Raw genomic sequence first — 72,089 nt, 5'->3', positions numbered from 1 at the left:
TAGCTTTTAATCGTCTTTTATATCGTGTTCGTAATAATGATAATAATAGTAATCAAAATAATTAGGTGTTACAAATATTTGTTTTAATTACACTAATATTAATAATGATAGTTACTATAACATTATTAACGATAATACTAATAATTATCTTAATGATAATATAGTAATAATAATAATAACAATAACAATAACCATTTTTAAATAATGATATATATATTAATAATGATAATAATAATAATAATACCAATAATAATAATAATAATAATAATAATAATAATAATAATAATAATAATAATAATAATAATAATAATAATAATAATAATAATAATAATAATAATAATAATAATAATAATAATAATAATAATTGGATAATAATAATAATACTAATTATAACTTTAACGATAATAACGATAGTAATAATAAAAAAAATAACAATTTTTAATGATAAATCCTTTTATTGATAAAGATAATAATAATAATAATAATAAGATAAAACTAGAACGACGATAATAACGACGATAATAATAATCATTTTTAATAATAATACAAAAATTCGATGGACAATAACTTCAAATCCGTTCATCGAAATCATTCGATATCTAAATGAAAAGTTCTTAATTTTTCGCTAGCTTTCCAACGACATGCATATCTTATACCTTATCTCAGTCGCATATATAACTAATTCAGGATTCAACACAACCTAACTAAAGGCAATATCAAAAGTACAAACATGTATAATCCTATATACTCGAGCACTAGTCAGGGATACACTATTAGTATGTAAAAGTTAAATTATGAGTACTCACGTATCAATATTGAGATTCAATATTGCAAGAAAGGTACGTAGACGCAACGGAGATGATAAACACTATATTGACCTCACGAGCATACCCATGAACCATACCAATCACCTCCATAGCTATAACCAATAATTTCCTTAATCCAATCCCACTCGAAAAACAATTTCAAAATCACTCGGATAGCACTCTGACGTAATATTTTATGTATACTAATAATATCTTGAAATAATACGGAGTAAATATATATATATGTAAATCGATTGAGAGAGTTTAGAGAAAAATATTTTCAAGTTTCTATGAAATAATGAAACCTATTGAATTCTATTTATAATAGATTTTTGAATTATTAAAGTGAATTATTAAAGTATGAATTATTAAAGTGAATTATTAAAGTATGAATTATTAAAGTGAATTATTAAAGTATGAATTATTAAAGTGAATTATTAAAGTATGAATTATTAAAGTGAATTATTAAAGTTAAAGTAAAGTAAAAATAAAGTAAAGGTAAAGTTTAAGTATAGTAAAAGTATAAAACTATGTACGTATAATACGCGTATAAATATATATAATATTAATTTAAATCGTTATATATATTTAATAAAATAAAATATAAATATCGTTATCTTTATCATACTGGTTAAGTAATGAGTTGTCAAAAGTGGTTCTAGATATTTATAAAAGTTATATACGTTTTAATAATAAAGTTCTTTTTAAACTGAAAACGTTTTTGTACGTTTGAAACTAAATCAAATAAATATAATAATTTTGTTTTCCAAAACCAAATATATTTTTAAGAATCATTTTGTTTAAAGGTTAAAATAATGGAAATCGTTATATCATAAAATGTTTTAAAAAAGTAGAATCATATATATTCATAATAGGTTTCAAGTTTTTAAATTACAGTTTGTTGGTGAAGCATGGGATAAAGTTCAAAGGTTAAATAAATGTATGAAATCATCTTAATGAAAAATGTCGAGTTACTTAACTTGTCGATATCCAACATCTAAGTTATTTACACTTCACGTTCTTACTTATAAATCACTTTACCATTTTCCGAATGTTGTCAAAAAGAATAGATTTCTTAAATCACAGTGGACCTCATAACATAGACCCGTAATCATATCATAATGTATCTGATAAATCAACAATTTGATATTATCTTCTAATTCCATCGATAAACATATTGAAACAAATACGATCATGTAAAGTATTATTCGTTTAATACTTTATTAATATTCTCAAGTTAAAATATATATATATATATACATATTTATTTATATATAACGGTTCGTGAATCGTCTGAATTTGGTCGAGGTTATAATGAATGTATGAACACAATTTAAAATTCTTGAGATTTAACTTAACAAACTTTGCTTATCGTGTCGGAATAATATAAAGATAAAGTTTAAATTTGATTGGAAATTTCCGGGTTGTCACAGTACCTACCCGTTAAAGAAATTTCGTCCCGAAATTTGAGTGGAAAGGTCGTGAATGATAATAAGTATGTTTTCATGATGCATACAGTTTGAAAATTAGAGTTTTATCATCAGCGAATAATTTGGATAAACAATCCATTTATATGAAGAGTACGAATGAAGCTAACATAGAAGAGTGAAATGAGTAAGTGTAGATTCATCTTATCATTTGACGTAGATATGATTGATTTCCAGATTTCAAGGGATTTGAAGAAAATCTTTGTAATAAGATTTGATTCTCCGGTAACAAAAGGAATTAGGATCCGCTTTAAATGCGATCATCCATTTTAATTGTTCTGTCGGAGATTTTCTTATAAATTCACCTCCTTCCTTTTCTTACAACTCACACCTTCTGTTGATGCATTTTATGCAAGTCCCTAGACATCTACCCACGTCCATTGCAGGTACAACAGTTTACGGGCCACCATGATCGTTCGTTATTATCCTATCCGTGTTTGTATGTGGTTACAGCAACTGCAGGAATGAGATGTGGATGTTTGACTATGTTAGACTTAGTCAGACGTCCGAGTGAAGCCTCACTCGTACGGCTGATAGGATCATACGCACGGTTGATGCTGAGCTAAGTCACAATTACAACCTAAATGAGAAGACACGAGTGAGTGATCACCCGTACGGCTGATGAAGCCAACTCATATGTGTGATGGATGAATCATACGGGTGAGTCAATAGCAGGGGTATATAAAGTCTTTTGTTCTTCATTTTTAGGTTAAGCCTCTCATTTGTTACACACACTCAGATCTGGTGAGCTCCTCCGATTCTCTCTCAACCCAAATCACCCAGGTGGTGAATAATAGCTCTAGGTGTTTATCTAATCACACTTGATTTAGTTGTGGTATGACTAAATTAATCACAAAAAGCTTAACCTATTCACTAGAGGGTTTGATTCACTTATTCCGTCATTGTGTGAGTTAAATCTGTTGATTTCTAAGTTCCTAGTCATGTTTCATCACCTTCTATTCTTTCCCCCTCAACTCATATTTTAAAGTATTCATCAATATGCTCCATCCAGTTCTGATTCTCGATATACTTATAACTTTCATATCGGTCATTCTTCTTTTTCATCTACCGCCGGAAGAATCTATTTACTTCTACTATACTCTTGGGTTTATAGTGTTTCTAGTTCTCCCGTGTCTTTATATTGCTATATGCATCGATATATATGGTTTATAATTTTTGGTTTGTCGTTGGGCTTTATATCTTCCCTTATATTTCAAAGTCTCTGTTTCTATCTTCTATAATCATTGTCATCCACAGTTAATGCTCTCTTTTATTTGCTGCAATTTATACCCCAATTTCTATTTCGGAGTTTTGTCCTTTCGTTTCTTCTTCTTGCGATTAAGCACCGCTTGTAATGGTCCAGAATTCACAAATATGATTTTCGGAATGAACATTGTTAATGTTCTAGGAAGGAAATTGTGATGGCACGATCTTGACTTGTCAAATTACTATAATACCTTGGAAAAAGCCGAATCATCAAGAAATATTTTCTTGATATTTTAGAGGTTAAATAGAATACAAGAGTCGTATAACATGGCACATGATGATGTTATGATCTGTGAATCATCACGTTCCATTTAGAAACTCAGCATAAATTACTGTAATATAATCACGTTGATCAAGTGTCATTATATTATACTAACTCATGCTTCAATTTCCAACACTACTTCAAAAACATTCATATTTTAAACTCAAAGGTTTACAGAGTATAGGAACTAAACAGTTACCTTTTTGATGTAATACAGATAGCGCAAAGAGATAAATGATTCCAGATGAGAATAGTTATGGAAATATCTTCAGAAATATGGAGGATATTTATAATGAAAGATACGATGATATCTTAGAATTTCTAATATCAGAGGATGATGAAGAATATTGTCTGTAAGGGTTTAGTGTCAGGAGCAAGGTATTCGTTAATGACTTCAGCAGACACTGAATCATTTAGATTCTTTGAAGGCAGGTTCAGTCTTTGTGATTTGTCCACAGCCTCCTTCATACTTTGCTCAATCCATTTTCCAGTTCCAAAACTTCTCTATTTCTGAGCTTTGTTAATACACTAATCTTTATCAACAAACTTTTTACTGCTAAGGTCGTTTACAGTTTTTGTTGCTTCATCAGCATTTCGAGAACTAGTTCGCGGTTCAGAGTGTTTTTCAGAAACTTCACATTCGAAGTATGTAAGCCTTGGAAATAGACGTTATGTATAACTGTTGGCGTCAACATGCTGTGAGATTTCAAAATACTGATTGCTAACTCCCAATGATTTGTATGACAATTCTCGTTACAAGAGGCAGATGAGTAAATGATGAGGTTTCGATAAATATAAAGATTCTTCGGAATGCCCAAGATCAGTGAAGTTGTTGGTAAGTTTATTGCTAATGTGGTGGAATATGAAAGGTTCTCCGGTAACAAAAGGGTAATCACATATATCAAAATTATGATAAGGCTACTCCGAATGAAAAAAATCGAAGTTGTCTTGCTGGAGCTGTGATATAATTTGCTACTTTGTAAAGGAATTGCAAGGTTATTTTTGCTAATAAGCGCCAAAAGATCTGACACAGATATGTGTTGAATTATGACTTTGGTTTCGAGAGCTTTTTAAGTACATAACTGTGGGTAATATGTGGTTGGATCATCATCTCGATTGCTCATTATTTGAAGTGTCTTCAGAGATTTTCGAAGGGTTTGAACATAGATTGTAATCGTTTGTATACATTTGATGTTCTAACACACTTTTGAAGTCAAAGTATAGCTTTGAAAGATGTAGGAATCTAAAAGTAATGGTACCGGTTATATCTCGAATTGAATTCTGAGATTTTAAAATCAAAATACGTAATTGGGTTTGAATGAGTATGGTTGTTTTGATTTCTATGAAAGAATGTATATTATTGTGAAAGTAGGAAGTATAATTGATAATTTGCTTAATATGATTCGAAGAATGTAACATATTAATTGTGAATTTATATATATCTCTCGGGTAATACCTACCCGTTAAAAAATTTTTACAATTAATATTTTGTACATAAGAATTTTATTACAGTCTTTATGAAAATATTTATGTATATATTCTCCTCAGATGTAACATAGATTTTAATGAGTTAATACTAAATTAAACTCATTCGATTTACGGTTGGAACTAGAATTGAATAATTCCTTGAAGGTTTAGAGGTTAAATAAGTATTTCTTCAATAATATTGAAATTATGAATCAATACTTCGTTATTTGTTGAGATGTGATGTTGGTTTTCGTTAAATTCTTGTGAACTTCGCAAAGTACGAATGATGTTATCTGAAAAGTTTCGGTTACATCAATGATGAAGTGTAAAATCAAATATATACTTGATTTATTAGGAATTGGAATTTGTTGAATTGAGACAGAGATTGTAGTTAACGATGGTTAAGTCGCGGGTGAGGGACGTACATTATTGCATATTTGTAATATGAATTAACTGAGTAGTTAAGATTCATACACAATAGCTTAGCACGGAAAGATTTATTTTTTATTTCAAAATATATATATATATATATATATATATATATATATATATATATATATATATATATATATATATATATATATATATATATATATATATATATATATATATATATATATATATATATATATATATATATATAATATATATAATTTCTTCAGAGGGAATGAGTTAATTCTTCATAACTTGTTGATACAATATACACGTTATTGATTCGTAATGATGTCTACAGTGATTCTTGAACTGACGAAGTTTGTGATGTTATAGGTGTTGTTGATTCTGATGTTGACTGTACCGACGATGCTGGTGACGTTGACGGTACTGTTGATGATGTTGGTAAGACAAGTTTAACTTGTTAATCACACACCATTTTTGTCAGGGTTTCTACTCTTCCTTCTATCATTTTGGTTCGCTTAACTGATTTATGGTTAGGGCTAGATTAGATAATCTCTAAGACTTTAGAGATTATATAATCGCCGCGGAATGTTTCTTCAATGAAGTTATGAATTAATACTTTGTCAGTTATTGTTGTTGGTACTCCTTGGTATCTATGGTGCGTATGACGTTGATGCTAGTGGGACAGATTGTGAAGTTGAGGTTTACAACGCGGTTGTGATTGGAGGTGGTAATGGTACTGTTGGCATTGATGATGGTGGTACTGGTTATGCTGCTGGTGCTGCTGCTGGTGTTTGTAATCTCTGCACCATATTCTCCAAAGCCACTACCCGAGCGCGAAGTTCGTTGACTTCTTCTATTATTCCAGGATGATTGTCGGTCGGAACGAGCGGATAAATAAAATCTAGAATTTGATGTAGTATATAATCGTGATGAGATACCCTGGAAATGAGAGAGAAAATGGTGTCTCGAACAGGTTCGCCGGTAAGTGCTTCAGGTTCTTCGCCAAGAGGGTAATGTGGTGGATGGAAAGGATCGCCTTCTTCTTGTTTCCAATGATTGAGGAGGCTACGAACCCATCCCCAATTCATCCAGAATAGGTGATGACTGATTGGTTGATCCATTTCGGTCACACTGCTTTCGGAGCTTGAGTGAGATTCCATTTCGGAATCCGAGTGACTTGAACTGATGACAAATTCCATTTCGTACGATTGGATAAAGGATTTTCGATATAAAAATGATTTTTCGGCTATCGGGTGGTATTCTATTTACATAGGATATCTATATATAGTGATCAAAAGATTTCATAGATTACGGAGGAATTTGCGGGGTATGTCAGGTAAAGTTTAAAGTAACAGATACGATAAGATATGATTTAGCAGATACGCTAAGATATGAAGTTTGTCTATACACTACTCATGCAATTAATGTAGCAAGATGTGTCTAGACTAATAATGATAAGCAGATAATTTCCTATGGATGATAAGCAGATGATTTCCGACTAGAAATGATAAGCAAAACTTTTGACATGCAGACACGGTCAAAGTCCAGACTCACTAATGCATCCTAACGACTTATCAGTTAGACACACTAATGGAGACCTGGTTCGCTAAGACCACCGCTCTGATACCAACTGAAAGGACCCGTTCATATACATTATAAACGATTCACAATAGTTGATTACATTGCGAGGTATTTGACCTCTATATGATACATTTTACAAACATTGCATTCGTTTTTAAAAGACAATCTTTCTTTACATCAAAAATTGACAGGCATGCATACCATTTCATAATATCCACTATCCAACTATAAATTGATTTAATAATAATCTTTGATGAACTCAATGACTCGAATGCAACGTTCTTCGAAATATGCTATGAAAGACTCCAAGTAATATCTTTAAAATGAGCAAATGCACAGCGGAAGATTTATTTAACACCTGAGAATAAACATGCTTTAAAGTGTCAACCAAAAGGTTGGTGAGTTCATTAGTTTATCATAATCATTTATTTCCATCATTTTAATAGACCACAAGAATTTCATTTCCAGTTCTCATAAATATACGTCCCATGCATAGAGACAAAAAATAATCATTCATATGGTGAACACCTGGTAACCGACATTAATTAGATACATATAAGAATATCCCCTATCATTCCGGAATCCTCCTTCGGACATGATATAATTTCGAAGTACTAAAGCATCCGGTACTTTGGATGGGGTTTGTTAGGCCCAATAGATCTATCTTTAGGATTCGCGTCAATTAGGGTGTCTGTTCCCTAATTCTTAGATTACCAGACTTTAATAAAAAGGGCATATTCGATTTCGATAATTCACCATAGAATGTAGTTTCAATTACTTGTGTCTATTTCGTCAAACATTTATAAAAGCGCATGTATTCTCAGTCCCAAAAATATAAAGGGTAAAAAGGCAAATGAAACTCACCATACTGTATTTCGTAGTAAAAATACATATAACGTCATTGAACAAGTTCAAGGTTGGCCTCGGATTCACGAACCTAAATTAATTATATATATTTATGTGTTGGTCAATATTTGTCTAACAAATTAGGTCAAGTCATAGTGTACCACAATCCTAATGCTCGAGACTAATATGCAAAAGTCAACAAAAGTAAATTTGACTCAAAATAATTTCCAAAAATTTATACATGATTAATATATAGTTTAAATATCGTCGTTTTATATTTTTAAATATTTTTAAAAGATTTATTAGAGCAAATAATATAATTTATTTATTAATAAATAAAATTTTATATTATATTTATATAATAAAATATACTTTTATATATATTAAGTAATAAAATTTATAGGGTTCATTTAATATTATAAAGATAATATGATACGTATTATTAAAGTAAGTTATTACACGTAGTAAAATATGTTTGTATCAAATATTTATTTGATAAAATAATATCTATAATGATAGTAAGTAAAAGTTGTATTATTTTGTAATAATAATTATTATTATAAAAATATCAATATTTATAAATACTAAGATGACATTATGATAAAACGATAATTCTAATTATGATAACTTTAATATTTACGATAATTTTTAATATTATCTTTAAAATAATAATTCTATTTAAAATAATAATAATAATGATATTTTATAGTAACAATGACATTTCTAGTAAAATGATAATTTTTGTTAAAATGATAGTTTTAATACTAATGATAATTTTAATAATAATAGTAATGATAAAAATAATAAGAACGATAATTTTATCTAAATCAATATCTTATAATATTTTAATTTCATCATGATACTCTTACCCATTATTTCCTAATCGTTTCGTTTAATAGCTTTTAATCGTCTTTTATATCGTGTTCGTAATAATGATAATAATAGTAATCAAAATAATTAGGTGTTACAAATATTTGTTTTAATTACACTAATATTAATAATGATAGTTACTATAACATTATTAACGATAATACTAATAATTATCTTAATGATAATATAGTAATAATAATAATAACAATAACAATAACCATTTTTAAATAATGATATATATATTAATAATGATAATAATAATAATAATAATAATACCAATAATAATAATAATAATAATAATAATAATAATAATAATAATAATAATAATAATAATAATAATAATAATAATAATTGGATAATAATAATAATACTAATTATAACTTTAACGATAATAACGATAGTAATAATAAAAAAAATAACAATTTTTAATGATAAATCCTTTTATTGATAAAGAAAATAATAATAATAATAATAAGATAAAACTAGAACGACGATAATAACGACGATAATAATAATCATTTTTAATAATAATACAAAAATTCGATGGACAATAACTTCAAATCCGTTCATCGAAATCATTCGATATCTAAATGAAAAGTTCTTAATTTTTCGCTAACTTTTCAACGACATGCATATCTTATACCTTATCTCAGTCGCATATATAACTAATTCAGGATTCAACACAACCTAACTAAAGGCAATATCAAAAGTACAAACATGCATAATCCTATATACTCGAGCACTAGTCAGGGATACACTATTAGTATGTAAAAGTTAAATTATGAGTACTCACGTATCAATATTGAGATTCAATATTGCAAGAAAGGTACGTAGACGCAACGGAGATGATAAACACTATATTGACCTCACGAGCATACCCATGAACCATACCAATCACCTCCATAGCTATAACTCATAATTTCCTTAATCCAATCCCACTCGAAAAACAATTTCAAAATCACTCGGACAGCACTCTGACGTAATATTTTATGTATACTAATAATATCTTGAAATAATACGGAGTAAATATATATATGTAAATCGATTGAGAGAGTTTAGAGAAAAATATTTTCAAGTTTCTATGAAATAATGAAACCTATTGAATTCTATTTATAATAGATTTTTGAATTATTAAAGTAAATTATTAAAGTATGAATTATTAAAGTGAATTATTAAAGTATGAATTATTAAAGTGAATTATTAAAGTATGAATTATTAAAGTGAATTATTAAAGTATGAATTATTAAAGTGAATTATTAAAGTTAAAGTAAAGTAAAAATAAAGTAAAGGTAAAGTTTAAGTATAGTAAAAGTATAAAACTATGTACGTATAATACGCGTATAAATATATATAATATTAATTTAAATCGTTATATATATTTAATAAAATAAAATATAAATATCGTTATCTTTATCATACTGGTTAAGTAATGAGTTGTCAAAAGTGGTTCTAGATATTTATAAAAGTTATATACGTTTTAATAATAAAGTTCTTTTTAAACTGAAAACGTTTTTGTACGTTTGAAACTAAATCAAATAAATATAATAATTTTGTTTTCCAAAACCAAATATATTTTTAAGAATCATTTTGTTTAAAGGTTAAAATAATGGAAATCGTTATATCATAAAATGTTTTAAAAAAGTAGAATCATATATATTCATAATAGGTTTCAAGTTTTTAAATTACAGTTTGTTGGTGAAGCATGGGATAAAGTTCAAAGGTTAAATAAACGTATGAAATCATCTTAATGAAAAATGCCGAGTTACTTAACTTGTCGATATCCAACATCTAAGTTATTTACACTTCACGTTCTTACTTATAAATCACTTTACCATTTTCCGAATGTTGTCAAAAAGAATAGATTTCTTAAATCACAGTGGACCTCATAACATAGACGCGTAATCATATCATAATGTATCTGATAAATCAACAATTTGATATTATCTTCTAATTCCATCGATAAACATATTGAAACAAATACGATCATGTAAAGTATTATACGTTTAATACTTTATTAATATTCTCAAGTTATAATATATATATATATATATATATATATACATATATATACATATTTATTTATATATAACGGTTCGTGAATCGTCTGAATTTGGTCGAGGTTATAATGAATGTATGAACACAATTTAAAATTCTTGAGATTTAACTTAACAAACTTTGCTTATCGTGTCGGAATAATATAAAGATAAAGTTTAAATTTGATTGGAAATTTCCGGGTTGTCACATCAGACGACTCATCATCTGATGACTCCAGCGAGGAGGATTCTGACGAGGATTCCGACGAGGACCTTCAGGAGGTGCTCGTGTAGCCGCCCTCTACCCCGCCGAAGAAGCGGTATCGTTTCGATGGTACTGTTATTCCGGGGTGTTAGGTCTCTAGAAAGAGCTAACTATATCCCTTAGATTGTAAGGGAGGTGTTCTATAGATTAGGGCTATATATAGAACACCAAGCCTCCCTTAGTCACTAACATTAGCCACCGATTTGTAATGTATTCAAGAGAGCCATGGAATATAGTTGACTAGTTTGACTAATGCTCTCTACATTCATGTGGTTAATTGTTCACATTCATGGTATTCATGAGATCTAGGATCCTACAATTGGTATCAGAGCTTAGGCCTCACATGAAGGAGATCTCTATGAATATTCATGAATGTTTTCCCTCCACCTTCATACCTTCAAACACCAAACACATACATCTTCAAACCTTCAAATTAAACATTCAAACCTTCATCATCTTCATCATGAAGATATGAAGATCTTCAAATCTTTTCAAAAAAAAAAAAAAATTTTGGAAAATTTTTTGAAACCGAATATCATTTACCGAGTTTACACCAAACCATATCCAATTCACAATCTAAAACACAAATTACCGAATCTCATTTTCGGTATCCAAATTTCAAATCATTTATTCATTTACACCAACACTTACTGAAATCGAATTTAAATCGAAACATATTCATTTCACAAAACACAAACACAATTTCTATCATTTCACATTATACTTCATCAAATTCAGAAATTAAAATATCTCATAAACACATCGCTACAGTAACAGCTTCATGTTCTTCATTCTTCATCTCAAGCTCAAAAGATGAAATCAAAATATGATGATATACATTTCAATCGGAGATCAGATTCATGTTACAGAACATCAACCGAAGCTTTGTTGATCATCATCTCAGATTATACTCAGCATATTCCAAGTGATTCGATTCGAGTTTATCTTAACCGAACTCGATCTCGATTTAGCCTCCGGATGATTCGAGAAGCATAGAGCTACAAGTAGAAATACAGAAGTGTTCCTTATCCTCTAATGCAACTCTCTTCAGAGTTTCAGATCCAAATTTGAACAATCGAGCTTCAATTTGTCAAGTCAATTTTCGGATCAAAAAGTCAACAGCATGTTCAATCTTCAAATTCGACTTGTAGATGTTGATGTTGTCCTTGAATCTGGTCTACGAACATTTGATAGATGATTTGCTATAAATTTCATGAAGAAATCATTCACAAAAACACAGTCAATCTCAACAATTGATTTTGAGTTCATATGAAGAAGTGTTCATACTCGCTGCTATAATTCGCAGTTGATTCTGCAAATTGATGATGGTTTAGAGTTGAATCCTTCACACTTAGTGATTTTCGCTGCATTATGAACTTTTTTCAAGCATAAATCGTGGCCTGAAAGTGTTTCATTCCGAAGTTCAAATTTGACGTTCATCCTCATCTTCATCAACTCGATGCTACTGTTCTTCCTATGAATCTAATTTTTGTTGCAGTTTTGGCTTCGAATTCTTCAACACAATTGTTAATCGCTGTAATATAAATCTATTTTCATCTATCTGATTCACTAATTCGATGATTTGATGATTTTGGAAAAAGTTCATGATGAACTGATTCGGTTAAACACTTGAAGATGCAACTGTTAAGCTACAAATCACATTCGGTATCTAGTTCTGTAAAAGCTTCGGTATGGTAATTGAATTATTCACTCAATTCTGATTCGGTATTGGTATGGTGATGCTAACTCGGTATTTCATTCGGTATGAACTCGGTATTGAATTCATAGATCTAATTCGGTATTGATACACTAACAAAGATAATTGATACAGAATTCAGCCTACCGAATGTACAATTGGGTATGCATCTCTTATTGGGCTGCTAGCTTTTCAGAAACCCAATACCTAACAGATTCTAATGCAAGTTACACAATCAGTCCCTGGCAGATTCGAACCTTTTGCAAGAATAGTCCTCTTACCGAATCTTAGTCTATTTTTGATAGTTTTGGCTCCTGCAGCTTCTCAGAATTTTCAGACATGGTCCTTTACCGAATCTGGACCTCCAAAACATATTTTTCGATATTTTTGAGGCTCGGATTCACACGGCTTTTCTCATACGCCTTCTTTATGATATTTTGGAGATTTTCCGAGCACGTCAACCATTTTAAACAATGACGCTCTTATTTCATGCGAGCATCATTGTGGGGGAGATATAGATATGGTTGATGTGCGTGTGACTTCAATACACGTACGGTATTGGACTCGTGCTTCAAAGAGACAAAGTTAAAGTGTTACTTCTTTGACGAGTGAGCACGCAAAACCGAAAGAGACTTCCATATCCTTGGGGGAGTAAATGAGACGTTAGGAACTTCTAAGGAGCCAACGATCTATACACTTTATGTGACGATCATGTGTTTGAATGAAATCAAACTTGATCGGCCGTGCCCCATATACTTTGAAGGGGGAGTTTCTCAAAGTTTTTTGAGCTTACTAATCAAGGCAAGTGTTGAGGGGGAGTTGAGTTCTTCATCAACATAAAGTGATGCTTCGATGAATATCAAGATCATGCGCATTCCGCTGTGCAAACTCAAAGACCATTGAAGGTAGAAGAACTCCAAGTTACAAAGATCTACTTCAATGGCCATGCAAGATTCGAGGGGGAGTTAGTTAGAAATAGTTAATTCTTTCTCATTGTAATTTTGTATGCATTTTACCTAGTGAGCAATCTTCAAGACATAGTTATCTCTTAGGGGGAGATTGTTAGGACTCTAGAAAGAGCTAACTATATCCCTTAGATTGTAAGGGAGGTGTTCTATAGATGAGGGCTATATATAGAACACCAAGCCTCCCTTAGTCACTAACATTAGCCACCGATTTGTAATGTATTCAAGAGAGCCGTGGAATATAGTTGACTAGTTTGACTGATGCTCTCTACATTCATGTGGTTAATTGTTCACATTCATGGTATTCATGAGATCTAGGATCCTACACGGGGGTTAACGGAGGTAGACTGTTCGTGGACGCACGCGGACAGTTGGTTAGGGTTTCCGCTTGTAAGCGGGTTGAGCCTTACCCTGCCGATCCATTCATGCGTAAGGCTTCCCGTTATGCACCGTCTACTTCTAGTGCTGGACCGTCTGCACCACCAGCTCCACCAGCATCATCTGTACCACCAGCTCCACCAGCATCATCTGCACCACCAACTCCACCTATATCATCTGCACCGCCTGCCCCACCAGCATCCCCCGTAGTCGAGGAACTGACGAGGAAAGTGCATATCCTCCGTGCTTGGGTAACTGAGCTCGAGGAACAGGTGTCCCACATGATGGATATCCTTTACCCACCATCACCATAGGGCTATTGCATTAGATTTTATTATGTAATCCCGTTTGTAGTTTCATGTTTTACTCATGTATTGTACGAACCGTATGAGGATGTATGCAACTTTCTTATTAATGAATGAAACTTAGTGTTGTTTAATTTTTGCACGATGTTCTATTTACGTTACGGTATAATGATTTTGTGATATCTGTATCTAGTTGCATTACTTAATTAACATGCGATGTGTTGATTCCATGTTGGTTACCATATACTGTATTATTATTTATTGAATGCAGGATTTTGACTTAGGTCAAAACTTTTGTTGAGAAGAACATCGGCAAACGGTTCAAGAATTCCAAGGGAAATGCCCACAGCGGCACAGATTGAGGAAATGATAACTGCTCGAGTAGCTGAAGCAATTACGAATGTTAACCCCTAAGCTCCACCAGTTAACCAGCACAATCATAACGGGTGTACTTATAAGGAATTCCAGAGCTGCAAGCCCCACAATTTCAGTGGTACTGAGGGGCCGGTTGGACTGACGAGGTGGTTTGAGAAATTGGAAGCTGTGTTCCGTGTGAGCAACTGCTCAAAAATGAACAAGACTAAGTATGCCTCTTGTACACTGTCGGACGGCGCTTTAACCTGGTGGAACACACTTGCTCAGGCTAAGGGAATTGACGAGGCCTATGCTACACCGTGGGAGGGATTTAAGGGGGCTATGATCGAGGAGTACTGCCCCAGAACAGAGATTCAGAAAATGGAAGCTGAGTTTTGGGAGTTGAAGGTTGTGGGAAACGATCTTGATGGTTATAACCGAAGGTACCTAGAATTAGCTCTGATGTGCCCCACGATGGTTACCCTGGAATTTAAGCGAATGAAACGGTATTTGTGGGGACTTCCCAAGTCCATCCAGAGAAATGTCACCTCTTTGAAACCAACTGATGTCCCGGAAGCTATGCGCATGGCGCACACCCTGATGAACCAAATTACCAGCAAAGAACCAGAAAAGGGGAAATCCGAATCAGGAGCTAGTAATGAGAAACGTAAGTGGGACAGCAACAAGGGAAGGGTCTTTGATCATAACCCAGCTAAAAGGCATGAGAGTTTCAAGGGAAACAACGACGGGAGGAACCCCAACCCGAACCCTAGCTCAAACCCTAACTACAAGGGTAGTCTCCCGCGGTGCAAGAGATGCTACAAGCATCATACCGGGTACTGCAACGTGGTCTGTGAAAAGTGTAAAAAGACTGAGCATATTAGCAAAGACTGCAAGGTCACCACCCCAACTGTGAAGACAAACCCTACTGGACCAAGGAAGTGCTATGAGTGTGGACAACAGGGCCACTTCAGGAATGAATGTCCCAACAAGAGAAAGGACGAAGGGCCAGCGCTGGAAGAGCTTTCAACGTAAATGCAAGGGATGCCCGTGAGAACCCCGACTTGGTTACAGGTATATTCACTATCAACAATCTATTAGCTTCTGTCCTATTTGATATTGGTGCCGATAGGAGTTATGTATGTAGACACTTTTGCTCTAAGATAGATTGGTCGTTAGTTCCTTTAAAGGAGAGTATGCTTGTTGAGGTAGCAAATGGAAAACTTGAGAAAGTTGACCAAATTAGCCGAGGAGGTATTATCAACATAGCTGGTGTGGATTTCGAGATTGACTTGATACCCATCAAATTGGGAAGTTTTGATGTGATTGTCGGTATGGACTGGTTGACCAAGGTAAGGGCCGACATTATCTGTGGAGATAAAGCTATTCGTATACCACACGGAGATGGTGAGCCACTGATTATTTACGGAGAGAGATGTAACTCGAAGCTGAACCTCATTAGTTGTATGAAGGCACAAAAGATCATGAAGAAAGGACGTCTTGCCATTTTAGCACATGTGAAAACATTAGAAACCGAGGTTAAGAGCGTGGATGATGTACGAATTGTGAACGAATTTCTCGATGTCTTCCCAGAAGAATTGCCTGGATTACCGCCAACGAGGGCAGTGGAGTTTCAGATCGATTTAGTGCTGGGAGCTGCACCTGTAGCTCGCGCACCTTATCGACTCGCACCTTCCGAAATGCAAGCGTTGCAGAATCAACTATAAGAACTGCTAGACCGTGGATTTATCCAACCAAGTTCTTCGCCTTGGGGCGCCCCTGTTTTATTTGTGAAGAAGAGGGACGGATCTTTCCGCATGTGTATCGATTATTGTGAGCTGAACAAATTGTTGATCAAGAATCGGTATCCCCTTCCCCGAATTGACGATCTTTTAGATCAGCTGCAAGGATCAAGCATTTACTATAAGATCGATTTGCGATCCGGTTATCACCAGTTGAGGGTGAAGGAGAGTGATTGATGAAAACTGCGTTCAGAACCCGTTATGGTCATTATGAGTTTCTCGTGATGTCATTCTGTTTAACCAACGCACCTGCTGTGTTTATAGATCTCATGAATCGTGTATGCAAGCCATACCTGGATAAGTTCGTTATCGTCTTCATAGATGATATCCTCATCTACTCTAAAAGCGAAGAAGAACATGAGCAACATCTTCGACTAGTGCTTGAACTCTTAAGACAAGAGCGACTTTAAGCCAAATTCTCCAAGTGCGAGTTTTGGTTGAAGGAAGTCCAATTCCTGGGTTATATTGTGAGCGATCAAGGTATCAAAGTTGATCCCACAAAGATCGAAGCTATCAGCAAGTGGGAAACCCCCACTACTCCGACTCATATCCGCCAATTTTTAGGTCTCGCCGGTTACTACCGAAGATTTATTGAAGGTTTCTCTCTGATTGCGCGTCCTTTGACCGTGCTGACTCACAAAGGGAAGAAGCTCGTTTGGGAAACCGAACACGAATCAGTATTTCAAACCTTGAAGCAGAAGTTAACCACCACGCCTATCTTATCACTTCCTGAAGGCAGTGACGATTTCGTAGTATATTGTGATACCTCGAAAACTGGTTTTGGTTGCGTATTGATGCAAAGAACGAAGGTCATTGCTTATGCTTCTAGTCAACTGAAGATTCACGAGCGAAACTACACTACTCACGATCTCGAACTTAGAGCCATTGTCTTTGCGCTCAAATTATGGAGACACTATCTTTATGGAACTAAAAGTACTATCTTCACCGACCACAAAAGCCTCCAACACATATTCGATCAGAAACAACTGAACATGAGACAGCGACGATGGATCAAGATGCTGAACGACTATGATTGTGAACTTCGTTACCATCTTGGCAAGGCCAATGTTGTAGCCGACGTTTTGAGCCGAAAGGAGAGGATGGCACCTCTCCGTGTTCGGGCCCTGAACCTCACCATTCATTCGAATCTCAATAGCCAGATCCGAGTAGCCCAAGATGAGGCTCTCAAAGAGGAGAATAGATCCCATGAACACTTGAACATTCTCGTCTCTCGATTCAAGGTTAAGGAGACTGGACTCCGATACTTTGCCGGAAGAATTTGGGTGCCTAGTTATGGGGATTTATGAAGCCTCATTCTAGACGAAGCCCACAAGTCAAGATATTCGATTCATCCAGGATCCGGTAAAATTTACCACTATCTCAAGGAACAGTATTGGTGGCCAAATCTTAAGAAAGATGTTGCAACTTATGTTGGGAAGTATTTGACTTGTTCAAAGGTTAAGGCCGAACATCAAAGGCCATCTGGGTTACTCCAGTAACCAGAAATCCCGCAATGGAAGTGGGAAAGGATAACGATGGACTTCATCACAAAACTACCAAAGACGGTGGGCGGATACGATACCATCTGGGTTATCGTTGACCGTCTTACCAAATCTGCACACTTCTTATCCATAAAAGAAACGGATACGATGGAAAGACTCGCTCAACTATACATAAAGGAAATTGTATCTCGTCATGGTGTGCCCTTATCAATCATTTCAGACTGAGATGCCCATTTTGCTTCTAGATTTTGGCGTTCCTTGCAAGAAGCCTTGGGGACTCGTCTCGACATGAGTACTGCGTATCACCCACAGACCGACGGATAAAGCGAACGCACGATTCAGACTTTGGAGGACATGTTGCGTGTTTGTGTTATTGATTTCGGAAAGGCTTGGGAAAGGCATTTGCCGCTAGCCGAATTCTCTTACAACAACAGTTATCATTCGAGTATTAGTTCCGCACCTTTCGAAGCGTTGTATGGCCGCAAATGCCGTTCTCCTATTTGTTGGGCCGAAGTAGGCGAAAAGCAAATCATCGGAACCGAGTTAGTTCATGAAACAACCAAGAAGATTGTCCAAATTCAAGCGAGACTCAAGACAGCCCGTGATCGCCAAAAGAGTTATGCCGACCTTAAACGTAAAGATTTCGAATTCAACGTGGGTGACCATGTAATGTTGAAGGTCGCACCTTGGAAAGGTGTAATCCATTTTGGAAAACGTGGGAAGCTCAACCCCCGATACATTGGTCCTTTCGAAATCTTGGAGCGTGTTGGACCCGTTACTTACAGTCTGGATCTTTCGATTCAATTGAGCTCAGTTCATCCTACCTTCCACGTATCGAATTTGAAGAAGTGTCTTGCTGAACCGGAACTTGTCATACCACTGGAGGAACTTACGATTGATGACAGACTCCACTTCGTGGAAGAACCTGCCGAAATTATGGACCGTGAGGTCAAAACTTTGAAACGCAACAAGATTTCGATCGTCCGAGTCCGATAGAATGCCAAACGAGGACCTAAGTTTACCTGGGAACGAGAGGATCAAATGATGCAGAAGTATCCTCACCTTTTTCCAACTCCTCCATCTACCTCAGCTTAAAATTTCGGGACGAAATTTTCTTTAACATGTGGGTAATGTAACGACCCTGGATTTTCTTACTTATATTATTAATATTTATTATTAATACTTGCATTGTACTAAATGTAATCTTATACATTTTACTTGTTACCGTACTTGACTTTTCGTTGTCCCGACTCGTCTTTTTGACAAGTGCTTTTTACGAATAATATTTCAAATATTATTTACGTTCATAATTAATTATTATTAATTATTACTAATTAACTAATGTAAGTAGTTAACTACTTGGGCTTGTTACTAATTTGTTACATACTTATACATGGGCTTTTGTTATTGGACTTGGACTATCAAGCCCACCCTACTTTTATTAATGGACTAGTTAGTGAGCCCATCATATTACTAGTGATTTATTAAGAATAAGAAAGATTAATTAAGTTAAGTGAGGAGACAAAGATGTTTCAAGCATGCATGACCACCTTTCCCATGTATTTGGCTTTATACTCTTCCTAGCATACACCACTCTCCCACACTTGAAAGTTGGAAGTTGACTACCACTTTGGGAGCCCAAAAACCGTCGGCCATGGGTGGGGAGGGAGATCAAAAATCTTTTTTTTTTTTTTGTTACATATATGCTAGTGAACTCCATTCCACACACACATCATACTTACACCAATTCTTTCTCTCAACTTTTTCTCTCTAAATTGTAAGTAACAACTTTATTTTTCTTTCTTCTTTTTATTTAAAAATCACCAAGTATCATCATCAATTTACTTGTTTGTTGTTAAAGATAAAACTTTCTAGTTTGTATCTTCATGAATCTTGCTTCTTCCATCCTTTGTTTGATGAGGAATCAAGAACAAGGATCTAAGCTTGTTAGCTTATGGTTCTACACTTGAAATATTATAAAGATCTAAAGTTCATAAGCTTTAAGATCTTACTTGTGTTCATGTTTAGTAAACTTAAGGTTTATTTTCTTAAGATCCAAGCTTTGGCTTGAATCTTCTTAAACAAACATGAACTTGTTACTTGTAACTTTAGTTTATTTCTTTATTTTTTTATTTTAAATTCGTGATTGTATAATATTCGTCAAGTATTACTAGTTAAACTTGATCTCATTTGAAATGTCCCGTTCTTATTGATTAAAAACGTTCCATATTAATTGATTTCGTTGCGAGGTTTTGACCTCTATATGAGACGTTTTTCAAAGACTGCATTCATTTTTAAAACAAACCATAACCTTTATTTCATAAATAAAGGTTTAAAAAGCTTTACGTAGATTATCAAATAATGATAATCTAAAATATCCTATTTACACACGACCATTACATAATGGTTTACAATACAAATATGTTACATCGAAATCAGTTTCTTGAATGCAGTTTTTACACAATATCATACAAACATGGACTCCAAATCTTGTCCTTATTTTAGTATGCAACAGCGGAAGCTCTTAGTATTCACCTGAGAATAAACATGCTTTAAACGTCAACAAAAATGTTGGTGAGTTATAGGTTTAACCTATATATATCAAATCGTAACAATAGACCACAAGATTTCATATTTCAATACACATCCCATACATAGAGATAAAAATCATTCATATGGTGAACACCTGGTAACCGACATTAACAAGATGCATATATAAGAATATCCCCATCATTCCGGGACACCCTTCGGATATGATATAAATTTCGAAGTACTAAAGCATCCGGTACTTTGGATGGGGTTTGTTAGGCCCAATAGATCTATCTTTAGGATTCGCATCAATTAGGGTGTCTGTTCCCTAATTCTTAGATTACCAGACTTAATAAAAAGGGGCATATTCGATTTTGATAATTCAACCATAGAATGTAGTTTCACGTACTTGTGTCTATTTTGTAAATCATTTATAAAACCTGCATGTATTCTCATTCCAAAAATATTAGATTTTAAAAGTGGGACTATAACTCACATTCACAGATTTTTACTTCGTCGGGAAGTAAGACTTGGCCACTGGTTGATTCACGAACCTATAACAATATATACATATATATATCAAAGTATGTTCAAAATATATTTACAACACTTTTAATATATTTTGATGTTTTAAGTTTATTAAGTCAGCTGTCCTCGTTAGTAACCTACAACTAGTTGTCCACAGTTAGATGTACAGAAATAAATCGATAAATATTATCTTGAATCAATCCACGACCCAGTGTATACGTATCTCAGTATTGATCACAACTCAAACTATATATATTTTGGAATCAACCTCAACCCTGTATAGCTAACTCCAACATTCACATATAGAGTGTCTATGGTTGTTCCGAAATATATATAGATGTGTCGACATGATAGGTCGAAACATTGTATACGTGTCTATGGTATCTCAAGATTACATAATATACAATACAAGTTGATTAAGTTATGGTTGGAATAGATTTGTTACCAATTTTCACGTAGCTAAAATGAGAAAAATTATCCAATCTTGTTTTACCCATAACTTCTTCATTTTAAATCCGTTTTGAGTGAATAAAATTGCTATGGTTTCATATTGAACTCTATTTTATGAATCTAAACTGAAAAATTATAGGTTTATAGTCGGAAAAATAAGTTACAAGTCGTTTTTGTAAAGGTAGTCATTTCAGTCGAAAGAACGACGTCTAGATGACCATTTTAGAAAACATACTTCCACTTTGAGTTTAACCATAATTTTTGGATATAGTTTCATGTTCATAATAAAAATCATTTTCCCAGAATAACAACTTTTAAATCAAAGTTTATCATAGTTTTTAATTAACTAACCCAAAACAGCCCGCGGTGTTACTACGACGGCGTAAATCCGATTTTACGGTGTTTTTCGTGTTTCCAGGTTTTAAATCATTAAGTTAGCATATCATATAGATATAGAACATGTGTTTAGTTGATTTTAAAAGTCAAGTTAGAAGGATTAACTTTTATTTGCGAACAAGTTTAGAATTAACTAAACTATGTTCTAGTGATTACAAGTTTAAACCTTCGAATAAGATAGCTTTATATGTATGAATCGAATGATGTTATGAACATCATTACTACCTCAAGTTCCTTGGATAAACCTACTGGAAATGAGAAAAATAGATCTAGCTTCAAAGGATCCTTGGATGGCTTGAAAGTTCTTGAAGCAGAATCATGACACGAAAACAATTTCAAGTAAGATTTCCACTCGAAATAAGATTGTTATAGTTATAGAAATTGAATTAAAGTTTGAATATGATTATTACCTTGTATTAGAAAGATAACCTATTGTAAGTAACAAAGGTTTCTTGATCTTGGATGATTACTTGGAATGGATTTAGAAAACTTGGAAGTAAACTTGCAATCTTGGAAGTATTCTTGATCTTATGAAACTAGAACTTTTCGAATTTATGAAGAACACTTAGAACTTGAAGATAGAACTTGAGAGAGATCAATTAGATGAATAAAATTGAAGAATAAAAGTGTCTGTAGGTGTTTTTGGTCGTTGGTGTATGGATTAGATATAAAGGATATGTAATTTTGTTTTCATGTAAATAAGTCATGAATGATTACTCATATTTTTGTAATTTTATGAGATATTTCATGCTAGTTGCCAAATGATGGTTCCCACATGTGTTAGGTGACTCACATGGGCTGCTAAGAGCTGATCATTGGAGTGTATATACCAATAGTACATACATCTAAAAGCTGTGCATTGTACGAGTACGAATACGGGTGCATACGAGTAGAATTGTTGATGAAACTGAACGAGGATGTAATTGTAAGCATTTTTGTTAAGTAGAAGTATTTTGATAAGTGTCTTGAAGTCTTTCAAAAGTGTATGAATACATATTAAAACACTACATGTATATACATTTTAACTGAGTCGTTAAGTCATCGTTAGTCGTTACATGTAAATGTTGTTTTGAAACCTTTAGGTTAACGATCTTGTTGAATGTTGTTAACCCATTGTTTATTATAACAAATGAGATGTTAAATTGTTATATTATAATGATATTATGATATATAATATATCTTAGTATGATATATATACTGTTAAATGCCGTTACAACGATAATCGTTACATATATGTCTCGTTTCGAAATCATTAAGTTAGTAGTCTTATTTTTACATATGTATTTCATTGTTAATACACTTAATAATATATTTACTTATCATTTAACATAATTAACCAAGTGTATCAATATCTTAATATGATTCATATGTACCTAGTAAGACGTTGTTATAACGATAATCGTTATATATATCGTTTTCGAGTTTCTTAAATTAATAGTCTCATTTTTATGTATATAACTCATTGTTAAAATACCTAATGAGATACACACTTATAATAAAATCATGTTAACTATATATATAACCATATATATATGTCATCGTATAGTTTTTACAAGTTTTAACGTTCGTGAATCACCGGTCAACTTGGGTGGTCAATTGTCTATATGAAACCTATTTCAATTAATCAAGTCTTAACAAGTTTCATTGCTTAACATGTTGGAAACACTTAATCATGTAAATAACAATTTCATTTAATATATATATAAACATGGAAAAGTTTGGGTCACTACAGTACCTACCCGTTAAATAAATTTCGTCCCGAAATTTTAAGCAGTTGGAGGTGTTGACGTATCTTCTGGAAATAAATGCGAGTATTTCTTCTTCATCTGATCTTCATGCTCCCAGGTGAACTCGGGTCCTCTACGAGTATTCCATCGAACCTTAACAATCGGTATCTTGTTTTGTTTAAGTCTCTTAACCTAACGATCCATTATTTCGACGGGTTCTTCAATGAATTGAAGTTTTTCATTGATTTGGATTTCGTCCAACGAAATAGTGAGATCTTCTTTAGCAAAACATTTCTTCAAATTTGAGACGTGGAAAGTGTTATGTACAGCCGCGAGTTGATGAGGTAACTCAAGTCGGTAAGCTACTGGTCCGACACGATCAATAATCTTGAATGGTCCAATATACCTTGGATTTAATTTCCCTCGTTTACCAAATCTAACAACGCCTTTCCAAGGTGCAACTTTAAGCATGACCATCTATCCAATTTCAAATTCTATATCTTTTCTTTTAATGTCAGCGTAGCTCTTTTGTCGACTTTAGGCGGTTTTCAACCGTTGTTGAATTTGGATGATCTTCTCGGTAGTTTCTTGTATTATCTCCGGACCCATAATCTGTCTATCCCCTACTTCACTCCAACAAATTGGAGACCTGCACTTTCTACCATAAAGTGCTTTAAACGGTGCCATCTCAATGCTTGAATGGTAGCTGTTGTTGTAGGAAAATTCTGCTAACGGTAGATGTCGATCCCAACTGTTTCCGAAATCAATAACACATGCTCGTAGCATGTCTTCAAGCGTTTGTATCGTCCTTTCGCTCTGCCCATCAATTTGTGGATGATAGGCAGTACTCATGTCTAGACGAGTTCCTAATGCTTGCTGTAATGTCTGCCAGAATCTTGAAATAAATCTGCCATCCCTATCAGAGATAATAGAGATTGGTATTCCATGTCTGGAGATGACTTCCTTCAAATACAGTCGTGCTAACTTCTCCATCTTGTCATCTTCTCTTATTGGCAGGAAGTGTGCTGATTTGGTGAGACGATCAACTATTACCCAAATAGTATCAAAACCACTTGCAGTCCTTGGCAATTTAGTGATGAAATCCATGGTAATGTTTTCCCATTTCCATTCCGGGATTTCGGGTTGTTGAAGTAGACCTGATGGTTTCTGATGTTCAGCTTTGACCTTAGAACACATCAAACATTCTCCTATATATTTAGCAATATCGGCTTTCATACCTGGCCACCAAAAATGTTTCTTAAGATCCTTGTACATCTTCCCCGTTCCAGGATGTATTGAGTATCTGGTTTTATGAGCTTCTCTAAGTACCATTTCTCTCATATCTCCAAATTTTGGTACCCAAATTCTTTCAGCCCTATACCGGGTTCCGTCTTCCCGAATATTAAGATGCTTCTTCGATCCTTTTGGGTATTTCATCCTTTAAATTTCCCTCTTTTAAAACTCCTTGTTGCGCCTCCTTTATTTGAGTAGTAAGGTTAGTGTGAATCATTATATTCATAGATTTTACTCGAATGGGTTCTCTGTCCTTTCTGCTCAAGGCGTCGGCTACCACATTTGCCTTCCCCGGGTGGTAACGAATCTCAAAGTCGTAATCATTCAACAATTCAATCCACCTACGCTGCCTCATATTCAGTTGTTTCTGATTAAATATGTGTTGAAGACTTTTGTGGTCGGTATATATAATACTTTTGACCCCATATAAGTAGTGCCTCCAAGTCTTTAATGCAAAAACAACCGCGCCTAATTCCAAATCATGCGTCGTATAATTTTGCTCGTGAATCTTCAATTGTCTAGACGCATAAGCAATCACCTTCGTCCGTTGCATTAATACACAACCGAGACCTTGCTTTGATGCGTCACAATAAATCACAAAATCATCATTCCCTAAAGGCAATGACAATATAGGTGCCGTAGTTAGCATTTTCTTCAATAACTGAAACGCTTTCTCTTGTTCATCCTTCCATTTAAATTTCTTCCCTTTATGCGTTAATGCAGTCAAGGGTTTTGCTATTCTGGAAAAGTCTTGGATGAACCTTCTGTAGTAACCAGCTAGTCCTAAAAACTGGCGTATGTGTTTCGGAGTTTTCGGGGTTTCCCAGTTTTCAACAGTTTCTATCTTTGCCGGATCCACCTTAATACCTTTTTTGTTCACTATGTGACCGAGGAATTGAACTTCTTCCAACCAAAATGCACACTTTGAAAATTTAGCGTACAATTCTTCCTTCCTCAATACTTCTAACACCTTTCTCAAATGTTCACCGTGTTCTTGGTCATTCTTTGAGTAAATAAGTATGTCATCAATGAAAACAATGACAAACTTGTCAAGGTATGGTCCACACACTCGGTTCATAAGGTCCATGAACACAGCTGGTGCATTAGTTAAACCAAACGGCATGACCATAAACTTGTAATGACCGTAACGTGTTCTAAAAGCAGTCTTTGGAATATCATCTTCTTTCACCAGCATTTGATGATACCCGGAACGTAAGTCAATCTTTGAATAAACAGACGAGCCTTGTAGTTGATCAAATAAGTCATCAATTCTCGGTAGTGGGTAACGGTTCTTGATGGTAAGTTTGTTCAACTCTCGGTAGTCGATACACAACCTGAATGTACCATCTTTCTTCTTGACAAACAAAATAGGAGCTCCCCACGGTGATGTACTTGGTCGAATGAAACCACGCTCTAAAAGTTCTTGTAATTGGCTTTGCAGTTCTTTCATCTCGCTGGGTGCGAGTCTGTAAGGAGTACGAGCTATTGGTGCAGCTCCTGGTACAAGATCTATTTGAAATTCAACGGATCGATGTGGGGGTAATCCCGGTAATTCTTTCGAAAATACATCGGGAAATTCTTTTGCGACGGGAACATCATTGATGCTCTTTTCTTCAGTTTGTACTTTCTCGACGTGTGCTAGAACAGTATACAACCTTTTCTTATTAGTTTTTGTGCCTTCAAATTACTAATAAGATGTAGCTTCATGTTGCCCTTTTCTCCGTACACCATTAAGGGTTCTCCTTCTTCTCGTACAATGCGAATTGCATTTTTATAACATACGATCTCTGCTTTCACCTTCTTCAGCCAGTCCATGCCAACTATTACATCAAAACTCCCTAACTCTACTGGTATCAAATCAATCTTAAATATTTCGCTACCCAGTTTAATTTCTCGATTCCGGCATATATTATCTGCTGAAATTAATTTACCGTTTGCTAATTCGAGTAAAAATTTACTATCCAACGGCGTCAATGGACAACTTAATTTAGCACAAAAATCTCTACTCATATAGCTTCTATCCACACCCTAATCAAATAAAACGTAAGCAGATTTATTGTCAATAAGAAACGTACCCGTAACAAGCTCCGGGTCTTCCTGTGCCTCTGCCGCATTAATATTGAAAACTCTTCTGCGGCCTTGTCCATTCGTGTTCTCCTGGTTCGGGCAATTTATAATAATGTGGCCCGGTTTTCCACATTTATAACAAACTACATTGGCATAACTTGCTCCGACACTACTTGCTCCGCCATTACTCGTTCCGACACCATTTGTTCCTTTCGTTCTGTTAACCCCTGGTCCGTAGACCTCACACTTCGCCGCGCTATGACCATTTCTTTTACACTTGTTGCAAAATTTGGTGCAGAACCCCGAGTGATACTTTTCACACCTTTGGCATAGCTGCTTCTGATTGTTGTTGTTGTTGTGATTGTTATTGTTGTTGGGATGATTGTTGTAGTTGTTGTTGTTATTGTTGTTGTTGTTGTTGTTGTTGTTGGGCCGTTTGTTGTAGTTACGATTGATGTTGCGATTGTTGGGATAATTGTTGCGATTATTATTGTAATTGCTGTTGTTGTTGTATTGGTGATTCTTATCACCGTTTTCCTCCCACTTTCTTTTGACTTGCTTCACCTTGGCCTCTTCAGCCGTCTGTTCTTTAATTCTTTCCTCAATCTGGTTCACTAGTTTATGAGCCATTCTACATGCCTGTTGTATGGAGGCGGGCTCGTGTGAACTTATATCTTCTTGGATTCTTTCCGGTAATCCTTTCACAAATGCATCGATCTTCTCTTCCTCATCTTCGAACGCTCCCGGACACAATAGGCACAATTCTGTGAATCGTCTTTCGTACGTGGTAATATCAAATCCTTGGGTTCGTAACCCTCTAAGTTCTGTCTTGAGCTTATTGACCTCGGTTCTGGGACGGTACTTCTCGTTCATCAAGTGCTTGAATGCTGACCACAGTAATGCGTACGCATCATCTTGTCCCACTTGCTTTAGATAGGTATTCCACCATGTTAACGCAGAACCTGTGAAGGTATGCGTAGCGTACTTCACTTTGTCCTCTTCAGTACACTTACTTATGGAAAACACCGATTCGACCTTCTCGGTCCACCATTTCAATCCGATCGGTCCTTCGGTTCCATCAAATTCCAAAGGTTTACAGGCAGTGAATTCTTTGTAGGTGCATCCTACATGATTTCCTGTACTGCTAGATCTAAGGTTATTGTTGGTATGTAGCGCAGCCTGTACTGCGGCTATGTTTAAAGCTAGAAAAGTACGGAATTCCTCTTCATTCATATTCACGGTGTGTCGAGTAGTCGGTGCCATTTCCTTCAAAATAGTCAAATGGAACAAGTTAATCATACAGAATATTAAGAGTAGTTAATAGTATTTCGTAGCATAATATGAACTCATTTATAAAAGCTTTTTCTTCATATTAGCGTTTTATAAGTTTAAATTCGGGTAGTACCTACCCGTTAAGTTCATACTTAGTAGCTAATATACAATTCAACTACTACAATTCTATATGAAAAACTGATTATAATAATATTTCGCGTTCAAACTTTTATACAATATTTTACAAACTTACAACACCGCTTATTTTACATAAAGCATGAAATATAGTACACAATAACTTTGATACAAGATAGTTGTGAAGATAATTCTAGCTAGTACACAAGTCGTTCAGCAAAGGTAATAAAGACACGTAATTCATACGTCCAGAAACAAGTCATGCATTCTGGTTTTACTAGGACTACTTCCCATCCTTGGTCTTGTGGAACATAATCGTTATGGCCATTGATAAGACAGCGTGTTGTAACATCGTCAAAGGGACGAGGGTTACGCAATGACCAACAGTCTCGTAATAACCTAAAAACCTCATTTCTTACCCCAATTACCGACTCCGTCACTTGTAGGAACGTTTTGTTTAATAGTTGTAGCCTAATGTTCTTTTTCTCACTTTGGTGAGAAGCGAACATTACTAACCCGTAAGCATAGCATGCTTCTTTATGTTGCATGTTAGCCGCTTTTTCTAAATCATGAAGTCCTATATTCGGATACATTGAGTCAAAATAATTTCTTAACCCGTTGAGTAAAATAGCATTTGGGTTCCCCGCAATATATGCATCAAAGTAAACACATCGTAACTTATGGGTTTCCCAATGTGATATCCCCCATCTTTCAAACGAAAGTCTCTTATAAACCAAGACATTTTTGGAACGTTCTTCGAATGTCTTACAAACTGATTTCGCCGTAAATAGTTGTGCCGAAGAATTCTGACCGACTCTAGACAAGATTTCATCAATCATGTCTCCAGGTAGGTCTCTTAAAATATTGGGTTGTCTATCCATTTTGTGTTTTTATACTGTAAAATAGACAAGAGTTAGATTCATAAAAAAAAATACTTATTAATACAAGCAATTTTTACATATATCATAAAGCATAAGCACACTATATTACATATATTACACCACATGAATACAACTATCTTATTCCGACTTGCTCGTTTCTTCTTCTTCGGTTTTGGTTCGTTTTGCCAAGTTTCTAGGGATATATGATGTTTCCCTAATACGAGCTGTCGTTTTCCACAACGGTTTAGAAAAACCTGGTGGTTTAGAGGTTCACGGGTCATTGTTACAACTTAAGGGCTTCGGGGGTTGACGATACATATAAAGTTCATCGGGGTTGGAATTAGATTTCTCTATTTTTATGCCCTTTCCTTTATTATTTTCTTTTGCCTTTTTAAATTCAGTTGGGGTAATTTCTATAACATCATCGGAATTCTCGTCGGAATCCGATTCATCGGAGAATTGGTAATCCTTCCAATATTTTGCTTCCTTGGCGGAAACACCATTGACCATAATTAACCTTGGTCGGTTGGTTGAGGATTTTCTTTTACTTAACCGTTTTATTATTTCCCCCACCGGTTCTATTTCCTCCTCCGGTTCCTCCTCTTCCGGTTCTGATTCTTCTTCCGGTTCTTCTTCGGGAACTTGTGAATCAGTCCAATATATATTCGACTCTTCGTTATTATTAGGTGAGTCAATGGGATTTGTGCTAGAGGTAGACATCTATCACACAATATCAAACATGTTAAGAGATTAATATATCACATAATATATACATGTTAATAATATATAGTTTCCAACAAAAATGTTAAACAATCATTTTTAAAGAAAACACGGTCGAAGTCCAGACTCACTAATGCATCCTAACAAACTCGATAAGACACACTAATGCAAATTTTCTGGTTCTCTAAGACCAACGCTCGGATACCAACTGAAATGTCCCGTTCTTATTGATTAAAAACGTTCCATATTAATTGATTTCGTTGCGAGGTTTTGACCTCTATATGAGACGTTTTTCAAAGACTGCATTCATTTTTAAAACAAACCATAACCTTTATTTCATAAATAAAGGTTTAAAAAGCTTTACGTAGATTATCAAATAATGATAATCTAAAATATCCTGTTTACACACGACCATTACATAATGGTTTACAATACAAATATGTTACATCGAAATCAGTTTCTTGAATGCAGTTTTTACATAATATCATACAAACATGGACTCCAAATCTTGTCCTTATTTTAGTATGCAACAGCAGAAGCTCTTAGTATTCACCTGAGAATAAACATGCTTTAAACGTCAACAAAAATGTTGGTGAGTTATAGGTTTAACCTATATATATCAAATCGTAACAATAGACCACAAGATTTCATATTTCAATACACATCCCATACATAGAGATAAAAATCATTCATATGGTGAACACCTGATAACCGACATTAACAAGATGCATATATAAGAATATCCCCATCATTCCGGGACACCCTTCGGATATGATATAAATTTCGAAGTACTAAAGCATCCGGTACTTTGGATGGGGTTTGTTAGGCCCAATAGATCTATCTTTAGGATTCGCGTCAATTAGGGTATCTGTTCCCTAATTCTTAGATTACCAGACTTAATAAAAAGGGGCATATTCGATTTCGATAATTCAACCATAGAATGTAGTTTCACGTACTTGTGTCTATTTTGTAAATCATTTATAAAACCTGCATGTATTCTCATCTCAAAAATATTAGATTTTAAAAGTGGGACTATAACTCACATTCACAGATTTTTACTTCGTCGGGAAGTAAGACTTGGCCACTGGTTGATTCACGAACCTATAACAATATATACATATATATCAAAGTATGTTCAAAATATATTTACAACACTTTTAATATATTTTGATGTTTTAAGTTTATTAAGTCAGCTGTCCTCGTTAGTAACCTACAACTAGTTGTCCACAGTTAGATGTACAGAAATAAATCGATAAATATTATCTTGAATCAATCTACGACCCAGTGTATACGTATCTCAGTATTGATCACAACTCAAACTATATATATTTTGGAATCAACCTCAACCCTGTATAGCTAACTCCAACATTCACATATAGAGTGTCTATGGTTGTTCCGAAATATATATAGATGTATCGACATGATAGGTCGAAACATTGTATACGTGTCTACGGTATCTCAAGATTATATAATATACAATACAAGTTGATTAAGTTATGGTTGGAATAGATTTGTTACCAATTTTCACGTAGCTAAAATGAGAAAAATTATCCAATCTTGTTTTACCCATAACTTCTTCATTTTAAATCCGTTTTGAGTGAATCAAATTGCTATGGTTTCATATTGAACTCTATTTTATGAATCTAAACAGAAAATGTATAGGTTTATAGTCGGAAAAATAAGTTACAAGTCGTTTTTGTAAAGGTAGTCATTTCAGTCGAAAGAACGACGTCTAGATGACCATTTTAGAAAACATACTTCCACTTTGAGTTTAACCATAATTTTTGGATATAGTTTCATGTCCATAATAAAAATCATTTTCCCAGAATAACAACTTTTAAATCAAAGTTTATCATAGTTTTTAATTAACTAACCCAAAACAGCCCGCGGTGTTACTACGACGGCGTAAATCCGGTTTTACGGTGTTTTTCGTGTTTCCAGGTTTTAAATCATTAAGTTAGCATATCATATAAATATATAACATGTGTTTAGTTGATTTTAAAAGTCAAGTTATAAGGATTAACTTTTATTTACGAACAAGTTTAGAATTAACTAAACTATGTTCTAGTGATTACAAGTTTAAACCTTCGAATAAGATAGCTTTATATGTATGAATCGAATGATGTTATGAACATCATTACTACCTCAAGTTCCTTGGATAAACCTACTGGAAATGAGAAAAATAGATCTAGCTTCAAAGGATCCTTGGATGGCTTGAAAGTTCTTGAAGCAGAATCATGACACGAAAACAATTTCAAGTAAGATTTCCACTCGAAATAAGATTGTTATAGTTATAGAAATTGAATTAAAGTTTGAATATGATTATTACATTGTATTAGAAAGATAACCTACTGTAAGTAACAAAGGTTTCTTGATCTTGGATGATTACTTGGAATGGATTTAGAAAACTTGGAAGTAAACTTGCAATCTTGGAAGTATTCTTGATCTTATGAAACTAGAACTTTTGGAATTTATGAAGAATACTTAGAACTTGAAGATAGAACTTGAGAGAGATCAATTAGATGAAGAAAATTGAAGAATGAAAGTGTTTGTAGGTGTTTTTGGTCGTTGGTGTATGGATTAGATATAAAGGTTATGTAATTTTGTTTTCATGTAAATAAGTCATGAATGATTACTCATATTTTTGTAATTTTATGAGATATTTCATGCTAGTTGCCAAATGATGGTTTCCACATGTGTTAGGTGACTCACATGGGCTGCTAAGAGCTGATCATTGCAGTGTATATACCAATAGTACATACATCTAAAAGCTGTGTATTGTACGAGTACGAATACGGGTGCATACGAGTAGAATTGTTGATGAAACTGAACGAGGATGTAATTGTAAGCATTTTTGTTAAGTAGAAGTATTTTGATAAGTGTCTTGAAGTCTTTCAAAATGTATGAATACATATTAAAACACTACATGTATATACATTTTAACTGAGTCGTTAAGTCATCGTTAGTCGTTACATGTAAATGTTGTTTTGAAACCTTTAGGTTAACGATCTTGTTGAATGTTGTTAACCCATTGTTTATTATAACAAATGAGATGTTAAATTGTTATATTATCATGATATTATGATATATAATATATCTTAGTATGATATATATATACAGTTAAATGCCGTTACAACGATAATCGTTACATATATGTCTCGTTTCGAAATCATTAAGTTAGTAGTCTTATTTTTACATATGTATTTCATTGTTACTACACTTAATAATATATTTACTTATCATTTAACATAATTAACCAAGTGTATAAATATCTTAATATGATTCATATGTACCTAGTAAGACGTTGTTATAACGATAATCGTTATATATATCGTTTTCGAGTTTCTTAAATTAATAGTCTCATTTTTATGTATATAACTCATTGTTAAAATACCTAATGAGATACACACTTATAATAAAATCATGTTAACTATATATATATAACCATATATATATGTCATCGTATAGTTTTTACAAGTTTTAACGTTCGTGAATCACCGGTCAACTTGGGTGGTCAATTGTCTATATGAAACCTATTTCAATTAATCAAGTCTTAACAAGTTCGATTGCTTAACATGTTGGAAACACTTAATCATGTAAATAACAATTTCATTTAATATATATATATAAACATGGAAAAGTTCTGGTCACTACATCATTTTTCTTGAAACTAAAACTTTGTAAGTTCAAGAACATGGAAGTTAAACTTTCTAGTTATAACTTTAAACACTTATGTTGGATCTAAGTTTCTATAGCTTATGGTCTTCCAAATTTTGTCTAAAACAAAAGCTTATAAGCTTATATACATTTTACAAGATAAAAATCTAAGTTTCATAACTTATGGTTTTATTAAAGTAAAGATCCAAGTTCCATAACTTAGGGTTTAACTTAAGAACACTAGATCTAGACTTTCTAGTCTAGGATCTTCAATATCTAACTAAGATCTAAGTTCTACAACTTAAGATCTTGTTTATTTAGTTTACATTCAAGTTTATAGCTTAATATTACTATTAGAACTCATGTATGTGCCGGATCTAAGATCTTGATGTAACTTTGGTTCATCAACCTTCATACAACTCTTAAATGAGTTGTGCTATTTATCTTAGACATACACTAGTGTCATGATGGTTAAAACTTGGTAAAGATGATGCAAATACATCAACGAGTTGTACACTTGAAGCTACAAGCATCAAGGATGAGAACCGTGATGAGCATCAAGCACCAAGAATCCACCGAAGCACTTTTCTTACTGATTTCTGGATCTGATCAGGCTCCTGGGCTACTGTAAAAGTTGATTTCCAGTTATTTTGGTTCGAGTAGATGATTTTCCGTTTAGGCCTCGTCTTAATCCGATTTACGGTTTAGAATTTATAGCCTTCCGAAAGTCACTACGCCCTTTTAACGTTGTGCTGAAATTTCTGACCTACTCGCACTTAAACCATCGCCACGGTCAAACGAAGATGAGTTTGGTTCTGAAAATTGGTCAGTGGTTAAATGACTCGTATACGGAGCCATGCCCACTGGTCTCACCTCATTTCAATTTGTATAGAGGTCGTGGCAGCTTAACGAAGTCAGCCTTTGTTTCGGTCTCTATTCTTGATTTAAAACTTACTTTACTTTTTACTTATGTTGTTGAATGATGATGATACTTAAGACCTAATTTACATACTTTTAAACCTTTGGGAACGATTTACTGACTTAGTAACTTTTGACTTAGGTTGAGGACCTTTCGGACCAACTACTTGCTTACTTATCTCGTACCGACTTTACTACTTTTTCACTGTGAGTTATAGCATTCCTTTTACTTTAACTATTTTGGGAACTGAGATTACATGCGCTTTTTACGTTTTACATACTAGGCACGAGTACTTAAACTTTATATATGTGTGGGTTATACAACGGCATAAACTTTCTCCTTAGCTCGGTAACGTTTAGTCATTGGTCTTTGAACCGGTGAACGCGAATCTTAGATATGGAAACATAGGGTTTGACATCCCCACTCGGGCTAGTCGCGCTAGCATTTAACGGGTGTTTAATACTTCGTAAACTTACGCACTCGCCAAGTGTACTTTTAGGGGGTGATATTACGTTAAGTTAGTTACCAAGTGCCTACGGTTAAGCATATACTTTTCATACTGTTTTGAAATACGAAATCTCGTGGCCTACCTTACATTACTGTTACATTTAAATTATAGCTCACCAACATTCGTGTTGACGTTTTTAAGCATGTTTTCTCAGGTGCTTAGAGGTTTGATGCTTCCGTTGTAGTAGTCTTGCTGTGTAGACTCCCGCTGCTTTTGTTAGAGATGTCTCTGCATGAAACGTTTACCTTGCATTAACAAACTATGTTACTTTTGAAACAATGAATTTGTAATGACCATTGGGTCTCGTACTTATGTTAATTGCTTCTATTCGTAGAAGCCTACTATCGTTTGTAAAACTTTTGATGTTGGTTATGACATCACCCTTTCTTATGAATGCAAATTTATTTTAAAACAACATATAGTGTTTGACCTTGTAATGATCTTGTTGTTGATGATCCGTACACGTTATTTTTGTACGGGGCATCACAATACCCTTCCGACTTCATTTAGCATTGAACCTCGAATATTTGGGTGCTCCATCTTTGTTCACATTCCAAAACATGAGCGCACCAAACTAGATCCATGTGCGGAAAAATGTGTCATGGTTGGCTATGGAATAAACCAAAAAGGATATCGATGTTATAGTCCAAAAAGGCGTCATGTTTTTACCACAATGAATTGTGATTTTGTTGAAACTGAATATTTTTACAATAATACCCAACTCACGAGTGAGAGGGAGAATAAAAGTAATGACACTCTCAGTTGGATGACATGGGTTCCATATCAAATACATCAAACACAAAACCCTGAACCACCTCAAACACGAGAGCCCGAACCAACATAAAACCCCGAACCTATACAAACTCCAACTCTAAACCCCGAGCCAACACAACCAACACAAAACCATGAACCCACAGAAACTATCCCACCAAACCATGAGACTACTGAAACCTCCTCGAACAATGAACATCAAATCCATGAGGAACAAAATGACACAAATTCCGATGAAACCACCCCACGATATGTCCTACCTCAAAGAGTCAATAGAGGTGTCCCACCTAAACGATACTCACCTGAAAAAGAAGCACAAAGATCCAGATATACTATGGCTAATATAGCAAAGGGAAATCTATCAAAAGAAGCTCATCAGTTTAATTCCGTAATTTACTCTGAAAATATTCCAACTTCCGTTGAACAAGCTCTAAAATCAAAAAACTAGAAAGAAGCAATGAAAGTTGAGATGAAAGCCTTGAATGAAAATAACACGTGGGAAAAATGTGCCATGCCTCAAGGAAAAAAACTAGTGGGATGTCGATGGGTATTTACGATAAAATATAAACCAGATGGAACTATTGAAAGATATAAAGCTCGACTGGTGGCGAAAGGATACACTCAGACACATGGGATCGATTACTCCGAAACCTTTTCACCAGTTGCAAAGATTGATACCATTAGAGTTCTCTTTTCTATCGCTGCAAATGAAGATTGGTCACTTCACCAATTTGATGTGAAGAATGCCTTTCTACATGGCGAATTAAAGGAAGAAGTCTATATGGAAGCACCACCGGGATTCACTGACAACTTCAAAAACAGGGAAGTTTGTCGACTTAAAAAGGCTTTATATGGGTTGAAACAATCCCCACGGGCTTGGTTTGGGAGATTTACGTTTTTTTATGAAAAAACACGATTTCAAACAAAGTAATTCGGATCATACTCTCTTCTTTAAACGAAAAAGAAAGTTAATTACATGTTTAATCATTTATGTTGATGATATGATAATAACAGGAAATGATAAAGAGGAAATTTCTAACTTAAAATGAACTTATTTAAAGAATTTGAAGTGAAAGACTTGGGCAGACTTAAGTATTTTTTGGGGATTGAGGTATTACGATCCCAACAGGGAATATTTATCTGTCAAAAGAAGTATGTTCTTGATTTTCTTGCAGAAACATGTATGATTGATTGCAAGCCAGCTGATACTCCAATGATTCCAAACCAAAAGTTATATACGGAAGACGAAGCTGATCTTGCTGACAAAGGGCAATACCAAAGGATGGTGGGAAAACTCATCTATCTTGCTCACACCCGACCAGATATAGCACATGCAGTTGGAGTTGTGAGCCAGTTTATGCATCAACCACAGGTTCACCATATGGAAGCTGTAATGAGGATCATCAGATACTTAAAGAAAATAGCAGGCAATGGAGTTGTATTCAAAAAGAATGGGCACCTTGAAGCACAAATTTATACGGATGCAAGTTGGGCTGGAGAAAAAGGAGATAGACGATCAACGTCAGGATTCTTCACAATAGTTGGAGGAAACTTAGTTGCGTGGAAGAGTAAGAAACAAAAGGTCGTTTCCTTATCTAGTGCTGAATCAGAATTTAGAGGAATCGCAAAGGGAGTGGTGGAAGCGTTATGGATTTGAAAACTCTTGATAGAAATAGGATTCCCTCCAAAAGAAGCTATTTAGATCCTCTGCGATAATGAAGCAGCAATCGCTATCTCAGAAAATCCAGTTCAACATGATCGAACAAAACATGTTGAAGTGGATAGACACTTTATCAGAGAAAAGTTAGATGCAGAAATAATTTCTTTACCATCAATCAGATCAGAAGATCAGCTTGCCGACATCCTCACGAAATCTGTCAACGGAAGACTCTTCAGCGAAGTTCTTGGCAAGTTGAATATTGAAAACTCCACTATTCAACTTGAGGGGGAGTGTTAGAATACAAGTACCACCAAATTGTCAACTTACCTTTTATAGTAAGTTGGCTTTGGGATCAGAAGATAGAATCTTCATCATTTCCACAAATGGAAGATCACAAGACAACAAAATCCAGCCATGTTCAACGGATAGTAATAGGTTTCACCAACAGCTATTTCCAAAAATGTAAAAGAGGTTCCAAAAGACTTTTGGATCCATACCTTGTTAGGGAATTAGCTGTTAGACATCCTAGTTTATAAATATACACTGTGTAATTGATAAACAAATAATGAAGACTGTATCAATTCAAGCTTATAATCAAAAACCGATCAATACAATCTTTAATTCTTAACAGAATATGGTATGACACATGTCCTATTTAGGTATGAGATTTATGTAGATTAATGATGATTAATGATATATAGAAGATAGATAGATAGATAGATATATGGATATAGATAGATACTAACCAAATGTAATCCCAATTTTAAAGGAAGCTTTTATCAATCTATCGTCTCACATTATATACTTGGACATTCAAAATCATAAAACACAAACAGAATCGGATTTTATTGTATATATAGTTATATATACGTAACCAAATGTAATCCCAATTTTATTTTAAAGGAAGCTTTTATCAATATATCGTCTCACATTATATACTTGGACATTCAAAATCATAAAACACCAACAGAATCGGAATTTATTATATACATCGTTACACATAATGATATAAAATCAGAGTATTCCGGGAAACAAATCTCAAACTTTTTATACACAAACCACATTCGTACTCACATAAATATTAAGATCACGAAGAGTTGCGAAACAAAACTTAACCCTTAAACTCATACATTGATACAGGTATCCCACAAAGAGAAAAATGTTAGACCACATACTTTTTGAAATTCAAATCGAGATCATGACATGGCTTCCTGCTAAATCATTAATTCGATTCAGATCCGTTTCAAAAAAATGGAATTCTTTAATCAGTAGCTCTAAGTTTAAAGCTGATTACACCACCCGCCATGCTCTCCTGCAAAATCTTCTTATATGCAACAGTCAATCTTCAACCGTTCGTGGTTGGGAAGGATTATTGGTTTCGATGGTTGATGATGATACTTTCTCCGAACAACTGTATGTGACAACTCCTGAGTCCCTTGAACTTAAGGAGTTACAAATAGTTGGTAGCTCGCACGGCCTGTTATGTTTTGTCGGTGTACCCGGTTTTGGTTTCGATCGTCTGAAGTATACACCGAATGATGTTGTTATTTGGAATCCTTCAATAAATAATTTTGTTTCAATCTTTATGCTTAATGTGAAAAAAGGTTGTTTACACGGTCAATATTCTTTTATTGGTTTCGGGGTTTGTCCAAACACTCTTGACCCGAAGATAGTCAAGTTTTTAACATGTAAATGTAGATGCAATGTGGATGTTGAGGTTTTTACATTAAGTTCAAGGGTGTGGAGGAGTCCATTAAGTAATACCATTATGCTTCGTAAGAACATTGATTTCACCTACCCTTACAATAACGTTGTAATAGATGGGTTTATTTATTGGTTTGTGTTTGAAAGACGTGAGAGAATTAATATGATTGTTTCATTTAATTTGACGAATGAAGAATTTACGGAGATACAACTCTCGGATGAAATACAGTTATCATTGAAATGGAGCTATCACATTGATTCTCGAATATTCAAGTTTAAGGAGTCTCTTGCTGTGGTTCTACAAAAGGCCCCACAAGAAGATTTTGAAGTTTGGAAGATGGAGATTAATGGTGTAACAAGATCGTTCACCAGGCTATTCAACATCGAAATACCTGATTTATCGGTGATAAAGCTATGCGGATTTAATAAGAATGGACAACTTATATTGGAAATGGATAATCACGGTTCTCGTGACCTTGTAGCTTATGAACCCTACACAAAAAGGATAAACAATCTTGTGAATAATGGAAGGAGTGGTTCGTTTATGGTGACTTCCTATACTGAATCACTACTTCTATGTGATAGATACCCGACCAAATTGGGTTTGACCCGTTTAGACCCGTTTAAAAAAGCTGACCCATTGCTAGGTAGAAAATGGACTCCTAATATTCATAGAAGACAAAGGTGATGGGCGCCTTCTTAATAATGTGATCAGATGGAATCAATTTTGGAGCATGGTATAAATACTGATCTTAGAGTAATCAGTTACTTCTTGCGATTCATATAATCATATCCATTAAGATTTATATTCTCTTTATTTGTTATTTAATTAATTTGAAGACAATTATGTTACTCCATTTCATTTTGCAGGGATCAAATGCTCATCACATTATATATTTTCATTTATTCATTAATTTTTTTACTCTATTTTTCAAATGTATGAGCTTAGCATCTTTGTTGGTCATAGTGTCCTCTTCGTATGGATGGGGCATTCATCAAGTATGTTATAGGCAGGATTATAGATTTAAGTGAAGAATAGCACTGACTTATTTTCAGAGTATTAAACAAATACTCCTAAGATATATATACTCGTGATTAGTATGAGGAGCACTTGAAGTGGATAAAGAATTTCATATATCTGTACTGATTTTCAAACTGCTGGTGATCGGATTACATGTTTATAGGCATATCAAAATCGAAATAAACAAAAGATCAAATAGAAGATCATATCAAGTTCAATACCTAAAGAAGCTATACCATATCGAATTCGGTATTGAAGTAGGTCTTATGTTCATATCGAGTTCAAATTCCAGTTCATATGGATACTGGACAAAGGTGATTATCAAATCCGACTTACAAACAGGGGATATAATCAAGTGAATATCGAGTTCGATAATTGAAGCAGAATAAGATGAACATCATCACATGAATATCATCCAATTCGATATCAACTGTTGATAATAAACTCGATACTTAAACCTACAATGGATATCAAGTTGTACTTTCAAGATTAAACTCGATACTGCTAGTCCTTTTCGTTCTACAACCACTTCCTATCATAGTTTTTTTTTTTTTTTTTTTTTCCTTATAACGCCAAACTTTATTAGGAATCAACTATCAAGGAGCTAAAGTAAATTTACAAAGCACTACATAATCAAGAATTACAGTTAGGCGCTAGTTGTGACTGTGTATGATGTTTGAAGGTGTATAAATCAAACCTAGCCGAGTTGCAACATATACGGTTTGGAAAAATAAAATAAAATTGAATCATCCAACATGAGATATTTTTTAAAAAATACATGAAATTTTCATATTACTATAATGTAGATTGCCATCACTAATCGTACTGTAAACAAACACATGTATCTGACACAGACAGTCCCAAAACTAAATAAAACGATTCTACCACAACCCAAAAAACTTCAAAAGCGACATCCCCAAAATGACAACTAAAGAGTAAACACTACAATCCATAAATAATTCACTTAAACCGTTTTTCATCAACAAACCCCACTCCAAAATTGTACCTATTTGATTAGCAAAACCCGCGTCACCTGCTAATGATCTTCTCTGTTCTTTCTGCTTGACTTTTTCCAAGAGTAAAGGTGCAACCACGATCGTTATATTGGTCAATATAAGTAGAAAAAGTGGTCTGGAAAGTACAATATTCTTTATAACATTGCTGCCCAAAATAGGGAAACCTGCATATGACAGCAAAACTAAAATCGCAACTACTAAAGAACAGATTCTTCTAATATTTTCTGATGATTTAATGGCAGGACGTAATCGGTTAGGACTGAAAGTTTCGTGACGACGGGTTAGTGATACAGGCTTTTGTAACCTGTTTGATGCAGAAACAGGTTCAATTTGTTCTGTTAAAGTGGCAGGAATCGATTGTAATTTATTAGGTTCAGGAGTTGTTTGTGTAGAGGTTTCGGTTATTGGGTCAGAATTGTCATTTACTGACTGAACATTGCTCATAATATCTTCAACAACAGCCTCTGCGTCCAAAGGGGAATTGGTTTTTTCATCTGCGAAGATTTATTTATAAAAGCAGCATGAAATCCATGTTCACATAAATATAGCATAAATAATTAGTATAAGAGATAATGTAATAATGAACAAAAACAACACAAAAAGATACCAACTAATATATTAAAGATGATTATAAACAAATGCTAAAAATGACTTCAAACTATATTAATTCAAGTTCGGTGATAAACACAGGCAGAACCAAGTAAGCAATTTCCATTATTGCATATATCCAACTACTACAAATCTCAAATTAGCTATTTTCGCCCAAATAATAATGTATGCAGAAAAAACCTAAGTACTTAACTTTTTCTCATCAAGGCTACCGATGTATTAGAAAACCACTTCCTAGGCCACCCAAGTATGTATATTGTTTCATTTATACCAAGTTCAACCACTAACAAGTTATATAAAAAAAAAACTGTGCCCTTTTCCAAAGGAAAACATTTTGAATATTTAACATGTTTGACACCTCATCAAAATGTTTCTTGTGGTTTAAAACATTACGGTAATTTCCATAGTTCATAGTATTAAAGGTTTAAATCATTGAAGCAGTGGGTGGGTTCCGTTCCGCCCATGAAGTATATACTTTTTGAAAAACAAATGTTCTTTGTTGGTGCTACCGGTACAAATGATTAGGAATTTAGGATACTGGTCCTATAAAAAAATACAATTTCATTTTATGTTATCAATTTAAAAATAATAATTAGTTAAGTTTTATAATATGATAGATTGTTAAGTACTACTTTTATGATATAAGTTGTTATTGTAAACTTAATAATCAGTTGTTTTAAGGCGTACATGAAAAAATATATTGATACTACAAATTTCTTTTGTGATACGAACCACTTTCAATTCTGGATCAACCACTGGATTAATTTGATATAAGACTGTTGCCCATTCACAGCATTATATTAGTTATTTCAGATCAACAAATGAGTTATTTCGATATAAACTACACTGTAACATTAATCATTCAATAGCATCAAAACTTGGAACGGTTAACAATTGTGAATCACAACTACAACAACACGAGTTGTATAAATACTACAAGCAGAATGCTTTAAGTAATATTCATAATTCTTCATTTACTCTGTGTACAGTGTACTAGGTTACAATATTAGGTTTACCTTATTCTTATATGCACAATATAAATATAAATCACATATTAAATCAAAAATTAGGCAATAATAGGACACAAATATAACAGAAGTACTCTAGAACAATTATAATTTTCAGACAATATATTGTTTAATCAAATTAAATTAATTAAGATATAATTACAAAAATACATACCGAAAAGAGGTAGTTGATCGGAATCAGGGGAAACGGAAGGTGGAATTGATGGAGATGATAAGGATTGAACACGGCCGGTGATGAAAGCTAAACGATCAGCTCCTTTTTCTGCAATTCTCCGGCGTCGAGCGGCGGCGTCTCGGACAGTTCCAGCGGTGGTCGCCATAGATTGATTCGGTGATTGAGATAAAGAATCGTTGTCGAGGGTGAGCCGCAAGTGATGAGTTGTACACCTTCAAGTCAAAGGGTTTCCCTGCTACGTGTTACCCACCCAAATCTAACTTATAACCTTCTTTTTATCTGAAAAAAAAAAAAAAAAAAAAAAAAAAAAAAAAAAAAGTAGTAGTATATGTTTAAGAATCTCATCCTTAATTTTAACTGGTCTCGATCGGCCCACGCGATGCGACGAGTCTTTCGGTCTGCATATTCATATTTAACGTAGCGTTGTATATGTACAGAGGCAGAAATGACTCATGTGTAAAGACCCGATTTAGATGTCGGTGCGGTCGGCGTTTTTGAAAAAGTGTCCGCTTCGAACGTAGTTAGTCGCGTTTTGTTCGTAAAATTATTTCAAGTTTGGTGGTGGTAGCGGTGGAAATTAACACGCGGCGAGTAGGAATATAGGACCCGTTGAAGTTTATGGTTGGATGTTGTTTTTTGATATAAAAAAAAATGAATTTACGTTTTAAATCCATGTAAAAGTTACACATTGAAGCTTAGTTGAGAGGGTGATTTTGAAAGTTGAAGGGTTGATGTCGTCTGATCAAGTGGGGGTGGCCAAAATGATCACAAGCCCCACCTTTTTTAGTACTTTTTTATGGCAAAAAAACGATAATATTAATACGGATCCGAAGATCATAACAGTACAAACGATTACAAAGGACATACAAACAGTCGATACAAACGGCAAAAACAATAGAAACCTAACCAAACGGTCCACCAACGGGGTGGATAAACACGTTTACAAGGAATCTAAACTAACAAAAGGACAGCCAACTAATCGAAAGTACAAACAGATAAATAAACTAACAATCAATATAAAATCGGAAAAACACTGATTATACCGAACGACAAGACCCCAACAGTAAGACCGTGAAATCCAAATCAATAAAGCCTTCGAAATTAGCTCCACCTGCAAAAAAAATAGTTAATAAAAGCCTGAGACGAACCAGATCTCCAACTGGGAGATCGTCGCCTGGTACGTCCCAAGCCTCACAACCGAAAAGGAGCAGCCAAACAGTACAAACCAGCTAGATCATCGTAACATGAACCCAAACCCCACTAATCACTACCCAAACCACCTGCACCTCCAGTTGCTACCACCAAATGGGAGGCCAAACCACCAGAACCACCAATGGGACAAACAGTAGCTTCCAACACCGAGACCGGACACAACCAGCAACCACCACTAACTGGGTGGAAAACTGTTGTTCGCCGCCAGCCGGCAATACACCGGCGAAGCAAAGGTACCAGAAAAAACAGATGAAGTGACGACGAGAAAAGAGTACCAAACAACCATAAACACCCTAACCACGATAACGGCGGTTTGTGGGATCCGCATCCGCTGTTTCTGTACTCCGAACACGAAGGACAAAAGACCTGCCTCTTCCTAAGGACCTGGTTTTGGGAACCTTGGTTAGATTTAAGCAGCAAAAGAAATGGAATATTGTTGCCCAGGTATATAAACCATCACTTTTTCTACTAAGAGTTTCCCCTAATAACATGCTTTCAAGAAATGTAGTTAAAAGATAGATACGCTTGTTAGAAATCATTGACATATTGTGAAAATCCCTCAATAATTGAATTATGGTGCTTAAATTTCCATTAGTGTTTGATAATTAGTGGACTTTAGTTTCTTTGGAACCGTATGCCCGAAATTCATATACAGTAGGTACGGTACTTGAGTTTGTAGCATTTGGTTTCTGGAGACTCTTGAAATATGTACACTATTTTAGATCATAATTTTGAGGTAAAAAGAAGCAACTCTATACTATGTTATCCCAATTGTCCAGCAGAATCAAACAAGTAGCTGTAAGCTGTTCACTGTTTATTTGGTGGGGGCTCACATTTGTCGATATACTATGACTCGTATTGATGGGGTGGTCGTATATGTATCATAAAATGGGTTGTTATAAAGAGTGTTTGAATGTGTGTATTTGCTTGAAGTTGTAATAATCAGAAGATGATCAGTTATGTTGCAGCTTGCATGATTTGAAGAAGTTCAACCCTTTAATACAACTGGTTGTTATAGAGAGTGTTTGAATGTTCTTATTCCCTTAAAGTTGGATAAACGACTATAAATAGGCAATTTGAGTCATCTTAAGATGATTAGTTTTGTTGCACGTTGAATGATTTTGATTATTTAACCCTTCAATGATTAGATCATTAGAAGCAAAAAATATGTTTATACAAACACTAAAAACAGATTAAATAATCAGTTCCGAAACATAAATGCAACTCCCACTGAATATGCGTTAATCTTTAACACCAACACTTTCCTATCTGCAGACTTTTGACCCATATTTGTATGAATGGAAGTTAGTTCTATACTTAACTGGTATTAACGCCTATTATTAAAAAATAAAAACGGTTGCTTTTGAGAAATTGGACGACATGCGAGTCCAATAGTAGCTAAAAAGGAACTAAGTTACATGGATCAAACAAATGTAAAGTTATTAGTAGCGACTTTTAGTGCATACATTTCCAGAATCATTTAGTGTGGAACCTAACACAACACTTGCGTTTATTGTCATTGCAGATGTACGCTGGACCTTTGTTCATACACAACTATGTTGTCGACGTATGTGAATGCAGCTGACATGGAGCCGAGAAATTCTTTACGAGAATAAAGCAGGATGGACTAGTACCTAATGTTGTGACGTATGGAACTCTAATGAAAGGTTATGCCAAGATAGAGGGTCTTGGAACGATGATGAAGAAATATGAGGAAGATGCAGGTAAATGGTATTAAAGCCAATCAAACCATTTACACTACAATCATGAATGCATACTAGAAGAATAGAGACCTTGCAATTATCCGATTCAAGGAGAAAAAGCAGATGCTTATGAAGCAGTTGGAAAAACCGGTCATTCTAATGATGAACTTACAGTTGCTAATGATGATATTTTTTTAGAAGATGATAACGATGATGATGAAGGTGATGAAGATGAGCAGGAACTTTCTTTTATGGATGAAATGTCAACTTCCAGTTGGTGTATATTGAGGCAGTGAAATCATATGTGTTTTACCTGTTGTGAAATTGTTGAGTTAGAAATATGTATGTCTATACTCTAGTGGTGACAACTGACAAATCAAAGCATTTTAAACATAGGATTGCAAAGCCAATACGGCTGTACTCAGAATTCGAGTTGTCTTCAATCAAAAGGTCTAATACGGAGCTCATATTTGAGTTCAATAAAATCATTTGATCAAAGATTGAACAACCATAGACAATATTAGAACGTTCAATTGTATATGGTTCAAAAAGTTACTTTTTGAGTTTGAGATCGTCTCTTTTGTATATATAATTTAGATCAGGGAATTTTGACTCTGACACTTGTAGCTTGAAAAAGTCGGGACAATGTAATTCGCAAGCACATCATTTGAACTGAGATTTGGTGCATAATCAATCACCTTCTCCGCATATGTTCAACTTTTGTTGCAACCTCTAACATACTGAGTTTCCATCTTCTCACCGAAGAAATAGTACCAAGTAGAAAGAACAAAACAAACAAACACCTTCAATCCCTCATAATCTTATGTTGCAAAATGTAAAAGATCAAACTCCATTTAGTAAGTGCTTTAAGATGTGTTTTCTTCACACCATACAATTAATCAAACCTTCAGATACACAACTAAACTGCCTCACAAAGTAACATTCAAAGAACAAAACACACCAGCAGACCAGAGCACAGCACAAACTGTAGACACAACTAAACAGCTTAAAACTTACTCCCTTCAACCTACGAATAAACAAACTCGCACACTGTTGCTTTAAGGGGTACTCCAAATCAAAATCTTCTCCTTGGACTTCTTGACCTACGCCCATGAGGTGATCTGCTCAAACATGAAAACATCAGAAAATTAGCCACAATATGAATATGAATATTTATCAACTGATCCCGAAAGATACCATACAGCATGGTCAATTGGGTCAGTATGAGTTATGGTCCATCTCCCCATTAGACCCGTTACAAATGTCCACCTTACCATTTTGGTAAAGTCCAATAAGAATGGCCCACTTAATCAACTATTTGTCTCCCCCATTATACCAGTTACACATAGTATTCATAAAATTTTGGACTCGACATGATTAAAATAGACATTTGGCTACACTGATGGGCAGCGATTGCAATCATTTCACAACAATAACCATTTTTTTAAGGCAACTATAACAATTTGAAAGAGTCGGAATGTTGGAAACCGAGAATAACTGAAAACATACCTCCTCCTATTGTTTCTGCGTCTAAAAGGACCTTTGCTGAATGCCCAATCGACATTTACTATCTGAGTAAGCAGTTCACCTCCATCCATAGCGGCTATAGCTTTCTCTGCTTCCTCAAAACTTTCATATTCAATCAGTGCATAACCCTAATGCACGAGAACATAAATTACAATATAGGTAAGTCCCAATATATCTGGCATACGAATGGCAAGGGTATCTTATGTCACATTCAATTAGTGTAGCGTATGTGAATGTCATATATCCCTAAAATACAGTAAATCCCACAACTGCATATTCAATCTGTGCAATTTACTGATTGAATATCTCAACAATTTTCAATATAGGTAATTCCTAATATATCTGATATGACAAGGGAACATAGACATATATCCTCAAAATACGAGGAAGACACTTATGTGTTAAAGCATCACGTAATTCATGATCAAATAATATGCTTCAATACGACACCAACAAAACTCGATTAAATTCAAAACCCAACTATACCTTGACAAAACCAGTACGGCGATCAAGATTCAAATGCAAGTTCTTAATCTCCCCAAACTCTCCAAATGCATTTTGCAAGTCATCCTCTTGAGCTTCTTCATGGACTCCGGTAACCAGAATAATCCACCCTTCAATTGCTGCAGAAATTTATATTGTCAGAAAATTCATCATGCATAATGTATAAAAGGTAAGAGCTGGTTAGTAAATTGCCACGTAAATAGGCATGCTTCAAATTAAAGGTATGATACAAACATAAAACAATGTATCAACATACAACATATAAGCTAGTGTAATGAAAGTATGTGACAAGATCACAAAGAACAAACTGATATTTAGAAGTGTGTGATTCAAAGTCTCAAACAACATCATGTAAGCGAGAAAAAGAAATACTAGTAGTATAAGATTAAAGAGTTTGATCAATTTCAAATAAACAGATAACTGTATGCCTTTAAGATGCTAAATCATGTCCTTTGGCACATAGTTATTTAGTCATATAGATGAAGCTTGCCCCACATATGATATATATCTACTAATTGGTAACTGTAATCCATAACAAATTCGGTACCAAGAAGATGCTAGTATCAAATCAATTGACACTTGATTAGAATAACAACAATAACAAAAGCTTAAAAAAATATCAATGAAATTCAACAATGTTTTAAGGTTTCAAAGAAGTACCAAATCAACTTAAGCTTAACCCTAACAATCAACCCCTAAATTAAAATAAAAACTGCAATTGTTTTACTGTTCAAAATTCACTTAACACTTTAACCTAGGGGATCAAATCGAGGAATTTAACTGATATGTTACCTTATTGAAACCCTAGAGGATGAAAAAAAATCAAATAAACCCTAAATGAAACAATAAATGTATACATACAACTATATTTACACAACTTACATCGTTCAGGACCAGGACCGCCATCGGAATCAAGCGAATCAAAACGGCCAGACATACGATTATTACGTTCAGCATCAGTTTCTTCACGAAAACCACGGCCTTTAGTTTTTTTAGGAGCAGCAGAGCCACCAGTAATGGCGGATTTAAGTTTAGGTATGTGAGAAGGTGATGATGATGCATCGACGTCGACGGCGACGTCTTCGTCCATGAGATCGTCGTCATCGGGCTCGAAATCGAGTGCGTCTACGTCGTTAGCGGTTGCCATTTTGTTGAATTTGGTGGTTTTTTTCGCAAAGGGGCTGAGATGAGGGCTTATAGGGTTGCAACTTGTAAGTAGCTTACACAAACTTTGTGTATTAAATGGGTGGCTAGATTTTTAGTAGTAACTTGGGAAATGGCCGGTTGAACCACTGGTTTGTTTAAACGAAATAGCTTAATTAATGATATGTTTTAGGTATTTAATGAATGTAAATACTAAAGTGATTTAGTTTAATGAACCTTGAAACCAAGGATTTCGACTAAGAAACTTGTCGTTGTTTTTACAAAAATATTGATGAAGTATTTAATTTGGTAAGAATAAATGAACTACATTTATTCTCTCACCACTATCTTTCAATTTTCATCTCAATTACTAATTTTTCTTGTTATAAAAACATACATTATAATCTTTTATTGAGACATGTATATATATTGATCAAGCCAAAATTGACTTGAGTGCAGTGATGTAAAATGACTAACCTTCGGAAGGGGTTCCTCCGGTAGACGTGATGGATATGAGGGGTGTTGTGGTGGTTGACTTTTGCCGAGCCTCCAAGATGAGCTTAAAAGAGTGATCAACGATGGTAAGTGTGTGTTGATTCATCGTTAAATGCTTGATTATGGTTAGTATTTATAGGTCCAAGATTGACGGTTACCAAGGATAACCACCATCAGTCCACTAACCCACGATTACCACTCCCGGAATCCTCTAATCATGCCCACTACCTACTCCACGTTCTCCTAACTTTTCGGACATGCGATCAGCCGAATGGACCGAGTCAACAACACCATTAACGGTACGCTACAGGTGGCGTAGCGCAGAGATAATCATGGTTTGAAGGCAAGGTTGACTTGACAGTACTGTTAGCCAAGTTGGAGCTAAAGAAGCCAAGTGTCCAGTCAGGAGCTACGCCATGCGTCACGCGTGACGGACATGACGGGACGTACGTCATTAAGTCCTCCTAGTTTGGTTGGAATCAAATTACCTTTGATTGTAACCAAACTAAGAACGGTAAAATATTATAAACGACCATCATTACTGACACGCCGAAATCGTCAAATCATGTTCCCCCATAGGTCCCATTAGGGGATGATGTCAGCAATCATCATTTTTACAGCTGTAACAATGAAACGCCGCGAATCCGACGGCTGTGGATCGGCCTTCCCAGGACACGTGTTCGGTCAGGATCAAAGCCCACAAATCGGGCCCACGGTAAGTTTGCTCTATAAATACAACGTTTTTACCTCTTCATTTTTACACCTTTCTCTCCGCCTCCTAAGTATTTAAATAATTTCTTCTTTACTTTCTTGACACGCGTGTCGCTTTTTTCGAAGGTAAACAACTGTAAAAATGTCTAAGGCGAACGTAGCTACCGAAAATACAACCTTTACGTCGGAGCAGATGGAGAAATTCATAGACGAATATCCGGTACTCAGAGACGTACCGACGATGGTTGCGATTCCCGGGCAGCGAGCCGATGAGCCTCCGCAACATTATTTTACACTATATTGGAAGGCGGTTGCGTTAGGCAACTTACGCTTCCCATTAAGCCCATTTATAGTGTCTGTATTAGAGCACTACCATATTGGCATTTCACAATTACATCCACACGCGTGGTAGCGTGTTACTATTTTTGAGATATTCTTCAGGGGACAAAATAGACCAGCGAGTTTGAACGTGTTTCGAGCAACGTTCAAACTTACTTCGTCGGGAAAAGGGTGGTACACTTTCAAGAAAAAGTGTAACTTCACCACCAAGAAGTCTATATCCCTCCACGATTGGAGGGGCATGTGATAGTTAAAGCTAAGGGGTATAAAATACTATTAAATTTTACTAGGAAATACTATTAAATACGATACAATTTTACACAAGATATTTATTTATTTAGAGAATGGATATACTTAAACCTTGCTACAACACTTATAGGCAGTGTACCTAATCGTACAGTAGTGTAGTTTTTAGTAAGTCCGGTTCGTTCCACAGGGAAAATCTTTTAATCAAAGCTTAACGCTATATTAGTTTAATTTATAAAAATACAAATATATATATAAGTAATATTATTATTATAAAGGGAGGTTTTTACCGTTTAATGACCGGTTTGTCGATTTTAAAACTTTAGTCGCAGTTAAAACCGAATGTAAAATATTAAATAAATAAAAGACTTAATTTAAAGCGTAAAGTAAATAACGATAATGAAATTGCGAATAATAAAAGTGCGATAAAATAAACTTGCGATAATTAAAAAGTGCAATTAAATACAATAACAATAAAAGTGCGATAATTAGAAGTGCAATTAAATATAAAATAAAGGAAATTAAATATGAAATAAAAGAATTATGCTTATTTAAACTTCCGTAATCATGATGTTTGACGTGTTGATTTTAGTTTTATGCCCATGGGTTAATTGTCCTTTGTCCTGGATTATTTAATATGTCCGTCTGGTTTTTGTCCATAACAGTCCATCAGTCATAAATATAAAGTGCGAGTGTCCTCGTCAAATTATCCTTATACCCGAAGTTAAATATTCCAACTAATTGGGGACTTAAACTGTAACAAGGTTTTATTACTTTGTTTAATAATTACACCAGGATGTCGACTGAGTGTAACCCAAGGTTTTAATACTTTGTTATCAATTATGCCAAGTGTCCTTGTACATAATTTCACCCCTATTTTAATAATTCTAGTGGCTATTAATCCATTCCCGTGTCCGGTTAAATGAACGATTATTCGTACATATAAATACCCCACCCATCGTGTCCGATCGAGTGTAAATGGTTATTTATAGGGACTCCCAATTGTAAATCTTTATATTAACATTAACAAACTATCATTTAGTTAAACAAATATAAAGCCCATTAATAGCCCATAGTCTAATTTCCACAAGTGTCGTTCTTTTATCCAAACCCCAATTATGGTACAAAGCCCAATTAACCAATTTTAGTAATTAGCCCAACATCATGATTACTTCAGATTAAATAAGCATAATAATAACTTAGCTACGAGACATTAATGTAAAAAGGTTGAACATAACTTACAATGATTAAAAATAGCATAGCGTTACACGAACAGAATTTTGACTTACACCCTTACAACATTCGCTAACATACCCTTATTATTAGGATTTAAAATTAAAATTAAAATTAAAATATAAATTATATATATATATATATATATATATATATATATATATATATATATATATATATATATATATATATATATATATATATATTTACGTATATATTGAGAGAGAGATAGATTATGGATATTAAAACTCGTCGAATTGCGTTGGCTTTTATAGGAATTTGAGTCCAGGTGAACTCCGCGAGTCGCGTAATTTTTTGCCTTCAAACTCCGCAACTCGCGGAGTTTGAAATTACAGCTCACCCAGCGTTGGCTCTTTGTTTGCCGACGGATTTTTAATATAATATAATATATAAATAATTTTAAGAATTATTTAAATATTATATTATATTTATGTGCATAGTTGACTCGTAATTTTTAGTCCGTTGCGTCGAGCGTTGAGAGTTTACTCATGTCCCGGTTCCGGATTTTCGAACGTCCTTGCGTACAATTTAATATCTTGTACTTTGCGTTTAGAATCTTGTACTCTTGTAACTTCGAGACGTTTCTTATTAATAATTGGAACCACTTTGATTGTATTTTGTACTTTTGAGCTTTTTGGACCTTTGCGTCTTCAATTCGTCGAATCTGTCTTTTGTCTTCACCTTTTATTATTTAAATGAATATCACTTTTAAATAGAACAATTGCAACTAAAAGCTTGTCTTTCTTGAGGAATAATGCTATGAAATATATGTTCGTTTTTAGCATTATCAAATATTCCCACACTTGAGCGTTGCTTGTCCTCAAGCAATATAGTCTTGAAATACTATAATCACTTCTTTATTCTTCACACTTTGTACATCAGTGATTTCTATACGGCGGTATAAACAATGATAGTAACGATATGGTTTACAGTCCCACATGACTATAAAATTTAGATCCATTAAGGAAATTGGATCTTTATGAAAATATTTGATCTTTTGAAAATTTTAATCTAGCTTTTACCCTAGATAAGTTTTCCGGAATAACCCTTCACCGGTGTTTGCAAAATATTTTTGTGGGTTTGGTGAGTTTCAGATTTGAAAATTTTAGCTCAAAACTTGCGGTTTTGTGTCACCCACTTGCTAACCTTGTATTAGGAAAGCAACACGTCCAGTATACTTGCTCCGTATATTACCTTTCGGTAAACTACCGTCCGGTTGTAAAGGAAAGCGTTGAACAAACAACTGTTAAGGCAATGTCCCCTGACATGCTTTTAATTATGGTCTATAACGTGTCGGACGCAATTACTATCCTTGGTAGGAGCAATAGTAAAGCTCACCCTTATGATTTTTCGGTCTGGTACAAGGTCCTGTCTTTGACCATGCTATGCAACCACCGTTCTTACGGTTGACACCCGATTTGGTTCAGGTGACCTAATGAATTCCAGGTGAATTCCTAGGATTTTACGTTCATTGGTAATGAACGCATTGAAAATGGGTTTTCAGAAAACAAATCGGTTTGTAATTTTGATCAAAATATTTTCTCGTTCAAGCTCGAGTTTAGATATCATTGAATTCCATGAGTTTGTAATTCTCAATCTTTAAGGTCAATCTCTAGAATTGAGTAATATCAGTCTTAAAAGCTGATTTTTAATCTTTAAGGAGATTATCCTTTCTGGGGATCTGATTCATTAGTCTTATCCAGCTAATTTGCACGGTGCCCCCCATTTTACGAGATAAATCCTTCTCATGGTTAGGATAAATCTGACCACTTGGCGACCCTGTTTTATGCTGAGGTCCGTGGATTTCCTGCTGATTTTAGTGATGACTTTTCTAGATTTTTCGTCAACCTACAGCTGGTCTGGACGACAACTTCCTGACCTAAATCAAGAAGCGCGTTTCTTTTTCGGAAGACTTTACTTCCTTTTAATGATGGAATTGATTCATCATGTAGATCCATCTCTTCTTTTCTTTCATCGGGTAAAACAGTTTAGTTTAGTCCAAAGCAAAAGTATTTTCAGTTATTTGTTACAGAAATATGTGACATATGTTTAAAATATCTTGGTAAATTTTCCCACACTTGGATTTTATTTTCCTTTTTATTGTCCTCTATTCCATTTTAAATGAATTTTAACATTTTGGTTTGTTTCTCAATTTATGTCCTTTCCGAGGTAACAATAATTTCGGTGTTAAAACCTAGTTTTATCGTTCATAAATATGTATAAACATGATTTTGAGTTCATTTAATTGAAAATTTTGAAAATTTTTACTAGAATTGGGTAGTCAGTATATAAGACTAGGGTTGTTCTTTATTATCAGAGAGCACTAGATTCTAATACAATTACTACTTTACTAGTATTTCTAATGGTAACCAAGTGTATAAAGTAAAAATTTTAAAATCCGAAAGAATTTAACCCCTTCCCACACTTAAGATCTTGCAATGCCCTCATTTGCAAGAAATCAGTAATAATTTAAATTATTGAGGGTGATTTGTGTGAAAATGATTAAATTTTACCAAAGTTTCCAAACATATTGGCGTTTGTTTGCTGAATGATAAATGGTGCATATCATTTGTTCATTCCGTCTTGTTGTTATATCACATTTATTTTGCATCTTGTCGTCAAAATTAGTTGCTTTTGCTGAACTTAATGCCAGTCTTTGAAAATGCATTGTTTTACCCTGTTGTGTACATAAGATAAACTGCAAACATATATACATATTTTTGAAGTTTGGTATATTACCCCACATTCAAACATTATTAAAATCTAAAAATAAAAATTTGTAAATTATAAAAACTAATACAATTCCAACATAAGTATTAAATGTATCAACATTACAAATTATAAAATAAATAAAACTAAGTAGACTAGGGATGATACTGATACCAGTAGGGGTTCCATGCATAACCGTATATGTTATAGAATGCTTCGGCTGGGTTATACGTAGGATACGGTGGTTGGATCTCTATAGACCAGGGAGGAAATACGGGCGATTGAGTAGGAATATAGTTTCTACCTACATGTTGGCAATGAGCTATGATTTGGTTTTGATGAACTTGCCAATCTTCAAATGCTCGATGTCTAGCATTTTCATACTCTTGTGAAGCTATAAACCTTTGCATTTCTGTCATTTCATTTTCCCCTCCCACATTACCTGGCTGTTGGTTTCTCTCAACCTGTGGATGTCTACCATGGTATTGTACTGCGGCGTTATTTCGCCTCATCAAAACCTTCGCACCATGGTATACATTTAAACCTATTGTATCGCGGGGTTCTGGTTCTTCAACTAAAAATCCCCCCGACTTATATCCACACCGAGATATTCAGCAATCAAAGTAATAAATATACCACCTCCTATTATGCTATGCGGTCTCATCCCCCTAACCATAGCTGATAAATAATAACCCACACAATAAGGTATACTTACAGCGCTTTGTGGGTCTCGAATACACATGTGGTAAAACAAATCCTGTTCATTTACCTTTTCCTTATTCTTACCTCTTTGTGTAATCGAATTAGCTAAAAACCTATGAATTACTCTTAACTCTGCTCTATCTATATCCAAATAAGAGTAATTTCCCCCTTTAAATCGGTGATGGCTAGTCATTTGACTCCATACACCATGCGTATCAAAATTTTCATCTATCTTTCTACCATTTAGTATCAACCCTCTACAATCGGCAGATGCTAACTCCTCAGGCGTATATATACGTAAAGCCTGAGCCATGTCTAGTAAAGACATGTGGCGCATCGAACCTCCTAACAAAAATCTAATAAAAGATCGATCGGTTAAACTAACTACCCGATCATTTATTTCTATACTACACAATAATTCTTCACACCATACTTTATATACAGGTCTACGCATGTTGAATAAACGTACCCAATCGTTAAAAGTAGAATTACCATACCTCTGTGTAAGTAATTCCCTAATTGGCCCGGCTAATTCTACAGCTTCTAACGGTGCCCATTCTATTACCCTAGGTACTTCAACAGCTTTAGAATGAAGAGTATGCAAACCCCTTTGGTATTTTGGATAATCTATCCAACGTCTGTCAAATCTCAAGTTCGGGTGCAAATCTTCCAAGTGCATATCTGAAAATGTCATGACTGGATGAGGTATATCTTGTTTGTAGTAGTTATCCACCTCCTGTTGTTCCGTATTCTCAGCAGGAGCATTGGGAGCTTGGGATGAAGATTTACCCCTTTCAGTCTGCAAAACACATCAAACACAATTTTTGTGCATCCAAATATGCATTAGTGTCAGCAAAATCATCAATCAAAATAATTACAATGACATGTTCAATTTATATCAAACATAAGTTCATTTTCATATTTTTATCAAATCTACACTTTTTCAAATAAGCATATACGAAAATGTTCACCAAGTTCATAAGCATTCAACTCAAATAACATGTCAAAATAATCATTACTAGCAATTAAACAAGTTTCAAATGGCATTATCTCTCAAAAATCAAGTTCATGAATTTTAGACTTGAAAAAGTTCACTTTAATTCTCAAAATCATGCTTAGGCTCAAAGTTTGGATCATTTAACTACCTAAACATGTTACACTACTTAATTTAGCAACAATTCATGACAAAAATCGGCCATAACCTGTTTATATCAAAAAGCCCCAAATTTGCTCAAGAACACAAACCCTAGATTACTCAAAATTTGAAGTTTAAGGCATCTAATCATGTTAAATAGCATCAATCTAGGTTATACAAGCATAATACATAAGCAATTTAAGCATAATTACACTAAAAAGTATCAAAATCGAATTGGGGAAAAAATTGCTCAAGAACACCAATTTTCGGATTAAATGGTGTTTAGGTGTAGAAATTTACCGTTTTTCTTGAGTAATTCCTTGATAGCATCCTTCTCAACATGATTTTAGTAAAAGATTTGATGAAAAACGGTGAAAAATTTCAATTTTTGGAGGTTTTAGTGTGTGTTTTTCGGGTGTTTTGTTCGCAGTTTTGTGTGTGGTGTGTGGACTGATCAGTTCCAGCGATTTTATTTTTTTCTGTATTTTGGTCTCTCCGCGAGTCGCGGCATTTGGCAGTTTCAAATACCGCGAGTCGCGGTGCTTTTTTTTTTTTATAAATCTTAAATTATAAAACAAATATAAAATAAATTTAAAATTTTGTTTTCCTTTGTTTTAGGACGAGGTCGTTTCGGATCGATGTCCTAGTCCGTCCTTCGACAAAATTTTAAAATTTGTCTTTTTGTAGCGATTGTTTTAAAAGCTAAGATTTTTGGGTTTTTTTAATGTTTTTGGCATACTTTAATTCAATAAGTTTAAAAATAATGATAATAAAAGTTCTCGTCCCTCCCTCGGGTAAAGCAATTTCAGTTTAAAGACCTAGTCTTCAACTCACGACGAATTTTAAAAATCATATTTTTAACTTAGCGAAATAAAGTAAATTTTTATTTTTAAATTCACACCAAACTTAAATTTAAAATGCATAAAATTAAAAATTCACACAAAACTTAATTAAAAATTCATATTATAAATTCACACCAAACTTATTTTTAATTTTGTTGTTATACATACAAACTTATATTAAAAATATTAAAATTTTTCAAATATTGACAAACTTAAATATATTGATCTTACAAAGTTCACAATATTAATTTAAGATTTATATATTAATTTTAAAAACATGGTAAAAAAAATCTTTTTGGCTTTTATCCCACTTTAATCAATCAAATATTATCAAAAATATGCGCCCCTCTTTTCGGTAAAGTAATTTCGGTTCCATGACCTAATTTAAGTCATGACGAATTTTTGAAATATTTTGGGTTGATTGATTAAAGATATTTATACCTTAAGAATAAACGTTAAATTTCGCAGTGATGTAATAAATTTTTGAATGATATCAATAATTTCGGTCGCCAAACCTAATTTTATTCAATACCAATTTAATACTTTATAGCGAACAAATTAGCGTTTATTATCAAAAGGTTAAAAATAAAAATAAAAAAATAAAAACTGTACAGACTTACCTGTGAGATAGTATTCTTAGTTATATGATCTATCCCATTCATAAGATAGTCGGTTTAATTGGTTTTCCATGGCTACATAGGCGTAACCTCGAGCATTCAGTGTTTTTTCTTCTAAACATATGAACGGTCCGTCTCTGCATAAAGTAACAAATTCGGTGTTTGAATAGGTTTGATTATTTGAACATTTACCTCCATGTGACCATTTTCCGCATTTGTGACATCTTTCTAGGTGTCGTGCTCTTCTTTTCGCTGCGGATTTTGATTTTCCTTTACCAAATTGTAACTTATTATCTTCGCATCTGGATTCTTTTCTTACTCCGTCCAATCTTTCTCTGATTACTGATACTATTTCACTCGGAAGTGTGTCATTATTACGTTTAGTGATAAAGCGTGTAGCATTAGACCATGGTTTAGTTCACAGGCAGTCTTCATTTCGTAAAAACCTAAAAAAAAATAAAAATTCAGAATGGGGGGAGAAGACTAGTTCTTTAGGGTCTGCTAGGGAAAGACCATTCGGGTTCCATTTTCGAGAACTACACGAAAACAGAAAATCTAACTCTAACAGAAATACATATTATCCTTTAAAGACTTGATTCTCCCCACACTTAGTTAGCTGTGTTATCGAAATTGTGATTAATTTCGTTGTCAACTTCCATCGGACTATCTATGTAATGTTTAACTCTGTGACCATTAACCTTAAATTCAATCCCATTTGAATTTATTAATTCTATCATTCGGTATGGGAAAACTCTTTTGACTATGAATGGTCCAGACCATCTTGATTTCAATTTTCCAGGAAATAGCTTGAATCGTGAATTGAAAAGAAGAACTTTGTCTCCTTCTTTAAATTCTTTTGAACTTCTGATTCTTTTATCATGCCATTTCTTCGTTCTTTCCTTATAGATTAACGAATTTTCGTATGCTTCAGGTCTTAATTCTTCTAATTCATTTAGTTGACTTAACCGTAGACGTCCAGCTTCATGTAAGTCGAGATTACATGTCTTCAAAGCCCAAAATGCTTTGTGTTCAGTTTCTACAGGAAGATGACATGCTTTTCCATAAATAAGTTTAAAAGGTGTGGTTCCAATTAGAGTTTTGTAGGCTGTTCTAAAAGCCCAGAGTGCATCCTCCAATTTAATGGACCATTCCTTCGGATTTGATCCTACGGTTTTCTCTAGAATACGTTTTAAAGCTCGGTTGGTATTTTCAACTTGTCCACTTGTTTGTGGATGATATGCGGTGGAGATTTTATGAGTTACTCCATATCTTTTAAGAACTTTCTCAAGTTGATTATTACAGAAATGAGTACCCCGATCACTTATTAAAGCTTTCGGCGTTCCAAACCTTGCAAAAAGACGTTTTAAAAAGTTGACTACAACTCGTGCATCGTTAGTTGGGAGAGCTTGTGCTTCCGCCCATTTGGATACATAATCAATGGCTACGAGAATATAGAGATTATTATGAGATTTTGGAAATGGACCCATAAAGTCAATACCCCAAATGTCAAATACTTCACATACTTGAATGACATTTTGTGGCATTTCATCACGTTGACTTATTTTTCCGGCTCTTTGACAAGCATCACAGGATTTGCAAAGAAGGTGTGCGTCTTTGTAAATTGTAGGCCAATAGAATCCAGCATCATAAACTTTTCTTGCTGTTAGTTGAGGCCCATAATGCCCTCCTGTTGGTCCTGTGTGACAATGGTTTAAAATTTTACTAGCTTCATCTACGAATACACATCGGCGTATTATTCCATCTGGACAACTTTTAAATAGATGTGGATCTTCCCAGAAATAGTGTTTTATATCACTGAAGAATTTCTTTTGTTTTTGGTACGATAATCCTTTTTCAAGGAATCCACATACTAAATAGTTTGCATAGTCTGCAAACCATGGAATTTCATTATAATCTATCTTCAATAGATATTCATCAGAAAAGTTGTCTTGTATGGCCGATTCATTTAGAACTTCTAATTCGGGATTTTCAAGACGAGAAAGATGATCAGCGGCGAGATTTTCTGCTCCTCTTTTATCTCAGATTTCAATATCGAACTCTTGTAAGAGTAAGATCCAACGGATTAATCTTGGTTTGGCATCTTGTTTCAAAAATAGGTATCTGAGAGTAGAATGGTCGGTATAGACCACCGTTTTTGCTAGAACGAGATATGAACGAAATTTGTCAAAAGCAAAGACAATAGCAAGGAGTTCTTTTTCAGTAGTTGTGTAATTCGTTTGTGCTCCTTGTAACGTCTTACTAGCATAATATATAGGTTGAAATCTTTTTTCAATCCTTTGTCCTAAAACGGCTCCCATTGCAAAATCACTTGCATCGCACATTAGTTCAAACGGTAGATTCCAATTTGGTGTTATCATGATCGGCGCATTAGTGAGTTTCTCTTTAAGAATATTAAAAGATTTGATGCATTCATCTGAAAAGATGAATGGAGCATCCTTTTCTAGGAGTTTATTCATAGGAGTGGCAATTTTAGAAAAATCTTTTATGAAACGTCGGTAAAAATCGGCAGGCCCTAGAAAACTCCTAACTCCTCTAACATTGGTGGGATGTGGAAGTTTAGCAATTACATCTACTTTAGCTCTATCCACTTCAATTCCTTCTTTTGAAATTTTATGTCCAAGAACGATGCCTTCTTTAATCATGAAATGGCATTTCTCCCAATTAAGTACTAGATTTGATTGTTCGCATTTAATCAGCATTCGTTCAAGATTAGCTAGACATGTTTCAAAAGTATCACCGAAGACAGAAAAGTCATCCATGAAAACTTCCATGCATTCTTCTATCATGTCGTGAAAAATCGCCATCATACACCTTTGAAAGGTTGCAGGGGCGTTGCAAAGTCCAAATGGCATGCGTTTGTAAGCAAAAGTACCATAAGGGCACGTGAATGTGGTTTTCTCTTGATCTTCGGGTGCTATTGGAATTTGAAAATATCCGGAAAATCCATCAAGAAAACAATAGTAACTATTTCCGGCTAATCTTTCCAACATTTGATCAATAAAAGGTAAGGGAAAGTGATCTTTTCTGGTGGCGTCATTTAATTTTCTATAATCAATACATACACGCCATCCTGTTACAGTCCTAGTAGGAATAAGCTCATTTTTTTCATTTGTAATGACAGTCATGCCACCCTTCTTAGGCACGCATTGAACTGGGCTTACCCATGGACTATCAGAGATTGGATAAATTAGACCTGCGTCTAGCAGTTTAATAATTTCTTTTTTAACTACATCTTGCATATTAGGATTTAGTCTTCGTTGGCGTTGCACATAAGTTTTATGACCTTCTTCCATAAGGATTTTATGTGTGCAATACGAAGGACTTATTCCTTTAATATCATGAATCTTCCATGCAATGGCTGGTTTATGAGCTTTCAACACAGAAATGAGTTGTGATTTCTCATTTTCAGTAAGAGAAGATGATATTATTACAGGTAATTCAGATTCACCATGCAAATAAGCGTATTCCAAATGGTTTGGAAGTGGCTTTAATTCTAATGTCGATGGTTCTTCTATCGATGATTTATATCGATATCTGTCTTCTTCTTTTAGCATTTGAATTTCTTCTGTTGTTGGTTCATATCCATTAGCTATTAGTGTAGCTAACATTTCAGCTTCATTAATTGGTTCATTACCTTCTCCTAAAGAACATTCTCCTGTTCCTTGTAATTCTGAAAATTCTTCTAACAATTCTGCATGTGAGTCGATAGTTTGAATATCATAGCATGTATCATCTGCAGATTGCGATTGTTGCATTGCTCTATCAACTGAAAAGGTAACACTCTCGTCCTCTATACTTCGGGTCAGCTTCTTACCTAACACGTCTATCATTGCTTTAGCCGTGTTTAAGAATGGTCTTCCTAATATGAGAGGAACTTGAGAATCTTCTTCCATGTCCAGAACAACAAAATCTACTGGAAATACTAAAGTACCAACTTTAACTAGCATGTTCTCCATTATCCGTCTAGGATATTTTATTGATCGATCGGCTAGTTGTATGCTTATTCTTGTTGGTTTCAATTCTCCAAGCTCTAGTTTAGTGTATAGTGAAAACGGCATTAAATTTATACTAGCACCTAAGTCTGCCAATGCCTCTATTGAACTAAGACTACCCAGAAAACATGAAATTGTGAAACTTCCTGGATCCGATAGTTTTTCTGGTATCTTATTCAACAGCACTGCTGAACAATTAGCATTCATAGTAACAGCCGAGAGTTCTTCCATTTTCTTTCTATTCGAGATTAGATCTTTCAGAAATTTAGCATATCTAGGCATTCCTGAAATCACATCAATGAAAGGAAGATTTACATTTATCTGTTTAAACATATCCAAGAATTTGGATTGCTCGGCTTTAAGTTTCTCTTTTTTCATTTTACTTGGGTAAGGAAGTGGTGGTTGGTATGGTTTAACATAAGGTTTATCCTTAGCTGTGTTATCTTCATTAACCTTTTCAACTACCGGTTCTTTTTCCTTATCTTGTTCAGGTTGTGGTTCTTGTGGAGTAGGAATAGCTTCATCAGAAGTTACAGGTATTTCAGGTGGTTTAAGTGTTGTACCACTTCTTGTGATAATGGCTTTAGCTGTTTCATTCCGGGGGTTAGCATTTGTATCACTAGGTAAACTTCCCGGTTTTCTTTCACCTATTAACCTTGCTAGGTTACTTACTTCTTGTTCCAAGTTTTGAATAGAAGCTTGTTGATTTCTAAATGCTTGAGCATTTTGTTCATTAGTTTGTTTTTGAGATGTGAAAAACTGCGTTTGAGTTTCAACTAGCTTCGTCATCATATCTTCTAAATTCGGCTTTTTATCATCGGTTTGTGGTGGTTTGTTTTGAAAATTAGGTCTTTGCTGATTGTAAGTATTATTGGATACTTGTTGATTGCTAGGACCTTGTTGGTTGTTGTATGGAATATTTCGGTTATAATTCTGATTTTGATTGTAAATCGGTCTTGGCGGTTGATAATTATTCTGATAATTATTTCCAGGCCTTTGGTTTATGTATGAAATATTCTCTCTTTGTTCCATTGTTAATTCAATACTGAGACAATCTTTTGTCAAATGTGGTCCTCCACACTGCTCACAACTAATTCGTATTGAGTGGATATCTTTAGTCATCTTTTCCATTCGTCTCTCGACAACATCTATCTTTGCGGAAATGGAATCTAAGTCATGGCTAGAATCGGCTCTAGCTGCTTTAGATGATCTAACGATATCTTTTTCTTGGTGCCACTCATGTGAGTGGGAAGCAGTGTTATCAATAATTTTATAAGCATCAGTTTCGGTTTTCTTCATAATAGAACCACCAGCTGCTATATCGATGTCTTTTCTTGTAGTGATGTCGCATCCTTGGTAGAATATTTGTACTATTTGACAGGTGTCTAAACCATGTTGCGGACATCCTCTTAATAACTTTCCAAATCTTGTCCACCCCTCATATAGAGTTTCATTCGGTTTCTGTGTGAACGTAACAATTTCTCCTTGAAATCTTACGGCTTTAGATGTCGGAAAGAATTGTTTAAGAAAATTTTCAACTAAAACGTTCCATGTATCAATCGCCCCTTCAGGTAACGATTCCAACCAATCTTTGGCTTCTCCCTTTAAAGTCCAGGGAAATAACATGAGATATATCTGTTCATCCTCAACTTCGCTTATTTTAAATAGAGTGCAGATCCTATTAAAGGTACGAAGATGTTCATTTGGATCTTCCTTCGGCGCACCACTAAATTGGCATTGATTAGTCACCATGTGTAGAATTTGTCCTTTGATTTCATAATCTGGCGCATTAATGTCTGGATGAGTAATTGCGTGACCTTGGCCAGTACGTTTAGCTCTCATTCGGTCTTTCATACTTAAAGGTTCTAGATTCTCCATAATTGAATTTGTTGAATCGGAATCACTAGATGATTCTGATTTAATGGTTCGTTCCTCAACAATCTCTGTTTGAATGATTGGTGGTTCCGGAGGAAAATTTAATGGTTCAGGATCTATGAATCGTCCCTGAATATTCTTCGGATTCTCAATTGTGAGTTCGGGTTCAAAAAATGGATTATCGGAAATTTGAATTGGAGTACTTGGTCGACTGGATGACGATTCTAAAGAAAAATCAACGGCGGTAATATTTGCTAAATGTTTTGATCTAGTTACAGGTGGTGAACGTACAAAAGGTGGTGAACGTCTTGCTCGGTGCATTCACTGAATATCCTATTAGTTTTTAAAAAGGAAAGAAAAATTATATAAGTTATCCAATTAATAGACTTTTCTGATTTTGCCCACGTTTCGAATAGCCAAAAGATGCAGCAGAGGGGCAGGATTCGTTTGGTTTCAATATAATTGAGGACTGTTTGGCTCCAATAACCCGGTCCACGTACAAATCCAACTATTACTACGAACCAGAAAATTTTGATGTCTATCAATTTAACCACTTAAAATAAATTTTCGTAATTTTAAGAAATTTAGATAAGAAGTAGAAAAAAAAATCTATGTCCTAAAACTAGAATAGCGAGAAATAAGAAAGAAAAAGAGTGCGTCGAAAAAGAAAAAGAAAAGGGTTGAAAAATAAAAGGCGTCAGAAAATAAGAAATAAAAAGAAATGACTTATAGAACTTAAAAACACTCGACTAACCCAACCTTATTACTATCACTAACTTAAAATTATAATCGCAAATTGAGATTACTAATTGGAATGATAATTGATACATAGGTAAAAGGTGTCTAAAAATATTAAAGCTTACAAGTAAAACTATATCCCAAATGGCAATAACTTAAAAAAAAAAAGCACTAAAATTTAAAAAGGCGTCGCAAAATTCTAAAGCACCTAGATCTTAGTCTAAAGAAAAAGCACTTAAGGAATTTTACGACAAAGCCTAAAAATCTATAAATAAAAATACCTATGGCAAAAATTAAGTTTAAAACTAAAAACTAGCGAAAAACACAAATATTACGCTAAAACAATTAAAAAGGGACAAAATATAAAAATATACTAAAAGTTGTAAAAAGTACAATTTTTATAAAAATATTATTTTTATATTATTTATTTTATAAAATTATTAATTTTATAATTTAATTAAACTAAATAAAACAAAATAAACTAATTAAAACTAAATATTATAATAAAAATACCCTAATTAGGGTTTAGGATTAATAATAATAATAATTATCCCGTAATTAATGCTGTTAGGGTTCCTGTGTACCCGTGTCAGGGCTGCTCCGCGACTTGCGGTGCTCGAGGCTGGAAAACTCCGCGAGTCGCGGGGTTTCAAATTTCAGATCAGGTTGCTTCGTTTGACAGGTTCAACGTAATTTTATTTATATATATTTTTTTTATTTTTCTGTTTTTAATTTAATTAAAATATTTATATAATTTAAATAAAACTTATATTTTAAAAACTAGAATAGAAATAAAAATATGTTACAATTTTATAAATAAAAATCTTAAAACTAGATTTATATATAAATTTTTTTTCGGTTTTTGATTTTATGTTTTAAATAAAAACAAAATATTTAAATAAAACTTATATTTTTATAAAATAAAAATAAAGAAACTTTTTAAAACTTAAATATTTAACAAACTCTTAAAAATATTTATATTTTTGTTTTTCTTTTTATATTTTTGAATATTTAAAACGTATTTTTACAAAAGCGTATTTTTATAAAAGTAAACTAAAAATAAAAAAAAAATCTTTTTTTATATATTTATTAGCGTTGCGCTTCCGGCTTTTAAGCTAGATTGTCCCCGGCAGCGGCGCCAAAAATACTTGATGGTTAAAGCTAAGGGGTATAAAATACTATTAAATTTTACTAGGAAATACTATTAAATACGATACAATTTTACACAAGATATTTATTTATTTAGAGAATGGATATACTTAAACCTTGCTACAACACTTATAGGCAGTGTATCTAATCGTACAGTAGTGTAGTTTTTAGTAAGTCCGGTTCGTTCCACAGGGAAAATCTTTTAATCAAAGCTTAACGCTATATTAGTTTAATTTATAAAAATACAAATATATATATAAGTAATATTATTATTATAAAGGGGGGTTTTTACCGTTTAATGACCGGTTTGTCAATTTTAAAACTTTAGTCGCAGTTAAAACCAAATGTAAAATATTAAATAAATAAAAGACTTAATTTAAAGCGTAAAGTAAATAACGATAATGAAATTGCGAATAATAAAAGTGCGATAAAATAAACTTGCGATAAATAAAATGTGCAATTAAATACAATAACAATAAAAGTGCGATAATTAGAAGTGCAATTAAATATAAAATAAAGGAAATTAAATATGAAATAAAAGAATTATGCTTATTTAAACTTCCGTAATCATGATGTTTGACGTGTTGATTTTAGTTTTATGCCCATGGGTTAATTGTCCTTTGTCCTGGATTATTTAATATGTCCGTCTGGATTTTGTCCATAACAGTCCATCAGTCATAAATATAAAGTGCGAGTGTCCTCGTCAAATTATCCTTATACCCAAAGTTAAATATTCCAACTAATTGGGAACTTAAACTGTAACAAGGTTTTATTACTTTGTTTAATAATTACACCAGGATGTCGACTGAGTGTAACCCAAGGTTTTAATACTTTGTTATCAATTATGCCAAGTGTCCTTGTACATAATTTAACCCCTGTTTTAATAATTCTAGTGGCTATTAATCCATTCCCGTGTCCGGTTAAATGAACTATTATTCGTACATATAAATACCCCGCCCATCGTGTCCGATCGAGTGTAAATGGTTATTTATAGGGATGCCCAATTGTAAATCTTTATATTAACATTAACAAACTATCATTTAGTTAAACAAATATAAAGCCCATTAATAGTCCATAGTCTAATTTCCACAAGTGTCGTTCTTTTATCCAAACCCCAATTATGGTACAAAGCCCAATTAACCAATTTTAGTAATTAGCCTAACATCATGATTACTTCGGATTAAATAAGCATAATAATAACTTAGCTACGAGACATTAATGTAAAAAGGTTGAACATAACTTACAATGATTAAAAATAGCGTAGCGTTACACAGACAGAATTTTGACTTACACCCTTATAACATTAGCTAACATACCCTTATTATTAGGATTTAAAATTAAAATTAAAATTAAAATTAAAATATAAATTATATATATATATATTTACGTATATATTGAGAGAGAGATAGATTATGAATATTAAAAATCGTCGAACTGCGTTGGCTTTTATAGGAATTTGAGTCCAGGTGAACTCCGCGAGTCGCGTAATTTTTTGCCTTCAAACTCCGCAACTCGCGGAGTTTGAAATTACAGCTCACCCAGCTTTGGCTCTTTGTTTGCCGACGGATTTTTAATATAATATAATATATAAATAATTTTAAGAATTATTTAAATATTATATTATATTTATGTGCATAGTTGACTCGTAATTTTTAGTCCGTTGCGTCGAGCGTTGAGAGTTTACTCATGTCCCGGTTCCGGATTTTCGAACGTCCTTGCGTACAATTTAATATCTTGTACTTTGCGTTTTGAATCTTGTACTCTTGTAATTTCGAGACGTTTCTTATCAATAATTGGAACCACTTTGATTGTATTTTGTACTTTTGAGCTTTTTGGACCTTTGCATCTTCAATTCGTCGAATCTATCTTTTGTCTTCACCTTTTATTATTTAAACGAATATCACTTTTAAATAGAACAATTGCAACTAAAAGCTTGTCTTTCTTGAGGAATAATGCTATGAAATATATGTTCGTTTTTAGCATTATCAGCATGTTTTTCTTCGCTCATACCGACTTGTTGGGCGAAGGGCGTGCGCACCTCGCGCAATGCCATTCTATGCGTCAATCTGATCATCTCCAAGACTCCAGACCTCGATCAGGGGGAGCAGGAGTTGTTCAATTTATATAAGGACGCCACGCTCGAGATGTGTCCTTACGGTGAGGTGATGCTGAAACTTTGCAACGTTCAGCATTATTGGCCGTAGAACGACATGGTGCCATTGATCCTATGCGACGGAAGGGGTATGCTCTTCGTGCCTTAACGTCTTTAAATTTGTAAGTGTTCTTTTCGTACAAATTTTCTAACCCCGTATAATCTTTTGCAGAGATGGAGTTTAACAGAGTTCTCCGCCGCCCCAATCTTGAAGGTATATCCTTCAAGAGATTTCCCAAGGCAAATCTTCCAGAAAGCCATCCTTTGAAGGAAGGAGACGTTGCAGCTGGGTCTTCCACTAACGTTGTCAGTGACGCGGCAACAACTCAACATACAACCGGCTGAACTCCCGTTACCAATCCCGATCCTATTTTCGTTGTTGTTCCCCAAGTTCAACTGGAGCAGCAACAACAGCAGAAACGCCACCGCTCTCCCCCCAAAGTGACCGTCCCGACTGGCTGTTACAAAAAGAAGAAAATGGTGCGAGAAGTTGCTGAAAGCAATTTAAAGAATTTTGAGGAGATTCCCAGCAAAGGTGGGTATTTTGAAAATCTCGATAACAACCCCGCTACGTCACCAGAATCTCAATGGGAGAAACTAATCAAGTTTGTTATTTCTCCAGGGTTACGCTTGGGAGTCCCCGTCGTCAACCTTCAAGATTCCTATGACGCCCAGGAAAAGGCGTCGGAGAAAGATAAACTGAAGCTCTCTGGTTCCGGCGGCGCGTCCGGTCAACATTTCACTTCCTTAGAGGAACCCTATTCTCCTGGCTTTGGGAAGCAGCCTACTTTCAGCCATGTGGAGACCATGTGGAACATTTCTCACAGTGACGCATTGTCGTAATACGAGTACCTACAACAGATCTGCCCCCCGATGCTCTATGATACAATCCGACGGATGCCCGAGAGTGCCACCCGCCGTGCCAGAGTACATCACATCTATGAAGGGTTGGCACTGACCCTTGACGAGATTCAACGGACCATTGAACTGGATCAACGCGCGCATCGCGCAGACACCAATGGTAAGGAGCTGAACGTTGAAATTGTCAAGGTTAGGGAGGAGCTGGAGCGGGTTAAGAAAACCGTTGCCGAGGCGGAGGGGCAGAAACAGCAGGCCTCAAGGGAGGCGCAAAAGGCTATCAAATAAATGGTCTTGCGCGCCAAGAAAGAGCAAACTGCACTGAAGGATCTGGAGGCACCGCATAAAGAGCTGGCGGAGGAAAAAGCCAGCAAATATCTCCTTGCCACCGAGAACCAAGAGCTGTCTGCTGCCAATCGAAAGGCGGCGGACGATTTTCAAGAGCTTTTCACCCTCATCCCCTCCATTTTTTCCAAGGCTCTTAAGGCACCGGAGGTGAAGCGTTTCGACGCTACAAAAAAGGTGCAATGTGTCGACGCGTACACCATATTGATGGAACATGTTGAAATAGCGGAACCAATTCTGGAGACGATCTGAGAGATAGAGGATAGGGACGCTTATGATCTGCATGACGCGACGGTCAATGCTTGCGCGACGATTAAGGTACCATTTATTGAGCAGATTGGGTCGACGCCGGACCTTGATTTCGCAAAAGTGAAGAGGATGATCCCGTAGTTGTAGGGATTTTTGTAATATTGTAATTTTATTTCATATGTAATAGACTTGCAATATTAATGAAATATTGTTTCTTTATGATACTTGTATCTTGCTTACTTTGTTAAGTGTTCAGAACTTGATCGAAGGTATTAAAACATGTGTGTATGTACGCTCCGTCGTTACGGTAGCGTAACATTTTTCAAGGTGACACTTGATGATTGTCGACAGTGCATTCATCTACTTAATGCTGGGATTAATGCGACAGATTCGAAATTCGGAGGCATCCCGTTCCGAGGCCTAGGCGTACCTCCAATACGCCTGGCGTCGCCAATGCCGTCCAAAGATTAGATGATGTCTTTGTTCATGGCATAAGTAACATGTGAATGAACTTACATTTATAACGTCGAAGCGCAACCATAATAGTTACACAATACATTGAAAATGAAAAATGAGCAACGCATTGAATTGAAATAACTGAAACAAAGAAGTTTAATGCGCGACGAGCTTACATTTGTGGTGATCAATCACAAACTTAGGTAAAATGAAAAACGTTTTTTAACAATGAAAAATTTCAAAAAACTTAGACGTAAAACTTCTTTAAATTGGTTGTGTGCCAGGTACGCGACACAAATTTGCCATCATGCGTCTTCAAATTGTATGCTCCGTTCCCCAAAGCTTCTGTAATCACATACGGGCCTTCCTAGTTGGGTCCCAATTTTCCAGTATCTTCGACCCGGCTAGTATTTTTATTACGCCACACGAAATCATCGGGACGGAAAGTACGTTCCCTTACACGTTGATTATAGTACTTGGAAATTTTCTGTTTGTTAGACGCTTCTCTGATAGCGGCGATATCACGCCTTTCCTCCAATAAGTCCAAATTTTCCTTCAAGTTAATAACGTTGGACTCATCATTGAACTCCATCACGCGTTGGGTAGGAACGGCAATTTTTGCCGGTATTACCGCTTCGGAGCTGTAAACAAGGCTGAACGGCGTTTCTCTGTTGCTTCCTTTGGGTGTGGTTCGGAATGTCCATAAGACTTGCGGAAGCTCATCCGCCCAACCCTTCCTATACGTGTCCAACCTTGCCCGTATCCCGACAACAATGTCCCTGTTGGTAGGGGTGTTCATAATATCCGAATCCGAATCCACAATCCGAATTATCCGAAAATCCGATCCGAAAATATCCGAAAAATCAGATATCCGGATTTTCGGATATCCGAAATTCGGATATCCGGATTTTCGGGTTCGGATATCGGATGGAATTTTCAAAATTTTCGGATATTCGGATACCCGAATATCCGAAATTAAATAAACTTATTTTTTTATTTACAGTATATGTTTTGATATTTATCTATTTATTTTATACTTTTATAGGGAGTTCTCCATTTTGGGTCTGCTAAAGAGATGCTTACTCTAGATCTAAAAGGTAATGAACCTCCATTGTCTCACAGAGTCACCACCTTCATCTTCATTCTTCATCCTCTTCATTCTTCATCCTCTTCATCTCATCCTCATCCTTTATCTACTCGTTTTTATCTTTGTTTTTAATTCAAATTAATCTTCATCTATTCAAGGTCTCTAGATCTAGATCTATATTACAATGCATTTTATTTGCCAAATTTAAGACGTACTCAATTAAGCCATGTATACGGATTTAACAAGTTGTTTATTTAAAGTTTAATTTTGTTACTCCATGATTTGTTACAATTAATTTTGTTACTGATTTGTAGTGCTTGTGTTATGTGTTATTTTGAGGCATGATAATATTATTCTTTTATGTTCAAGATTATTCTTTAGTTCTTATGATGCTTACAGTTTTTGAACTTTTTTGCAACTCAATTTAGTGGTTAATAATCTATAATTTGATCTTTGATCTTATATATAATAATACAGGTGGTTTTTTCTCTGTTTTAAAATTAAATCCATACCCTTTACCACTCACAGGTGTATATTAAAATGGTGAAAGAAAAATACTCCGTATTATGGAGTAGCAAATTGAAAAAATATTGAGAACTTGAGATAATGATTTGTTCATTGAAGTATTGGATCCAGTGAAATTTGTTAATAGCATATTCGGATATTTGGATAATCCGA

General features: G+C 34.5%; 5 protein-coding genes across 5 annotated transcripts; 2 read left to right on the top strand and 3 right to left on the bottom strand.

Moving 5' to 3' along the window:
- The first annotated feature begins 36,594 nt into the window (after positions 1 to 36,594).
- Positions 36,595 to 37,794, top strand: LOC139842154 (secreted RxLR effector protein 161-like). The gene is made up of 2 exons (XM_071832327.1): positions 36,595 to 36,822; positions 37,510 to 37,794. Exons 1-2 carry the CDS (start codon positions 36,595 to 36,597, stop codon positions 37,792 to 37,794), a joined length of 513 nt encoding a protein of 170 aa, XP_071688428.1.
- A 1,201-nt stretch (positions 37,795 to 38,995) lies between these two features.
- LOC139842153 (F-box/kelch-repeat protein At3g06240-like) lies at positions 38,996 to 40,189 on the top strand. Its single transcript, XM_071832326.1, has one exon. It carries the CDS (start codon positions 38,996 to 38,998, stop codon positions 40,187 to 40,189), a length of 1,194 nt encoding a protein of 397 aa, XP_071688427.1.
- Positions 40,190 to 41,243: 1,054 nt separating this feature from the next.
- LOC139844371 (uncharacterized) lies at positions 41,244 to 43,600 on the bottom strand. Its single transcript, XM_071834592.1, has 2 exons — positions 43,330 to 43,600; positions 41,244 to 42,032 (listed from the first exon to the last, which is right to left on the bottom strand). Exons 1-2 carry the CDS (start codon positions 43,493 to 43,495, stop codon positions 41,404 to 41,406), a joined length of 795 nt encoding a protein of 264 aa, XP_071690693.1. The 5' UTR covers positions 43,496 to 43,600; the 3' UTR covers positions 41,244 to 41,403.
- A 3,486-nt stretch (positions 43,601 to 47,086) lies between these two features.
- On the bottom strand, positions 47,087 to 49,509 carry LOC139844370 (RNA-binding protein Y14A-like). The gene is made up of 4 exons (XM_071834591.1): positions 49,179 to 49,509; positions 48,279 to 48,415; positions 47,775 to 47,920; positions 47,087 to 47,386 (listed from the first exon to the last, which is right to left on the bottom strand). The coding sequence occupies exons 1-4, from the start codon at positions 49,441 to 49,443 to the stop codon at positions 47,341 to 47,343; spliced, it is 594 nt and encodes a 197-aa protein (XP_071690692.1). The 5' UTR covers positions 49,444 to 49,509; the 3' UTR covers positions 47,087 to 47,340.
- Positions 49,510 to 70,691: 21,182 nt separating this feature from the next.
- Positions 70,692 to 71,123, bottom strand: LOC139842152 (uncharacterized). The gene has a single exon (XM_071832325.1). The coding sequence runs from the start codon at positions 71,121 to 71,123 to the stop codon at positions 70,692 to 70,694; it is 432 nt and encodes a 143-aa protein (XP_071688426.1).
- Positions 71,124 to 72,089: the final 966 nt, after the last annotated feature.

This window comes from Rutidosis leptorrhynchoides, chromosome 4, assembly GCF_046630445.1.
Source record: "Rutidosis leptorrhynchoides isolate AG116_Rl617_1_P2 chromosome 4, CSIRO_AGI_Rlap_v1, whole genome shotgun sequence".
Lineage (NCBI taxonomy): Eukaryota > Viridiplantae > Streptophyta > Magnoliopsida > Asterales > Asteraceae > Rutidosis > Rutidosis leptorrhynchoides.
The sequence above is the reverse complement of the archived record's forward strand: the minus strand, read 5'-3'. Positions and strand labels throughout refer to the sequence as shown.

Bases quoted from the DNA above. Each gene is read 5' to 3' on its own strand.
- LOC139842154 (XM_071832327.1), top strand. From the start codon at position 36,595: ATGAAAGTTGAGATGAAAGCCTTGAATGAAAATAACACGTGGGAAAAA. The intron at 36,823-37,509 runs GTTCTCTTTTCT...CATCAACCACAG, and splicing joins CAAAGATTGATACCATTAGA to GTTCACCATATGGAAGCTGT.
- LOC139842153 (XM_071832326.1), top strand. From the start codon at position 38,996: ATGACATGGCTTCCTGCTAAATCATTAATTCGATTCAGATCCGTTTCA.
- LOC139844371 (XM_071834592.1), bottom strand. From the start codon at position 43,495: ATGGCGACCACCGCTGGAACTGTCCGAGACGCCGCCGCTCGACGCCGG. The intron at 42,033-43,329 runs GTATGTATTTTT...AAATCTTCGCAG, and splicing joins CGATCAACTACCTCTTTTCG to ATGAAAAAACCAATTCCCCT.
- LOC139844370 (XM_071834591.1), bottom strand. From the start codon at position 49,443: ATGGCAACCGCTAACGACGTAGACGCACTCGATTTCGAGCCCGATGAC. The intron at 48,416-49,178 runs GTAAGTTGTGTA...AAATTTCTGCAG, and splicing joins CGGTCCTGGTCCTGAACGAT to CAATTGAAGGGTGGATTATT. The intron at 47,921-48,278 runs GTATAGTTGGGT...CTCGTGCATTAG, and splicing joins GCCGTACTGGTTTTGTCAAG to GGTTATGCACTGATTGAATA.
- LOC139842152 (XM_071832325.1), bottom strand. From the start codon at position 71,123: ATGAACACCCCTACCAACAGGGACATTGTTGTCGGGATACGGGCAAGG.